Source organism: Dendrobates tinctorius, unplaced genomic scaffold (genome assembly GCF_039654945.1).
Source record: "Dendrobates tinctorius isolate UK_male_01 unplaced genomic scaffold, ASM3965494v1 ptg000125l, whole genome shotgun sequence".
NCBI lineage: Eukaryota > Metazoa > Chordata > Amphibia > Anura > Dendrobatidae > Dendrobates > Dendrobates tinctorius.
Genome location: NW_027361793.1, coordinates 13851141 through 13923229, shown reverse-complemented (window position 1 = coordinate 13923229; position 72089 = coordinate 13851141).

Genomic DNA, 72089 nt, shown 5'->3' with positions numbered 1-72089 from the left:
TCTTTCTTATACACCGGAGACCAGAACTGTACACAGTATTCTAAGTGTGGTCGCACTAGTGACTTATATAGAGGTAAAATTATGTTCTCCTTTGATGGAATGGTCTGCGGGTGTCATGTTGCCTTTGGAGAGCCCCTAATGTACCTAAACAGTGGAAACCCCCCACAAATGACCCCATTTTGGAAACTAGACTCCATAAGGAACTTATCTAGATGTGTGGTGAGCACTTTGAACCCCCAAGGGCTTCACAGAAGTTTATAATGCCCGGGAATGAAAATAAAAAAATCGTATTTTTTCCACAAACATGATCAATTAGTCCCCAATTTTTTTATTTTCTCTAGGGTAACAGGAGAAATTGGACCCCAAAAGTTGTTGTACAATTTGTCCTGAGTATGCTGATACCCCATATGTGGGAGAAAACTACTGTATGGGCACACGTCGGGGCTCGGAAGGGAAGTAGTGACGTTTTGGAATGCAGACTTTGATGGAATGGTCTGCGGGTGTCATGTGCGTTTGGAGAGCCCCTGATGTACCTAAACTATTGAAATTCCCCACAAGTGACCCCATTTTGGAAACTAGACCCCCCTCAGAACTTATCTAGATGTGTGGTGAGCACTTTGAATCCCCAAGTGCTTCACAGAAGTTTATAACGCCCGGGCGTGAAAATAAAAAGGTCATTTTTTTCCACAAAAATGATATTTTTACCCCCAATTTTTTATTTTCCTAAGGGTAACAGGAGAAATTGGACCCCAAAATTTGTTTTGCAATTTGTTCTGAGGAGGCTGATACCCGATATGTGGGGGTAAAACACTGTTTGGGCGCATGGCACAGTTTGGAAGGGAAGGACCACCATTTGACTTTTTCGACTCAGAATTGGCTGGAATTGAGATCAGACGCCATGCTGCATTTGGAGAGCACCTGATGTGCCCAAGCAATGGAAACCCCCAATTCTAACTCCAACCCTAACCCTAATCTCAGCCCTAAACCCTAACCCTAGCCCTGGCCCTAACCCTAGCCCTAGCCCTAACCCTAGCCCTGGCCCTAGCCCTAACCCTAGCCCTAACCCTAGCCCTAACCCTAGCCCTGGCCCTAACCCTAGCCCTAGCCCTAACCCTAACCCTAATGGGAAAATGGAAATAAATACATTTTCTTTTAATTTTATTATTTTTCCCTAACTAAGGGGTTGATAACAGGGGGTTTGATTTACTATTTATGGCAGGTTTTTATATTTGGCAGCTGTCGCACGCTAAAAGACGCTTTTTATTGTAAAAATAGTTTTTGCATCACCACATATTGAGAGCTATAATTTTTCCGTATTTTGACCCACCGAGTCATGTGAGGTCTTATTTTTTGCGGGACAAGTTGACGTTTTTATTGGGACCATTTTCGGGCATGTGACATTTTTTGATCGCTTTTTATTCCGATTTTTGGGACGCAGAATGAACAAAAACCAGCGTTTCATGAATTTCTTTTGGGGGGGTGCGTTTACACCGTTCCACGTGCGATAAAATTGATAAAGCAGTTTCATTCTTCGGGTCGGTACGGTTACAGCGATACCTCATTTATGTCTTTTTTTATGTTTTGTCGGTTTTATGCAATGAAAACTATTTTATATAAAAAATAATTATTTTTGCATCGCTTTATTCTGCGAGCTATAACTTTTTTATTTTGGCGCTGATGATGCTGTGTAGTGGCTCTTTTTTTGCGAGACAAGATGACGTTTTCAGCGGTACCATAGATATTTATATGCGTCTTTTTGATTGCACGTTATTGCACTTTTTGTTTCGCGGTATGATAATAAATCATTATTTTTTGCTTCGTTTTTTATTTTTACTTTTTAAGGGGTTCGCTAAAGGGATTAACTAATGGGAAAGTTTTATAGGGAAGGTCGTTACGGACGCGGCGATACCTAATATGTGTTCTTTTATTGTTTTGTTTTTTTTATTTCCAAAAAATGGATTTATTGGGGGAATTTTTTTTTTTCCTAATTTATTTGGCGATTTTTAAAAAATTATTTTAACACTTTTTTTTTTTTAACTTTATTACATAGTCCCAGGTGGGACATCACTGTTCTGTGACAGATCGCTGATCTGTCACATCACAGATCACTGTGACAGATCAGCGATCTGTCACAGGCACTGCTACAGACTTCCTCATGCCTGCGCTTTGCAGGCACTGAGGAAGCCAGCTCCCTGCAGGCCCCCGTCGCCATTTTGGATTCGGGGGCCTGCAGGGAAGGAGACCCCCGCAGCAGCGCTGCACATTGCGCTGCTGTGGGGTGCTCAGGGAAGCACGGAGGGAGCCCCCTCCCTGCCGATGCTTCCCTTTAACCCCCGATACACCGCAATCGTGTTTAATCGCGGTGTGCAAGGGGTTAACGTGTCGCCCCTGACACATTGTGCCGGGTGTCAGCTGTGATAATCAGCTGACACCTGGCCGCGATTAGAGGCGCTCACCACGTGGGAGTCGCTGATCGCTATGACGTACTATCCCGTCCATGGGAATTAAGTCCCAGGGCACATGGACGGGATAGTACGTCTCATGGCAGAAAGGGGTTAACAGGCTGAAATAGGCAGGTGTATGACCATGCACAAGGTTTGTATATAGTATTGGGGAGATTTAGAAGCTCCCTAGAGATTTTAGGAGGCTGAACTATTATCTCAGGCCCACTATAGATTACACCTCAATTTAACAGGCTGAAATTGGCTGGTGTATGACAAAGTACAAGGTGTGTATATAGTATTGGGGAGAATTGGAAGCTCCCTAGAAATTTTAGGAGGCTGAGCTATTATCTCAGGCCCACTATAGATTATTCCTCAATTTAAGAGGCTGAAATAGGCAGGTGTATGACCATGCACAAGGTGTGTATATAGTATTGGGGAGAATTGGAAGCTCCCTAGAGATTTTAGGAGGCTGAACTATTATCTCAGGCCCACTATAGATTACACCTCAATTGAACAGGCTGAAATAGGCAGGTGTATGACAAAGTACAAGGTGCGTATATAGTATTGGGGAGAATTGGAAACTCCCTAGAGATTTTAGGAGGCTGAACTATTATCTCAGGCCCACTATAGATTACACCTCAATTTAACAGGCTGAAATAGGCAGGTGTAAGACCATGCACAAGGTGTGTATATAGTACTGGGGAGAATTGGAAGCTCCCTAGAGATTTTAGGAGGCTGACAATGATGCTCTCAGTCCAAGTATGGCAGCAGGCAGCCTAATAAGCAAGACTGCTGCACACAAAAGTGTGGAAAAATGAACGTTTGGTAACTGTGCAGAAAAGAGGAAGAAAAGTATTTTTGCTTTTAAAAAAGCAGTTTGCACAGCAGTGTGCAAACAGCAATGCAGCTATCAGGGAGCCTTATAAGGCAGCCTAATAACCAACAGAGCTGATGCACAAAAAATAGAGCCTCCCCTGTCACTGCACACAAACTGTTGTGTTGTGCAGTGGAAATCGCAAAGAGCAGAAGCAGTTTTTTTATTCTTCTTCCCTGCCTAATGCTCTCCCTTATTCAGAATCAGTAGCTGCAACCTCTCCCTAATGCTAATATCGGCAGAAGTAAGATGGCGGTCGGCATGCATGCCCTTTTATAGCCCCTGTGACGCCACACAAAGCAAGCCAATCACTAGCATGCCCTTCTCAAAGATGGTGGTGACCGCTGCCCATGTCATCGCGTTGCCCACAGTGTGCATCCTCCATCATTGGCTGAAAATGGGCGCTGGAAGCATGGCTTTAGCGCTCTGGTCGCCGACCTCGTGGCCGACCTCACGCTATGGTCGGGTTTCGTTTCATGAAACCCGACTTCAGCAAAAGTCGGCGACTTATGAAATTGACCGACCCGTTTTGCTCAACTCTAGTGGTGGGGAAGTAATATCTCAGACTTTTTTTCCGAAAAAACATCTCCAAAGTCTTTCAGGCATTCTGGAAGACCCCGAAGACTAATGGAACCAACATGCTCAGGTTTAAGACATTTTTCAATACAAAAAGGACCCCATTTGAAAATACCTCTGTGATTCCAGACAATAATTGGATTATGCGTACGCAGCCAAGGATTACCGAACACAATTCCAGCAGGTAAATTGTCCAAAACATAACAGGAGATATTTTTCATATGAAGAGACCCCACCTTTAATGTGAACTCCACCGTAACTAGCCAAACCAGATTTTGGAGCAACGGTGTTCTGTCAATGGCCACAATTTGAATAGGGCTTTCTAGCTTAACTGTCCCTAATCCTAACTTCAGAACCAGTCCCGCATCTATGAAAATAGCAGCACATCAGTAGTCAATAAAAGCAAATGTGAACAGACACTGATCTTGAAAAAGAAGTTCAGCATTCAACAACACCTTATCAGAGGAGTAAAAGGGTACCTGTAAGTCTGAGTGACATCCTCGATAATCACCCAGACTTAGGCATTTCCCGACAGCTTGTTTGCTGCAGGTCGTGCCAAGCAATCCTTTAAAAAATATCCAGCTTGGCCACAATAGACACAAAGTCCAAGTTCCCGCTGGCATCTCCTCTCCTTAATCCAAGATCTGGCAGCACCAACCTCCATAGGTTCCACCTCAGGTGCACAAACCAGGCCAGTTGGACAAAATGGAGCCTCTTTGTGCACCTCACGTCTTTCCCACATCCTCCGATCCATGCGGATAGCCTGAGTCATGGCCTCCACCAAACAACCAGGTGGAGCATGTAGAGCCAAAGAGTCCTTAAGAGACTCTGAAAGACCCCTGAGGAATTGGCATCTGAGAGCTGTGTCATTCCACAGGACTTCAGAAGACCACTAATGAAACTCAGTACAATAGTCTTCTGCTGTGCGGTTCCCGTGTCAGGTTCATGATCCTTGTCTCTGCCACATTGACCCTGTCAGGTTCCTCATAGATCTGTCCTAAAGCATCAAAAAAGGCATCTACCGAAAGACGTTCAGGAGCAAGAGAGGGTAGGGAAAATGCCCAGGTCTGATGATTTTCCGGCTAAAGTGACATTATATTTCCAACCCGCTGTGACTCATTCCCTGATGACAAGGGGCGCAAGGTAAACAATAATTTTAAACTCTCTTTAAAAATTCTAAACTGATCCTTTTCTCCTGAAAATTTGTCAGGGAGTGCAATAGCAGGTTCAGGGGGGTTGAACAAGACGTCAGATGGTACAGGAGTCATAACAGCGGTCTGAGGAGAGGGATTCTTAGGGGCAGTAAGAGTATGAGAAATCTGGCCCTTTAACTGTGCATGGGAGGAAGCCAGTTTTTGTTGTTCCAAGGCTATATCTTGGACTAGCTGAGTCAGATTCGCCACCTGATTACACAAAGTATGTAACGGATCCATAGGTGGGAAACAGAAACATTTTTAACGGTCAATTGTAATGTGATGCGAGTCACGACAGTAAATATATATACAACTTACTGTAAGTAAAGGGAGGTCAAACAATCCGAGGTCAGGTCCAGGAAATGGCGCAACATGACAAAGGGACAAAGTCCAATACACTAGCCGAGGTCAGGAAAGCCAGAGACAAAACAGTTTACAGGGAGGAGGCACAAGCAAAGGTTCTAAGTCCAGGAAGAGAATCAAGTCAAGCAGGGTTAGGCACAGAGCACAGAGGGATCAATGTTCCACAGGACCTGTGATGAGGTCACAGGAGGGGAGGAGTCAAGTTCACATGATCAGGGTCATCAGTGTATGCAAGTCTCTGCTGTGCTGGTTGTCATCGTGCTGAATGAGGGAAGTTTTTTTTTTGTATATATTCTTTATTTAGAAAAATGAGGGAAGTTTGTGTGGGGTCAGGACGGGTTTACAGGGTGGATGTAGCAGAGCCGCACGTGTGCGAGGTGTACGGAGCAGAGCCATGTGTGTGCGAGGTGTACGGAGCAGAGCCGTGTGTGTGCGAGGTGTGCGGAGCAGAGACATGTGTGTGTGAGGTGTACGGAGTGGAGCCGCATGTGTGCGAGGTGTATGGTGCGGAGCCGCACGTGTGCGAGGTGTACGGAGCAGAGCAGCAGAGCCATGTGTGTGCGAGGTGTACAGAACATAGCCATGTGTGTGCGAGGTGTATGGAGCGGAGCCGCAAGTGTGCGAGGTGTACGGAGCAGAACCGTGTGTGTGTGAGGTGTATGGAGCAGAGCCGCACGTGTGCGAGGTGTACGGAGAAGAGCCATGTGTGTGTGAGGTGTACGGAGTGGAGCCGCATGTGTGCGAGGTGTATGGTGCGGAGCCGCACGTGTGCGAGGTGTATGGAGCAGAGCAGCAGAGCCATGTGTGTGCGAGGTGTACGGAACATAGCTGTGTGCGAGGTGTATGGAGCGGAGCCGCACGTGTGCGAGGTGTACGGAGCAAAACCGTGTGTGAGGTGTATGGAGCAGAGCCGCACGTGTGCGAGGTGTACGGAGAAGAGCCATGTGTGTACAAGTTGTTCAGAGCGGAGCCGCGCGTGTGCGAGGTGTACGGAGTGGAGCCACGCGTGTGCAGGTTGTACGGAGTGGAGCTGTGTGTGTATTGGGCATACAAAACGGAGCCTTGTGTGTACGAAGTGTACGGAGCTGAGCCGTGTGTGTATGGAGTGGAGCAGAGCTGTGTGTGTATGGAGTGGAGTCGTGTGTATATGGAGCAGAGCCGCGTGTGTGTGAGGTGTACGGAGCAAAGCCGCATGTGTACAAGGTTTAGTGAGTGGAACCATGTGTGTACAAGGTGTACAGAGCGTGGCCATGTGTGTAAAAGGTGTACGGAGCAGAGCCGAATGTGTACAAGGTTTACGGAGTGGAGCCATGTGTGTACTGAGTGGAGCCGTGTGTGTGCGAGGTGTATGGAGTGGAGCCGCGTTTGTAAGGAGCGTAGCCGCGTGTGTTGTGAATTCTCTCTCTGGCTTCCCTCTGGTGATTACTGAAGATAGTGGAGCTGGTCAGATTGAGAGTTCTCTTTCTGGGCTCCCTCTGGTGGTTACTGGAGGTAGTGGAGCTGATCTGATTGACAGAGGCTTGCCACCTGATAATGAGGAAGACAATTGCAGATCTGGGGTTTCTGATTGGGATTTAAGACAGCTGACTCCCTCTATCCCTGCTGGTGATTTTTTTTCCTGTGCCGCCTGAGGTCCGATGTCTCCTGCTCTTTCCCTGCATGTTCAGCTAAGTGGTTCATTTGCTATTCTGTTTGCATTTGATCTGGTTTTGTTTATCTCTGCTTTGTGCAGGTCAGCTAACTCTGGCTGGGGCTGTGCTGAATCACCGCCCATATGTTACTGCATGTGCCAGCTTGTTTTGTCCCTTTTTACATTGGTCTCTTTTTGCTTTGCTTTCAGAATATACCAGAGTGCTGATATAGTGGTGGGCGAAGTCGTGTGACTTCAGTGTTTTTTGCATTAGACTTGTAGGACTTTTGCAGGTTTTTTGCGTGATTGCAGACAGTGTCTTTCCTTTCCTGTCCTGTCTAGTCAGTGTGGGCCCCATCTTTTGCTCAGTCTATTTTTCTGCCTGCGTTTGTGTTTTCATCTTGTCTCACCGACAATATATGTTTGGGGGCTATCTATTCCTTTGGGGTCTGCTCCGGGGCAGTTTAGATTTCCCCTTTCTTGCTTTAGGCTTAGCTTAGTTAGCTCTCCGACTGCGCTGAGGCATCTAGGATCATCGCAGGTATGCTCCACGGCTATTGCTAGTTGTGTGGACAGGATCAGGGGTCTGCATCCGCTTAGTTACCAACCTCTCTGGTTTTCTGTGGCTTAGCCTGGGCCTGCTATCCTCCTCGGTGACCCATTCATAACACGCATGTGTACAGAGCGGAGCCGCGTTTGTACGGAGCGGAGCCGCGTGTACAGAGCGGAGCCGCGTGTGTACTGAGCGGAGCCGCGTGTGTACGGAGCGGAGCCGCATGTGTATGGAGCGGAGCCGCGTGTGTGCGAGGTGTATGGAGCAAAGCCGCATGTGTACAAGGTTTACGGAGCGAAGCCGTGTGTGTAGAAGGAGTACAGAGCATGGCCACACGTGTGTAAAAGGTGTACAGAGCAGAGCCGCATGTGTACGAGGTTTATGGAGTGGAGCCATGTGTGTACTGAGTGGAGCCGTGTGGGTTCGAGGTGTACAGAGTGGAGCCGCGTGTGTACGAGGTGAGCAGAGCAGCGTGTGTATGGGGTGAACGGAGCAGAGCCACGTGTGTACGGAGTGGAGCCGCATGTGTACGGGGTGTACGGAGCGGAGCCGCATGTGTACGGGGTGTACGGAGCGGAGCCGCGTGTGTACGGGGTGTACGGAGTGGAGCCGCGTGTGTAAGGGTTGTACGGATTGGAGCTGTGTGTGTATGGGGCATACAAAATGGAGCCCTGTGTGTACGAAGTGTACGGAGGTGAGCCGTGTGTGTGCGGAGCAGAGCCATGTGTGTACGGATTGGAGCCACGTGTATGGAGTGGAACCGCGTGTGTACGAGGTATATGGAGCAAAGCCACATGTGTACAATGTTCACGGAGTGGAGCCATGTGTGTACAAGGTGTACAGAGCGTGGCCACGTGTGTAAAAGGTATACGGAGCAGAGCCGCATGTGTACGAGGTTTACGGAGTGGAGCCATGTGTGTACTGAGTGGAGTCATGTGTGTGCGAGGCATAGAAAGCGGAACCGTGTGTGTATGAGGTGTGCGGAGCCATATGTGTACAAGGTGTATGGTGGGGAGCATTCAAACCTCCCAGCGGGACAGTCCCGATTTTGAGAGAGAGTCTGCCCCTCGGCCCCGGCCAGGAGCTTACTTTTCCCGCGAACACAGGAGTACACGGTGGAGCCCTGAGGAGCACTTTAAAATTCGCACATGACGTTCCACCAGAAGTGACGTGCTAGAAGCTGACCGGAAATGAGGTAATTTCGGGAGGAGATTGTGACGGAACCATGGAGGCACTTCAGGGAATGCTTCAGATCCATCACCGTGTCCTCTGACAGCGCGGACAGCAGGATCGCCTTGGACTCGGGGATGCCGGCCATGTGAGCGGATCATGATATGTCCTGCATCGGGAGCCTCAGGTGGGCACTACAATGGGAGCTGGGCTGTTATATAGTATCTTTATAGAATCTTTCTTTCTCTCTCTGTTCTTTATTTCTTTCTCTAATCTTTCTTTTTTTCTTTCTCTCTCTCTCTGTTCTTTCTTTCCTCTCTTTCTCTCTCTTCTTTCTTTCTCTCTTTTCTTTCTTTCCCCTCTTACTTTATCTCTCTCTCTGTTCTTTCTTTCCCCTCTTTCTTTCTCTAATCTTTCTTTTTCTCTCTGCTCTTGATTTCTTTCTTTCTCTCTCTGTGTTCTTCCTTTCTGTCTCTGTTCTTCTTTTCTCTCTCTGTTCTTTCTTTCTCTCTGTTCTTTCTTTCCCCTATTTCTTTGTCTCTCTCTGTTCTTTCTTTACCCTCTTTCTTTCTTTCTGTTTCTGTTTTTTTATTTCCCCCTCTTTCTCTCTCCCTCTCTGTTCTTTTTTTCTCCTCTTTCTTTATTTCTCTCTCTGTTCTTTTTTTCTGTCCACTCTTTCTCTCTGTTCTTTCTTTCTCCTCTTTATTTCTTTCTCTCTCTCTGTTCTTTCTTTCCCCTTTCTCTGTTCTTTCTTTTGCTCTGTTCTTTCTTTATTTCCCCTCTTTCTTTCTCTCTGTAATCTTTCTTTCTTTCTCTCACTAATCTTTCTTTCTCTCTATGTTCTTCCTTTCTTTCTCTCTGTTCTTTCTTTCTTTCTCTGTTCTCTTTCTTTCCCCTCTTTCTTTCTCTCTCTGTTCTTTCTCTCTCTGTGTGTGTTCTTTCTTTATTTCTCTTTCTCTCTGTTCTTTCTTTCCCCTTTTTCTTTCTTTCTCTCTCTGTTCTTTCTTTCCCCTCTTTCCTTCTCTCTCCCTCTCTGCTCTTTCTTTCCCCTCTTTCTTTTTTTCTCTCTCTGTTCTTTTTTCTGTCCCCTCTTTCTTTCTTTCCCCTTTCTTTCTTTCTCTCGCTATTGTTTCTTTTTTTCCCCTTTCTTTCTTTTCCTTTCTCTCTCTGTTCTTTCTTTCCCCTCTTTCTTTTTCATTCTCTCGCTGTTCTTTCTTTCTTCCCCCTCTTTCTTTCTGTCTCCCTCGCTGTTCTTTCTTTCTTTCCCCTCTTTTTTTTCTCTCTCTCTGTTCTTTTTTTCTGTCCCCTCTTTCTTTCTCTCTCTCTGTTCTTTTTTCTGTCCCCTCTTTCTTTCTCTCTCTTCTTTCTTTCTTTCTTTCTTTCTCTCTATTTTCTTTTTTCTCTCTCTCTGTTCTTTCTTTCTTTTCCTAAGTACCATTCAGTGTGCCCACAGTACCGGTAGAATAAGAGGGGTAGGAAACTAGGTGGCACTGGTCACATTGAGCCTTTCATACTTTTTACTGGTGTATAATCATATGCCCTGAGCACCCCCATAAAGTGGGCCAGGCCCAGACGACAGGGTACAAACAAATCACTATTACTATCAGTCCAAGTGGACAATTATATACATAAAGTTAATGATGTCCCTGTGCCAAGCAGTGCAGAGGATCACAATACACTGAGGAGACCAGAGCAACGGGGTATGGTGAGAAGAATTATATGGGGCCCATTATGCTGTATGAAGTAATATATGGTGCCCATTATACTGTATGAAGTAATATATATGGGGCCCATTATGCTGTATGAAGTAATATATGGAGCCCAATATACTGTATGGAGCATTATATGGGGCCCATAATACTGTATGCAGTAATATATGGGGACCATAATACTGTATGGAGCATTTTGTAGGGATAGGGAATGACTTTCTGTTTGTTGTGGATCTGACCGCTGGGACCCCCATGATCCTGGGAAACGTAGCTTTGAAGAGCACCATGTAAATGGAGCTGTGGTCAATCATATGCACTGTGGTACCATTCACATGTGGCTCTTCAAATAACTCCTTTAAGAGAGTGATGCGTGGACGATAAAGTTTAGCAAAAATTCACTGATTGGGGTGAGGAGTGCTATAGTTTGTGGGCTGGTGGGATTTGTGTGGCAGGGCTGCATTTTTGTCCCAGTCCGGTCCTGTGCCAGGCCTATTATTGCCATTAATGATCCTTGTTCTGGATACATCTGTGTTGTTCTTGTATGTGCGTGTGATGTCGCTGACTTCCTTGTGTTTGGACACCTTTTTTTCTATTTATCTAAATCAAAATGTCCACTACTGTACTCAGTTTTACAGGTTAGATATAAAAATTTACTTTGTGTGCGGGGGGGGCATCATTTTGCTTTTCCCCTCAGGCAGCAGAGAGGCTAGGTTCACCCCTGACTAGCATGCTTAAGTAGAAGCCTGATTAGGCCTCTTTCACACTTCCGTTTTTCAGTCAAGATCCGCCAATTTTGAAAAAAAAAACGGATCCGCCATTTTTTTTTTTGGATCCGCTTTTTTCCCCATTGACTTTCATTATTGGCGGATCCTGACTGATTGCCGTCCGTTGCATCCGTTTTTGTGAGGATCCACCACAATGTTAGTGTCCGTCAACATCCTCAAAGATTTCCAAATGGAGCTTGCAACGTTTTTTTGGCCGGCGGATCCTCCAGACACTGAATTAACCCCAAATTCTATCTGGGTGCCGGACAAAACTCTCTCTCCCTCTCTCTCTCTCTTCTCTCTCTCTCTCTCTCTCTCCTTCCCGGCCAGCGGTTACTTTAAATTTCCTCATTTTCAGGATCCGTCTAAAAACTGATCCTGTGCAGTGGCGGATCTTAATAGGGGCGAATGGGGCGGTCGCCCCGGGCCCAAGGTTTTTTGGGGGCCCAGCCTGTTAGTGAGAGGCAGGGCCGCTATCAGGGCATTACTGCCCTTACTGCTGTATGGGGCCCGGTGAACAGCAGTACAGAAGGGGGCCCGCAGGTCAGGGCCCCGCTCCTGTGCTCCTAGTCATCGGGCCCCAAGTGCTGTGCACTGCGGCCGAAGCGTTGAAGGACCTGTGGTGACGTCATCATCATGTGATCAGGGGCGGAGCTAATCACAAGCCTTTACCATTGATCAGCTCTGCCCCCTGATCACAGGACGATGACATCACCACAGGTCCTTCAGCTTAGATCACACTGCAGCTGTATCTTCGCCGCAGGAGCGCGGCCAGGTAAGAAGAAAGTTTTTTATTTTTTATTTAATTATTTAAAGCAGACAATATGTTTCCCCGGCAGACTGGAGACATGGGTGAGGCAAGATGGAGATGGGCAGGATTGGAAACATTGGGGTCAGGATGGAGATGGGGGCAGGATGGAGATGGAGGCAGGATTGGAGACGGGGGCAGGATTGGAGACGGGGGGGCAGGATGGAGATGGAGGCAGGTTGGAGACAGGGGCAGGATTGGGGACAGGGGCAGGATTGGAGACGGGGCAGGATTGTCCACAGGTAAAAGTGTGGCCCCCACATGTCAGTGTGAGTGGGGCCCCGGAGGACAAGCTTCGCTCTGGTGCCACAAACTGTGCTGAACCTACTGCCAGCTTTGTAGTAGTGCCAGGAGCGGGTGATGCCCTGGGCAGTGCCAGTGCAGAGTGGGGGGAACAGAGGAGCATTGTGATGTGGTGCTGCTCGCCCCATGTCCTGTGGAACCCTCTGCCCCTATGGGACCCCCTGTCTCCTGCCCCATGGGGCCACCTGCCCTTGTGATGCCCCTGTCCTGTGGGACCCCCTGTCCCTCTGATTCCCCTGCTCCCTGTCCTGTGGCACCCCTTCCCCTGTGATGCCCCTGCTCCCTGTCCTGTGGCACCTCATTCCCCTGTGATGCCCCTGCCCCCTGTCCTGTGGCACCTCCTTCCCCTGTGATGCCCCTGCTCCCTGTCCTGTGGCACCTCCTTCCCCTGTGATGCCCCTGCTCCCTGTCCTGTGGCACCCCCTTCCCCTGTGATGCTCCTGCTCCCTGTCCTGTGGCACCTCCTTCCCCTGTGATGCCCCTGCTCCCTGTCCTGTGGGACCCCCTGCCCCTGTGATGCCCCTGATCCCTGTCCTGTGGGGCCACATGCCCCTGTCATGTATGTTACCAGGAACTGATCTCCCAGGAGCACAATGGTCTCTGGTTCTGGAGGAAATCCCCAGATCTATAGATCCATGCACATCGCTCATCCCCAGTACAAGTTGTGATGGCTTCTGGGGTGATGGGTTGATGGGCCAGCTGTATTCTCCATGTGGTTAGCAGATCTCATCTGTGGCCACTGACTGTGGCCACTGACTGTGACACTGCTCACAGAGTTCCAGGCTTCAGTCATTGATTTGTCTGCTGGGGGAGTGAAATGCCTCTTTGGTGTGGGGATTCCCTCTCCCATTGTCTTCTCCCTGCGATATTAATGACCTGGTGATGCAGCAGCCGCCTGGCAGAAGCTCGGCATTTTTCGGATTAGATGTCCATTTCTTCTGTGGCTATTGTTTGCCCGCGGCTTGTCCTCATTATGTAAGCCATCTCTGGGCACTGACCTCCATGACCCCGTCACATGACCCCATCACATGACCCCGTCACATGATCGGGGGGCCCACAGAGTCTGAACAGCCCGGGGCCCTGGCTACCCTTAATCCACCCCTGATCCTGTGCCATCCGTTCACATCAGTTGACAACGGATCCGCTTGTCTGCCTTTTTGGCGGATTTTAACTGATGCAAATAACTGAAGTGTGAAAGAGGCCTTAAGGAAAATGAACACAGGTGATTGCAGCACAGACTCAGCACAGACTGAGAGCCCCAACACAAAGTAACAAAAAGACAGAAACAGAGTGGAAATCATGACAGTGCTTACATACATGTTAGTAAATAGAAGAATATTCAAAATTGAGAGTCCTCAGTGGTTGATACCTTTTAATGGCTAACTGAAAAGATGGTAACACATTGCAAGCTTTCGAGACTACTCAGGTCTCTTCATCAGGCTAGACTAATACAACATCTTATGTTAGTAATTAGTAATTTGTTCAAAGATTTTTCCTGGTATAGAAGTCGGACTCACAGGCCTATAGTTCCCTGGGTCCACCTTCTTCCCCTTTTTGAAGATAGGAACAACATTTGCTTTTCTCCAGTCTATCGATTTATGTGATGTGTGAGTGACTCAGAATAGAACATACGAAGACCACTCATTATAATTTTATGTTAGGCAACATAAAGAAGATACTGCCAAGATGCAATGTGTCTAGTTCTGCCAAGAATATTGTGCATCCAAGATGCAGAATAGAAATCTGATCAGAATTCACAGGACTGAAAGTCATTCACAACTGGCCTAATAATAAAACACTAATAATTAGCAGCATTGTGTGTGCGCTCTAGCAGCACAGGGTTAAGCATGTGGACATATGATAAGTGATACAGAGATAGTTTATTCCTCAGCAGATGGCTTTTCATCTGCTTCCATCTGTTACCATAAACATTTATAGGCATCAATCTGGGACAAGTCTGCTGAGCTGGTCTATCTGTGCTGCTAACAGAGATGACTGATCTTCTGAAGACAAAATACAATGTCCAGTGCAATGTGCTGAAAGCTTTGGGTAGGAAAGGGTACAGATGTGCTTGGAAAAACTCACATGACATTTCCTCCCTCATAACCAAGTTAACATTTTGCTGATGCGGCAGGGTCTTTTATCTGACAATTGACAGATGACATTATGTTCATCTGACTGTGTCATTTGTATGACTAATTGCCTTTAGCCTTCACTCAAAAGGTAATGATTTATCCCTTATACCCACTACATTTCTCAGCCTACCCCTGGGAACACAAGTAACTACAATCCCTCTCTCCACCTGCATCGTTCCTGATCCAGACTGCCGCTAAACAGGAAACCAGAGGACTCTATATGTCACGATGAAGTATACTCCATAGCAATAATATATCCTTCTCTATGTATACTGCTTTCGCCGGCTAGGACTTTTATCAAACTGAGACATTTATCAAGCAGATTAGGATCTAGTAACATTAGTCAGGTGCAGTGTGTTTTTATAGTATGTATGTGGAGCGCCCCGCGGGCCCTGGGGGTACTTGGTACCGGGTCCGTCGACTTCCATGGGGGACGGTGTGACGGCGGCGGCGACCTGGTCCGTGGCCAAGAGGCATCCAGTAATAAAATAGGGGAAAGTTGAGTGGTATTTTTGTGGTAAAAATAAAGATAATGTTTATAGATGGTGAAATACGTGACGCCACCTGTGGTATTCTAGTCAGAGGTGACCAGCGCTGCAGTGTTGCTTCTCTGGGATGGATGTTGGGCGCAGCTATGATGTTGTAGCCCTCCACAGGTAGGGCTGTAGTCCCAGGGCAAAGATGTTAAATAAATAGTAAAAGTGGCTGTAAATGTTGGGGTGCAGATAAATGAGAGAAAGACACAGAGAGGTGCAGTTTCTTTACCTTTTACTGGTAATAGGTTGCAGTCCGGAGTACCACATACAGGTGATGGAATGAGTCCGGCTCGCCTGGAGGCATTCAGGGGATCCACCTTGCCAGATGGGGATTTAGGACCTTCCTTTCTGTGCTATGTGTGTGGGTCTCCGCTGTATATAACTAAGCTGCAACCCTCTATTCGTGATGGTTTCACTAACCTGTACAGCTGTCAGCGTGAGCCTATTCCACGGGTACCGTTCTCTTCACCGTCTGCCCCGGGCTCCTTATCCGCTGCCGTGCCCTCAGGTGATTAATGTGCACAGGAATTTACAATCCCCTGTACTTTCAGATTCGGCTATCAGGACTTACAGTTCCAGAGTCAGAGTCCTAAGCTGACAAGCCTAGGACTCTGATGTCCCTTTTCTCTTTATTAGCGCTTCACTCAGGGGTCTGCTATATGCAGTATTTTAGCTTCCCTAGAATCTCTCAGTCTCTGCTCTTGTACTTTCCCTCTTCAAAGATCAGCTCTGCCTATTGAGCTCCTCACCGATCAGCTCCCTGTCTTGAACTGACAGGATCTTCCAGAAAGATCTTTTTACCTCACATTTCAACTGTCTTGTCATTTTCTCACAGCTTACAGCTGCTTCATTTCCATGACAACTCCCTCAGCTGATTTCTAGCTGACTCACCAACCCCTTCTGCTGGCCAGAATTTATAAGGCATCTCCCTCTTCTGACTTGCAGCAGGAAATTATGATTAAATTTATTACCTGTCATGGGGGGCCCCTTTCTGCCTCCAAGCATGACTTTACCCATTAGAGGGAGGTAATGTCACTGTGACAACCGGACTCTGGGGTGTCACATATGGACTCTCTTCATTATTGTATTCATTAATATGCAGTCACTCCAATTGTTCTGGAAAGATGTATATCTTTGTACCGTGTTAGCCAGTAGATAGAAAAATATTCAGGATTGAGAGTCCTCAGTAGTTGATACCTTTTAATGGCTAACTGAAAAGATGGTAACACATTGCAAGCTTTCGAGACTACTCAGGTCTCTTCATCAGGCTAGACTAATACAAAATCTGAAGAGTCACATATTTATGCACAATACAGCCTAGAAAAAATGCAATAGATAAGACAAGTGACGTGAAGAAGAACTATCAATATGGGAGAGGGAGAAACATAAATATAAACATTGGACCAGTTCATAGATAAGGAGTCCGGATGTTTTATGGTCCTCTGATAGGGGTCTAGTTCTGTGTTGTGATGCCCCCACACGGTTTTAAAAGGAAATCCCTTAATTGATGCAAAAAGACATAAATCCATGCGACACATTCATTCCAGCACTGAGAGTGTCAAAGTTCGTCATAAATTTGTACTCCCAAACTCGTCTCTCTCTCTGAGAATTGAAGTTACCTTTCAATACCAGTAATTTCATATCCACGCTGCTGTGATCAGGGATACAGAAATGTTTTGCCACAGGTAGATCCATTCTTTTTTCTCTTATTGTGTGACGATGAGCATTCATCCTTGTTCTAAGCTTTTGCCCTGTCTCCCCCACATACATACCCCCAGTTGGACATTTAGTACAAATAATTAAGTACACCACATTAGATGTAATGCAGCTGAAAGTACCTGCGATCTTGTAGTCCTTTCTTGTGGTACTTTCTTGTGGTACTGATCTTGTGGTACTTTCAGCTGCATTACATCTAATGTGGTGTACTTAATTATTTGTACTAAATGTCCAACTGGGGGTCTGTATGTGGGGGAGACAGGGCAAAAGCTTAGAACAAGGATGAATGCTCATCGTCACACAATAAGAGAAAAAAGAATGGATCTACCTGTGGCAAAACATTTCTGTATCCCTGATCACAGCAGCGTGGATATGAAATTACTGGTATTGAAAGGTAACTTCAATTCTCAGAGAGAGAGACGAGTTTGGGAGTACAAATTTATGACGAACTTTGACACTCTCAGTGCTGGAATGAATGTGTCGCATGGATTTATGTCTTTTTACATCAATTAAGGAATTTCCTTTTAAAACCGTGTGGGGGCATCACAACACAGAACTAGACCCCAATCAGAGGACCATAAAACATCCGGACTCCTTATCTATGAACTGGTCCAATGTTTATATTTATGTTTCTCCCTCTCCCATATTGATAGTTCTGCTTCACGTCACTTGTCTTATCTATTGCATTTTTTCTAGGCTGTATTGTGCATAAATATGTGACTCTTCAGATTTTGTATTAGTCTAGCCTGATGAAGAGACCTGAGTAGTCTCGAAAGCTTGCAATGTGTTACCATCTTTCCAGTTAGCCATTAAAAGGTATCAACTACTGAGGACTCTCAATCCTGAATATTTTTCCAATTGTTCTGCATTTCTTCATCTCTTATTGATGTGCAGTACATTATTTTACACAGTTTTCATTGTTAACATGTACTGTATGTGTGACATCCATTTTGCTATGTTTTAAAAGCGACACAAATCAGTTTATGATTTAATATAACCCAGGATGTTTTCTTTTTTCATTTTTTTGCTATTGCTTTATCTCATCTGCACTCAATATGTTCCAATACTTGATATTTATTTTCTCACTTCATCTTACCAACATTATAAATTTGGACTACTGCAAATCTCTACCAATCGGTCTCTCTCCTACTAAATTTCCCCTATCCAATCTATCCTAAATGCAGTTGCTAGGGTCATATTTCTGTCTAGCTGCAACAATGATGCTTCCATCCCAGGGGTGGGCAATTAATTTACCTGAAGGGCCACAAAAGAGACCATAACTCTTGTGGAGGGCCGAACCAATAGCTTGAAATTACTTCTACTCAATATTAATTTATTAATATTAATTGTATCACTTAATATTGAGTAGAATTAAGTATGCTGACACCCTCTATATACAGCATGAGCCCTGTAGCAATATGTTATATGTTGATGTGGCCTCTAGGGGTCTCACTACTTTGATGTGTGTAATATAGAGTGTAAGAACTTGTTGGTTAGTTGTTGTTAGCAGACATCTTGTAATGGAGGAATGTATCACAAGTCTCATGTAATAAACAAGCCTGGAGATATCCAAGGAGTGTGATCCTTGACCGGAAATCCATAACAGAGCATGGTGGCAGCTGGGCACAGAACCTGCAAATCCTCAGAGCTTGTGTGAGGCTGGGACTGTACAGAGGATCACAGAGAATCACAGTAAGTACAGATTCCCTTACAATGCTGCAAAATGGGGACTGGTCTGAAGCCCCCTCAGGGACTGGATGTGACTTCATGTAATTTGTCCCAGACTTGGAGACATTGGAAGGAAAAGTTTACACTGTATGTGGATCTCACAGTGGCCCCCACTGATGACAAACAAAAAGTGAAGCTGTTTTATTACCTTATTGGGGAAAATGGCAGAGAATTAGCCCACACCTTACTCCCACACACAAACAACCTGCTTCTAGCAGATATTGTGCAGGCATTTGATAAACACTGTGACCCAAAGAAGAATGAGACAGTGGAAAGATATAACTTTTTCACAAGACATCAGGAGGATGGTGAAAATGTGGACAGATATCTGACAGAGCTGAGGAGGCTGGCAACAACATGTTGTTTTGGAGAGATCAGGGACAGTCTAACCAAAGACAGAATGGTGTGTGACATAAGAGACAGTCATCTCAAAGAAAGATTACTGAGAGAGGAAGACATGACTTTAGAGAAATGCATGCAAATCTGCAGGGCTGCTGAACTGACAAAACACAGCCTGAAGATGATGGCAGGCACCAGTGATAATGATGATGATAAGGTACATGCAGTATCTATGAAAGGAAAGACAAGACCAAGCTCCCCTATAAGCACTGTCCACTGCAAGTATTGTGGGAATAGACATGAGAGAGGCAAAACCAAGTGTTCAGCATATGGTGAAACCTGCAGATTGTGTGGAAAGAAGAATCATTTCTCAGCTGTCTGCAGGCAAGGAACAGGCAAACAGTACAGACAGCTCCACACTGTGACACCAGACACTGACAGTGCAGAGGACATTACATGGCTACAACTGCAGCAGAGAAAGTCAATGTAGTCAGGCAGTCAGTAGGCAAGGATGCCAAGCAGCTTTATGCAACATTCTTGTTGGATGAAAAGCCCATAAGATTTCAGTTGGATTGTGGAGCAAGCTGCAGTGCAATTCCACCTGCTCTGATGAACAAACAGGTTTCTATTGAGCCATCTGACAAGGTACTGGTGATGTACAACAAAAGTGTTCTGAAACCGATGGGGACATGTAAGGTCAAAATATGGAACCCATGTAACAGAAAGAGTTATAGAGTTGAATTTACCTTGTTGCGTGATGGTAACCATGTACCATTATTGGGAGTAAAAGCTATTCAGGCAATGGACTTAATAAAAGTACAGTCTCAGAATATTATGTCTGTTGAAGTTTCCCAGGATATACCAAATCCCAAACTAAATGCAGAGCACAACTTGGATATTCAGAAAATAAAAACGAAGTATGCTGATTTATTTGAAGGTGATGGGTGCTTTGAAGGTAAATATAGGCTAGAAATTGACAACACCATGCAGCCTACCAGATTTACCTACAAGGAGAGTGCCTGTAGCTTTAATGTAACCACTGAAAGTAGAACTGCAAGATTTACAGAGAGAGAGAGGCATGATAGCACCAGTCCATAAGAGCACAGATTGGATCAGCAGTTCGGTCATAGTGCAGAAACCATCTGGCAAGTTAAGAATATGCATTGATCCTAAGCCACTCAACAAGGCGCTGAAAATCATTACCCCATGCCGACATTAGATGATGTTCTACCAGATCTATCAAAAGCTAAAATATTTTCTGTATGTGATGTGAAAAATGGATTTTAGCATGTGGCACTGACTAAAGAATCAAGTTTATTGACAACATTTTCTTCACCATTTGGACGTTTTAAATGGCTGAGAATGCCCATGGGATTAAAACCTGCTCCAGAGGTGTTCCAGCAGACGTTAATGCAGGCTTTGGAAGGACTTCCTGGAGTGAAGACAATAGTAGATGATATACTAATAGTGGGAGAAGGTGAAGATATGGAATCTGCAATCAAGGATCACGATCAGAAGATGATACAATTTTTGGACAGATGCAGAGGAAAACACATAAAGCTGAACTTGGACAAATTCAAACTGAAAATGACAGAAGTGGCCTATATTGGACATCGTCTGACTTCAAACGGTGTAAGAGTGGATCCTGAAAAGGTGAGAGCAATACTAGATTTGCCTACCCCTACTGATGTTTGTGGAATACAACGATTTTTGGGCATGGTAAATTATCTCTCCAAATTTTGCAGTCATCAGTCAGACATGTGTGAGCCACTGAGACAGCTAACCCACAAAGATGTGCTCTGGGAATGGATGGAAATCCAGGAGACTGCTTTCCAATCAGTAAAGAAAGCTATTGCAGATGCAGCAACAGTAAAGTATTTCGATCCAGATCAAGAAGTACTGGTACAATGTGATGCTTCAGAAAAAGGCCTTGGAGCTACATTAATGCAGAACAAACAGCCACTCACATTTGCTAGCAGAGCCCTTACAACAACAGAGCAGGGATATGCTCAGATTGAGAAGGAACTACTGGCTGTGGTATTTGGGCTGGAGAAGTTTCACCAATACACCTATGGTCGATGGGTAAGAGTATAGTCTGATCACAAACCTTTGGAGAGCATTACAAAGAAACCACTACTGAATGCCCCAAAGAGACTACTACGCATGCTGTTACAACTTCAGAAATATGATTTTGACATCAGGTACTGTCCAGGAAAAGACTTCTTGATTGCAGATACGCTAAGCAGAGCTTACCTTCCTATCACAAATGTTGAGGAGAAAGACATTGAAACCATCAATATGTGTAACTGTGGCGCCCCCAGGAGTATGGTCGCCACAGTGGCATTACTTTCCTCCTAGGGAGTGTGATGTCATGCTTGGAAGCAATAAAGGGTCTCTCTGTCAGGTAAATACTACAAAACACAGCACAGTTCCCACTCCAGGCCAGCAGAGGGAGCTCTGAACCAAAACTGGGGGAAGACCTGCTCTCTGGGGGCCAGGAATGGAAAATTAGTCAGTTTGTGTGAGGAGGGCAACGTGTGTGGACGTGAGGAGAGGAGCTGGAAGATTGAGCAGAGTTCAGAGCTCACTTCTAGCTATAGCGCATGATCTGGAGCCCAGTCTCCATGGTTGTATGGATACTGATGTTCCTGCAGCAGAAACCGGAGGAATAGGAAGCTGTAAATGCTCTGTTCCCATATAAGACTCAGAGGCACAACAGCAACAGGTAAGCCAGAAGAAGAAGAAGGCTACAGCTGTCTGCCATACAAGGGAGTTCTAGATGAGAACAAGCAAGTGGAACTTCAGTGTAACACAGTACTGCAAGTACCTCAGATAAGCGCTAGAAAGGAGACTACACAACCAATCTGCATAGAGAGATTCCTAAGTTGCTTCCAAGCTGGCCAACCTCTGTTTCATCTGTAATCTGGACCCTGGACTGCATTTACAAATCACAGTAAAGGTAACAGAAACTGCACCCTGTTGTGTCATTGCATTCTTCCTGCAAACCCTCCAGCACTGCTACATCTCTGTGCAAGACACTACACCCTCGTCCTCAACACCTATTACCACTGCCCTGGGACTACAGCTCTACCTGTGGGGAGCTATTACATCTTGCTGCCTTATACCATCTGTCCCAGAGGATCTGCCTGCTGCATCAGCTTAACCCCTTCATTGCCGAGCACCACAGGTGGCATCACGTATCATCCACTTTTAAACTTTAACAAACCACTCTTAACCCTTTTACATGGACGCCCAGGGCCACGGACCGGGTCACCGCTACTGTGACACTTCCCTCTGAGATACCGGCCCGGTACCGAGTACCCCACTGCCCTGGCGGGTGACCCATTTTGGCATCACGAACAGGATTTACGGAGCCCGGTGCCCCCGGGTCCTGTGTGCCAGAGACTGTGTTGTGTGCCATAGACTATCTGCGCAATTGCCGCCATTACCCCACCACTTGGTGCACGCGGGAAGCCAAAGGGGTGGGCTGTCGTGGGCAGAGCCAGCAAAAAAGCGCAAAAAAGTGAAGTGCTGCGTGGGAAGAGGTCAGCGCGTGGCAAGTGAGGAGCAGAGGCTTGCAGTCCCAGTGTCGCCAGATCATCCAGCCTGCAGAGCGGCAGCCGGTAAGCCAGCACAATCCAGGGCCTGGCCAAACGTTAACATTAACTGTCTGAGGCAAGAGCAGATGCGGCGGTGGATGCCACCGCACCCCCCACAGCACTGCGAGATGCAGGGGCAAGCGCAGCTGCGACTCCAATGGCACCGCAGAATCCAGCAGCCAGCGCTGCCTCCAGAGCATCGCAAGAATCAGCGCCCATCACAGCAATCCCAATAATGCCACTGTCCATACCCTGTATACCGGGAGCAGCCTGGCTACCGCAGTACTCAGGGGAGTCACATACCCTGAGTGAATTTAAAGAGAGACTGTGCAGTTTGTTTGAGGTGTATCCTCTGTCTGAAAACCAAAAAGTGAACATCCTTATTGGGCAGCTAACTGGTGCAGCACAAAGGGAAGTAAAAGCCTGGCAGGACACTGATAAAGAGACTGTTAAAAAGATTCTGGCTAAGCTAAGAAGCACCTTTGACACCAGCACTGCAGCTGAAATAAAAATGAGATTCTTTGGGTGTAAGCAGAGAGCGCAAGACAGTATACAGGACTATGCTCTTAACCTGCGAGCCATAAAGCAGATTGACCCAGACAGTGTGAAAGATGGAGACAGATTGATAAAGGAGCAGTTTATTGAGGGACTCCTATCCAGTACCCACAGAGCACAGCTGCGCATCATAGCCCTACAAAACCCTGACCTAGACTTTGCAAACTTCAAAGACAGGGCTATTCGGGTGCTGCATGAACCAAATGTCAGCCGTCCAGCACCCTCTAGGCGCCCAGCGATCACATACCACCAAGAAACAGCATCTTTCCCTCCCAGCCCTGTGGGGGCTGATGCACAGACTCTGGATAATGATCCATCTACAGAATTGCGCCTTCAGGTCCAAGAGCTGACCAAAAATATGGCTGCACTTGCCAAAACTGTGCAGTCCATGCAGGCGTCATCAAAGGAGAAGATCCAGCTGGCCTCCAGTCCAGAGGATGTCCCATGGCTACAGAAGAAGAGGATCCCGCCACGCCGAGGGAGAGACAACGATCACTATGACCAGAACGGACGTCTCATCTGCCGTCACTGCCACAAGGCAGGCCACATTGCAAGGTTCTGTTATTTAAATGAGCAACCCCTGGGGCAGAGGGCCAACCCCCAGGAGTAGGACCGCAAGGCCCAAAGAACTGGCGAGCCAAGTATGTTGGAGGGCGACCGGTCCACCCTGTGGTGATTGGCGGCATCCCCATGAACGCTTTGCTGGCCACTGGCTCTCAGGTGACAACTATGCCATATATATCCTTTACAAGCGGTATTGGGCTGACTCTGAACTTACGCGCGGCCCAAGTGATGAACTCAGAGTAGTTGCCAGCTATGGTCAATCTTTGCCGCAAGTAGGATGTAAAGAGATTACCATTAAAGTGGGGCAAGTAGAGTTAAAATCTCAAGGTCTGATAGTTGTAGACATTGATCGACGAGAATGTAACCTGATGATGACCTTAGGTACTAATGTGATTGAAAATTGTCTTGCCGAGGTTATTGCTTTGTTGCAACAGGTGGCTGAGACTGCTGGTTCCAGCGAACAACGAGTCCTGCAGAAAGAGATCAAGGTCCTGATGCAAAGACAGCACATAGAACTGTCTGGCGGAGAAATTGGCAGCGTCAGAGTGAGTGATTCTTTCCCCATTGCGATACCCCCCAGATGTGAAATGTTAGTTTGGTGTCGGGCAGCCGTAGGCCTCAGAGGAAAAGATTACCAAGCATTGGTAGAGCCAGTGCACTCTGATAGCCGGCCCACTGTCCTGACAGCCAGAGGGGTAGTTGATGTTCGCAATGGGAGAGTACCTGTACGCCTCTTGAATTGTGGGTAAGAGGAGGCCACAATACCTCGGTATGCCACAGTTGTTAAGCTGTTTACTGTCAGCAACGCCATACAAGCCGCAGAGCCCTTGGTCTCATCCCACCAGGTGGAGGACAATGGCTCTGTAAAGCAGCTGGAAGAGTGGTGTCAGCAGCTGCATGTGGGAACTGACTCCACCCCTTCATACTAAAAGAGTGGGGTTTACCGAGTGACTCAGGAGTATGAGCGGGTATTCAGTAAACACCCCCTAGACTTTGGGAAGGCAAAAGGGGTTCAACACCATATCCCCACTGGAGATCATCCACCCATTAAAGAAAGGTACCGGCCTATACCCCCAACACAATACCAATGTGCCAAAAGTATGTTGCGGGAAATGAAGGAGGCTGGGGTGATCAGAGACAGTTGTAGCCCCTGGGCAGCCCCAATAGTCTTTGTGAAAACGAAGGATGGTACCATGAGAATGTGTGTTGATTACAGAAAAATTAACAGCATTACACATAAGGATGCCTACCCATTACCCAGAATTGAGGAGTCATTAGCTGCACTTAAAACTGCTAACAATTTTTCCACCTTAGATCTCACTAGTGGGTATTGGCAGGTTCCCGTGGCAGAGGCAGACAAGGAGAAAACAGCGTTTACTACCCCAATGGGTCTCTGCGAGTTCAACTACATGCCGTTCGGGCTCTGCACCACCCCAGGGACATTTCAACGGCTAATGGAGTGCAGTCTTGGACACAAGAACTTCGAGACAGTCCTGTTGTACCTTGATGATGTCATTGTTTTCTCCAAGACTTATGAAGACCATCTGAAGCACCTGGCTGAGGTGTTTGAAGCCCTGTCCAACTTTGGCCTGAAAGTGAAGCCATCTAAATGCCACCTCCTGAAGCCCAAGGTACAGTACCTCGGTCATGTAGTGAGTGCAGAAGGTGTGGCACCGGATCCTGACAAAGTCACCGTCATCCGGGACTGGCAGAAGCCCAGCAACCTCCGTGAAGTACGTCAATTCCTCGGGTTGGTAGGCTACTACCGAAGGTTCATCAAAGGCTTCACTGAGATAGCCACCCCTATGCAAAATCTTCTGGTGGGCCAGCCCAAGAAAGCCAGGAAGAAGAGTCCTACATTTGAATAGAATGTGGTACTGGAGAGGTCCTTCACTCGACTGAAGATGGCTCTCACAGGAGATGAAGTTCTGGCCTACCTAGATTATGGCCAACCATTTGTGTTATATACTGATGCCAGCAACGTGGGACTGGGAGCAGTACTGTCACAGGTACAGAATGGCAAAGAAAGAGTGATCTCCTACGCCAGCAGGAAGCTTCGTCCTACTGAAAGGGACCCTGACAACTACAGTTCCTTCAAACTGGAGTTCCTCGCTATAGTCTTGGCTGTGACTGAATGATTCAAGCATTACCTAGCTTCAGCCAAGTTTACCATCTTCACGGACAACAACCCGTTGACTCACATGGAAACTGCCAAGCTAGGTGCACTGGAGCAGCAATTGATGGCCCGGCTGTCTAACTATGAATTCACCATCAAGTACCGAGCAGGGCACAGGAATGCCAATGCTGATGCGCTGTCCAGAATGCCCAATCCGCCAGATGCAGGAGAAGACTCTGAGGCACTCGAAGAAATAGAGTTGCCTGCCTTCCACCGGCCAATTGCGGCTCAACGTGCCCAAGGAGTGAGAAACAGACGGTCTATCATGAAAGAGGCCACCCTAAATCCATTGCCTCATCATGACTGGGCAGAAACGCAGGATAGCAACCCTGCAGTCCGCCTGGTAAAGGAGCTACTGTCACAAGCTGTCTCACGCCCAGGTCCAGATGCTCCTGAAGAAACCCAGCAGTTATGGAAGGAAAGAGGCAGGCTGTTCCTCTGTGAGGGAAAGCTGTTCCGGAGGAGTATCAATGCCCGCACTCATGAGTTGGTCTGGCAAGTGGTAGTCCCAAAGAGGGAGGCATCAATGGTCTTTTAAGCATACCACAATGGAGCTGGACACTTCGGATGGAAGAAGTTGGAGGCCTTGCACCGGGAGAGATTCTACTGGGCTGGTATGAGGAAGGCCATTGAAAATTGGTGCTGGGAGTGTGGACAATGCAACCTGCGCAGGAAGGACCGTAACAGCCAGCGAGCTCCTTTGCAGCCAATAATAACCAAACAGCCACTCGAGTTAGTAGCCTTGGACCATGTGAAGCTGGTTCCAAGTTGTTCAGGGTACATTTATGCTCTTACCATCGTTGACCACTACTCGAGATTCCTGGTAGTCATGCCTGTCAAGGATCAAACAGCCAGGACAGCAGCCAGAGCATTCCAACAGCACTTTTGTCGACCACACGGATATCCTGAGCGAGTGCTTACAGATCAAGGTCCAGCCTTTGAGGCAGAAGTGTTCCAGGAATTCTGTAACTTCTATGGTTGCAAGAAGATCAGGACAACACCGTACCATCCACAGACCAATGGCATGTGTGAAAAGATGAATCAGGTGGTGATCGATCTACTGAAGACCTTGCCTTTGGAAGAGAGGAATCTGTGGCCAGAGAAGTTGCCAGATCTGGTAGACCTCTACAATCACATTCCTGTGAATTCCACCAACTGCACTCCAGCCTACCTAATGAGAGTGAGTCCTGGCAAGTAGCCTATTGATTTGGATATGGGAGTCCTTACACCTGAGGTGACATCACCAGATGCTGACTGGGATTCAGAACGGCGGCAGCAGTACCGTAGAGTACAAGAGTGTGTAGAAAAGAGTCTAGCACAGGTGAGACAAAAGCAGGAAAAGAACTACAATCAACATGCACCTGCAGTTCCCTTGTCACCAGGAGAACACGTCCTAAAGAGGAAAAGAAGGATGCATAAATTGGATGACCAATGGGAAGCTGAAACCTACACCGTCCTACCATCAAACTTTGACAACACCAAAGTGTGTGTAAGGACTTGGCCTGCATATCCGTTTCTCTGAAATCCTTGCCTTATGTTTGTCGCTCAGTTTCTGCTTTGCCCTTAGTTTAGTTCATTTTTGCCCTCATCCAAGATGGAGTCACGAGCCTCAACGGGGGCCATCTTATTTCCTGTGTTGATCTCTCTTGTTCCTGTCTGCTCTGTATATAAGGAGGCTCTGTATGATTACTCATTGCTTGAGTATACTTGTTCTTGGACTTGTTATCAAGCTGGAAGGACTGCTACCTAGCTCGTCTCTTTGTTACCTTGGGATACCCCGCCTGCCTGTGAATCTTGGTCTCATTGTAAAGACTTGTTTCTTCAGGATCAGCTCTGCACCCACCTCCACTTCAAGGACTGTTTCCTGCTAGCAGGCCTGGCCTGCTCTCCAGGTCTCTGGATCTGGCAACTTGGACTTCATACATCTCCACGGTCTGTACGTTTGCTCACTGCGTTATTATCTTCATCTGCTTTTACCCTGCTGTGTCTTATCTGTAAACCTGCTTGATTCTGATAAATACTACAGAACTGAAAACCTATGAGCTCAGGCCTCTTTTCTGATCCACGTCACTGACCTCCATTACACAAAGTATATAAAGTTATAACAGAATACTCAAGCCATCAAATATGGAGATCTCTGGGTCAGATTCTATGGAGGTGCGAATGAAGAAACTTTGCTCATTTGTTTCTGGACTTCATGGAGAGCTGCAGGCTATTAAAAACAAGCTGGGGACCTTAGAATCGCAAACCAATCATAACGCGAATGTGGCTGATACGTCTATTCAGGCCTTAGCGTCTCGACTTTCAAATGTAGAGACTGCAGCTGTGGTTGCTGCCCCGGCTCCAATTCCAGGTCCGGGTTTTCCTAAACTCCCACCATTCAGGTTTGGTGGTGAAAGAGAGAAATTTCGGGGATTTTTGAATCAATGTCAGCTGTATTTCTCTGCACATGCGGCCCAGTTTTTAACTGATCGAGATAAAGTATTGACTATGATTATGTTGCTAACAAACAAAGCGTTAGCCTGGGCTAATCCATTAATTGAGACTAATGATGTGTGCCTGAATTCTTTGAATGACTTTACTGCCGCAATGTCTCAAATGTTTGACCCCAACCGAAGTTTAACAGCAGAAACCGCATTACTGACACTTCATCAAGGGAAGCGTCCGGTGGTGGAATATGCAATGGAGTTCCGGAGGTGGGTGCTGGATACGACATGGTGCGATTCTTCAAAGTATGCAGTGTTCAGGAGAGGTTTGTCTGCTTCAATTAAGGACGAACTGGCTCGAGGAGAATCACCTACTAATCTAGCTGACTTTATACATCATTGTATTCGGATTGACATTCGTCTCACTGAACGTCGACAGGAAAAACGGGCTGAGGCTAATCGTAATAACCTCTTGTCTTTCCCTTCCTCCACCAGGGAGGCGTCAAGCAAGACTTTATCCCAGACAGAGTCTGAACCTATGCAGGTCGACGCAGTATGGAGAAAAGTCATTGATACACGTAAGGAACATCGTTTCAAGGAGAACTTGTGTTTCTATTGCGGAAAGTCGGGTCATTATATATCGGAGTGCCCTGGGAAAAATCGCAAGTCCGCAGCTGCAGTGACCGAACTTGACTTTTCAGATATTTCTTCGGTAGGTTCTCATTCACACAGTCAGGAAATAACGGCTGCAAATTTTGATTTCCCTGATGATTCATCGGAGGCCTCATCACCTGTGGATATCGCCTTACTTTCTGCAAGTTCTACCACAGCCAGGAGAGATTCGCTCTGTTGCATTTCTATCAAGATCTGGGTACATTCCCGCTGGATCACGTGCTCCGCCATGATAGACTCTGGAGCTTGCAGCAATCTCATGGACACTTCCTTTGCTGAGAAACATGGCATTCTTTCACGAAAGAGGGACTCTCCGGTGTTTATGGAGACCGTGGACGGGTCTCCATTGATATCTGGGCCTGTGAAACTCGAAACAGTCCCACTAAAGATCCATATGGGGGCAGATCATTCAGAAAAAATGTCTTTTTTACTGATTTCCTCTCCTAATTTTCCTATTATTTTAGGTCTGCCTTGGTTACGGCTGCGTAATCCTACGATCAATTGGACAACAAAGGAGTTAAAATTTCCAAATGAATCAGCAGCTTCCAGAAAGCTGGCTCCAGTGAAAACAGCAGCCGCGGTCGACTCGACACTACCGGTAGAGTATCAGGATTTTAGTGATGTGTGTGACATGAAAAATGCGGATAAATTACCGCCACATCGGCCATATGACTGCCCCGTGGAATTATTGCCTGGTGCCGCAATTCCATTCGGGAGTATTTATCCACTGTCTGGTCCGGAATTAAAAGCTCTTAAAGAGTATATTGACGAAAATTTAGCTAAAGGGTTTATACGACCGTCTTCCTCCCCAGCGGGTGCCCCAATCTTCTTTGTCAAAAAGAAAGATGGTTCACTTCATCCATGCATTGACTACCGGGAGCTCAACAAAATCACAATCAGGAACTCTTACCCACTTCCACTAATTCCCGAGTTACTTGAGAGAGTTCGACACGCCAAAATCTTCACTAAATTAGATCTTCGTGGAGCATACAATTTAGTACGGATTCGTCCTGGCGACGAGTGGAAAACGGCATTTCGATCACGTTATGGACATTTTGAGTACCTAGTTATGTCTTTTGGCCTCCGTAATGCACCAGCTACGTTCCAGCACTTGGCAAATGATGTTTTCAGAGACATACTTGATATTTTTGTTGTGATTTACTTGGATGACATTTTAATTTTTTCCAGCAATATTGAGGATCATCAGCGACACGTGAAAATGGTTTTGGATCGTCTACGGCAAAATCATTTATACATTAAACTGGAGAAATGTGAGTTTCACAAAACAGAAATTCAATTTTTGGGATATGTTATTTCTCCCCAGGGTCTCAGCATGGATGTAAGCAAGACGCAAGCCATTCAGGAGTGGCCAACTCCCAAATCAGTGAAGGAGGTACAGCGATTCATCGGATTCGCTAATTTCTACAGACGATTCATTAAAAATTTTTCAGCAATCGTTGCACCCATCACTCATTTAACCCGAAAGAAGACACCATTTGTCTGATCACCTCAAGCTCAAACAGCATTTTCCACATTAAAGTCTAAATTTACGACAGCTCCCGTTCTCGTACATCCTGACCCAGAAAAGGCCTTCATAGTGGAAGTGGACGCCTCGGACTGTGTGGTAGGGGCCATACTCTCGCAAAGGACAGGTGAGAAAGATCTCTTGCATCCGTGTGCCTTTCTCTCTCAAAAGTTATCACCTGCCGAAAGGAATTACGACGTTGGCAACAAAGAACTGTTAGCCATTATAACCGCATTTAAAGAATGGAGACATCTGTTACAAGGAGCATCCCAACAGATTGTTATACTCACGGATCACCGGAATCTTGAATTTATGAGGTCAGCAAGATATCTAAAACCCAGACAGGCCCGGTGGAATCTTTTCCTTAACCAGTTTGATTTTGTCATCTCCTATAGGCCGGGCTCTCGCAATGGAAAGGCTGATGCACTGTCCAGGATTCATTCAGATGAAGCAACTCCGGCTTCGCCTCCAAGGACCATTCTATCTGAGAAGAACTTTGTAAGTGTCCTACATAATCAAGATCTTTTAACAGAGATTAAGGAGGCTTATGCTGCAGATTCGCTTTTGGGGCTACCCCCCACCCAGGTAAATCTAACTTTCAAGAATGGACTTTGGTTTCAAGGACAGCGTTTGTATGTTCCAGAAACAGTAAAACTGAGTGTCTTAAAACTAATGCATGACTCAAAGTTTGCCGGCCATAGGGGAGTTCAGAAGACTCAGGAATTTCTGTCTCGTTTTTTTTGGTGGCCAACCTTTCGGAAAGATGTGCTTCAGTATGTGTCGTCATGTGAGGTATGTGCCAGGTCAAAAGTTCCTCGCTCCTCACCGACAGGACTCTTGCAACCTCTGCCTGTTCCATCTCGTCCTTGGGGGTCTATTTCAATGGACTTTATTGTTGAGTTGCCTCTGTCACAAGGGAAAAACACAATTCTAGTAGTAGTTGACCAGCTGACTAAAGCTGCTCATTTCATTCCCTGTGCTGGTGTACCAACGGCTAAACAAACAGCAGATCTTGTTGTACAAAATGTTTTTCGTTTGCACGGAGCTCCGGATGAAGTAATATCGGATCGTGGGGTTCAATTTACCTCACAGTTTTGGCAAAGCTTCTGTGCTGCTCTGGACATCAAAGTAAAATTGTCATCTGCTTTTCATCCACAGTCTAACGGCCAAACTGAACGGACCAATCAGACCTTGGAACAATATCTGCGTTGCTATGTGTGCCACCTACAGGACGATTGGGTGAGTTTGCTTCCGTTGGCTGAATTCACATATAATAATTCTCAGAATGCTTCCACCAAATTGTCTCCATTCTTTGCCAACAAGGGATACCACCCCAGTATTCTTCCTCGACTTCCAATAGACATGTCTGTGCCTGCGGTAGCTGACCGCATTTCATCCTTGCAACGCAATTTGGAAGTTCTTAAAGACACTTTAGGTTCAGCACAGGAAAGATACAAAAAGGCAGCAGACAAATTCCGTAAGCCAGCTCCAATGTACAAGGTAGACATGGTTTGGCTCTCAACTAAGAACTTGAAGCTCAGGATCCCAACGTCTAAACGTCGGCCCATATAAGATCAGCAGTATAGTGAATTCTGTAGCCTGTCGACTCAAGTTGCCTAACTCATTGAAAATTCATCCTGTCTTTCATGTCTCTTTGTTAAAGCCGGCAGTGCCTAACCCTTTTCCCGGACGCACCTCTGCTCCTCCTGACCCAGTTCTCGTTGACGGGCAAGAGGAATTCATCGTGGAAAGGATCTTGGATTCACGGGTTCATAGGAGACGTCTCCAATACTTGGTAAAATGGCAAGGCTATTCGGCTGAAGAGAATTCCTGGGAACCAGTGGAGAACGTCCATGCTCCTCACTTAGTCAGACTGTTCCACAGCAGATATCCCAATAAGCCAGACTTAAGATCGTCCAGAGGATGTCTTTTAAGGGGAGAGTAATGTAAGGACTTGGCCTGCATATCCGTTTCTCTGAAATCCTTGCCTTATGTCTGTCACTCAGTTTCTGCTTTGCCCTTAGTTTAGTTCATTTTTGCCCTCATCCAAGATGGAGTCACGAGCCTCAACGGGGCCATCTTATTTCCTGTGTTGATCTCTCTTGTTCCTGTCTGCTCTGTATATAAGGAGGCTCTGTATGATTACTCATTGCTTGATTATACTTGTTCTTGGACTTGTTATCTAGCTGGAAGGACTGCTACCTAGCTCGTCTCTTTGTTACCTTGGGATACCCCACCTGCCTGTGAATCTTGGTCTCATTGTAAAGACTTGTTTCTTCAGGATCAGCTCTGCACCCACCTCCACTTCAAGGACTGTTTCCTGCTAGCAGGCCTGGCCTGCTCTCCAGGTCTCTGGATCTGGCAACTTGGACTTCATACATCTCCACGGTCTGTACATTTGCTCACTGCGTTATTATCTTCATCTGCTTTTACCCTGCTGTGTCTTATCTGTAAACCTGCTTGATTCTGATAAATACTACAGAACTGAAAACCTATGAGCTCAGGCCTCTTTTCTGATCCACGTCACTGACCTCCATTACACAGAGTATATAAAGTTATAACAGTGTGCCTTATCAGTAAGGATGGAGGAGAAACCTCATCAGCAGTATCGGGGATCATCTGAAATTGTGCCCTGACCAACTAAAGGACAGAATGGAAGAGCAAAACAACCTTCAGTCCATAGAGGAAAAAGAAGAAAAGGTCAGCACTGTACTCGGCGAATTCCTTGCAAATTGGACTAAAGTGAATCAAGCCATAGTGGTGCCAGTTTTGACCTTTCCCCAACTGGTAGTGCAAGAAGAAGTGACTCAAGACCACCCTGAAAACCAGCAAGTACAAGCAGCGGATGCTACACCAGCAGTGGAACAAGAGAATTCTCACCCTGCCAGTGGTGAATCTGTCATGCCCACAGTGAGTAGAAGTGGTCCTAGGAAATCTAGTATTCCTGTGCTACGCAGAACCACCAGTAGTGTAGCCAGTACAACACACACTACACCAGAAGTTAACACAAGGCATCCAGTAAGGTCCCCAACAACACCAGTGCTACGTAGGTCTGTCCGTAGTACCCAAGGTATACCACCCATAAGGTTTCGCATCTAAATAAGTTAAGCAAATGCTAAACTGTAAATATGCAACTTTTCAAGTTTATGTGCCTACAGAGGCTATGTAAGAACCTTTTGGAAATATCAGTTTGTTTTTGATGGACAATTAGGCCACAGGATTATGTGTGGTCAAAACTATCTTGCATATAGTTACCAACTTGCTCAGGAAATGGACCATGGACATTGACGCATGAACTAATCGTCATCAGGACTATTTTTGAGCTTCGGTTTTTGTAATTTTTCATTTTTGAAATCTTGCTAAATTTACAGTTGTTCATTTGTTAATATGTTTTGCATGTTTTCTTCAGTCCGGGAGTACAGAATTGCACTAGGGGGGAATGTGGCGCCTCCAGGAGTATGGTCGCCACAGTGGCATTACCTTCCTCCTAGGGAGTGTGATGTCATGCTTGGAAGCAATAAAGGGTCTCTCTATCAGGTAAATACTACAAAACACAGCACAGTTCCTACTCCAGGCCAGCAGAAGGAGCTCTGAACCAAAACTGGGGGAAGAGCTGCTCTCTGGGGGCCAGGAAGGGGAAATTAGTCAGTTCATGTGAGGAGGGCAACGTGTGTGGACGTGAGGAGAGGAGCTGGAAGATTGAGCAGAGTTCAGAGCTCACTTCTAGCTATAGCGCATGATCTGGAGCTCGGTCTCCAAGGTTGCATGGATACTGATGTTCCTGCAGCAGAAACCAGAGGAATAGGAAGCTGTAAATGCTCTTTTCCCATATAAGACTCAGAGGCACAACAGCAACAGGTAAGCCAGAAGAAGAAGAATGCTACAGCTGTCTGCCATACAAGGGAGTTCTAGATGAGAACAAGCAAGTGGAACTTCAGTGTAACACAGTACTGCAAGTACCTCAGATAAGCGCTAGAAAGGAGACTACACAACCAATCTGCATAGAGAGATTCCTAAGTTGCTTCCAAGCTGGCCAGCCTCTGTTTCATCTGTAATCTGGACCCTGGACTGCATTTACAAATCACAGTAAAGGTAACAGAAACTGCACCCTGTTGTGTCATTGCATTCTTCCTGCAAACCCTCCAGCACTGCTACATCTCTGTGCCAGACACTACACCCTCTTCCTCAACACCTATTACCACTGCCCTGGGACTACAGCTCTACCTGTGAGGAGCTATTACATCTTGCTGCCTTATACCATCTGTCCCAGAGGATCTGCCTGCAGCGTCTGCTTAACCCCTTCATTGCCTAGCACCACAGGTGGAGTCACTGTCATGTCGGATGCTGTTCACACCACAGCATCCGGCAGGCAGAGGTAGTTCCACCTCCAGCCACTATAGCCTCAGTGGCGCCGGCCTGATCTTCAGGCTCTCGGGGGTTAATCCTGCTGGAGACCAGGTTGGATGGTTAGTCACGCCCACGGTCTTTAAATAGTCATGCTGGCCTATGGGCGTCACCGATTATAGCTTGTGTTTCATACCAAGTGGTTCCGGTCTGGAGTGGAGGTGTTCAAGAGAGAGAGATTCATATCTGGTGTCGTATGATCCGTCGTTATCCTTTCTCCTTCCCATATTTGTGTTTAGTTGTGCCCTGTTCACATTACTGTTTATTCCTGTGTGTGTGCGGCGCAGTGCAGTTTAAGTTCTCCCTGTCTGTCATTATTTGTGTGGGAGCTTTGGTGGTGACTTCTCACTGGGTGGAGGGTGGAGGGTTAAGTGCAGGGCTGAGCAGGAGATAAGGAAAGGTCGGAGGCTCAGGCATTTGCACCTTCAGCAAAAACCCTGGGTTGAGGGTCAGACAGGGTTTCCCCTAGTAAAGGGACACCACAGGGGCCCCGGGTATTTCAGCCCTAGTTGAACTAAGCCCCCGTGACATTATAATCGGCCCACATTTTTTCAGGAGTCCATGGATCCATTAGATTCCATAACCCGCCAGTTGGCGGCGCTGTCCATACAGGTCTCCGAGTTGAATGGGGCAGTTCAGCAGCAGGGCCTGGTAGTAGCAAAGGTGCAAACGGCATCTGCAGGTATCGGTGCAGAGCCGAAGTTTCCGCTGCCAGAACGATTTTCAGGCGATCGCAGCAAATTTATCGTATTTCGGGAGGCCTGCAAATTATACTTCCGCATGCGGCCAATATCCTCAGGTAATGAGGCCCAGCGAGTAGGGCTGGTGTTGTCATTACTGAGTGGTGACCCCCAAGCATGGGCATTTTCCTTACCACCTGACTCTGCTACATTTCATTCGGTCGATAATGTTTTTTCTGCCCTCGGGCTCATTTACGATGACCCTGACCGACTGGCTCTAGCGGAATCTAAAATCCGCGCCCTCCGCCAGGGGGAGCGCTTGGCAGAAGACTATTGTTCGGAATTTCGCTGCTGGGCTGTAGACACACAGTGGAATGACCCAGCACTGCGGAGCCAGTTTATTCATGGGGTATCAGGGAGGGTGAAACAAGCCCTCCTGATGTATGAGACTCCGGCATCATTGGAGTCTGCCATGAGTTTGGTGATACGTATTGATCGACGTTTTCGTCAGGGGGCACAGGAGACGCTACCTCTGGGGGAAAACAGAGGTGCAGGTGTGGTTGAAGTAGATGAGTCCCCTGAACCTATGCAGATTGCTGGCGTGGCACAGGTTCAGCCTCGCGCTCCGGGAGTCCGGAAGTCCGGAGCATGTTTCTACTGTGGTAAAGGAGGTCATTATGTTAACGTTTGCCCGGTACTACCTAAGAGGGTCAAACCGGCGGAAAACTGTTAAGCTCAGAGGGTATGGAGGAGACCCAACTGAGCGTATGCATATCCTCCATGATGGTATCTCAATGTATGCTCCCTGCCAAGGTTATTGTCGCCGGCAGAGAGCTACCTATATCAGTGTTTGTGGATAGCGGTTCCGCCACTAATCTCATAGACGAGGAGTTTGCACACACCGCCGGGTTTAAGATTGAAAAACTTCCTCACCCCATACAGGTGGTGACCATTAATGCTGTTCCCCTCCCTCAAGGGGAGATTACTGAGTTTGTGGCAGAGGTGAAACTCCACATTGGGGTCCTACATTCTGAGTCGGTTACATGTAGGGTCCTCCGTAATCTCCCAGCTCAAATGGTCCTGGGTTTTCCATGGCTGTCCAGGCACAACCCGGTAATTGATTGGAAAACTCAGGACATAGTACAATGGAGTGGTTTCTGCCAAGACAATTGCTTGGCCACATGTGTGTCCGCCGTGACGCCCAGCCTGCCGGAGGCTTTGCAGGATTTCGCGGATGTTTTCTCTGAGAAGGGTTGCTCAGAACTGCCTCCACATAGAGCCTATGACTGTGCTATTAGGTTAAAACCCGGGGCCAAATTACCTAAGGCCAGGATGTTTAATATTTCTGGTCCTGAGAGACAAGCTCTGAAAGACTACATCGCGGAGAGTCTGAGCAAAGGTCACATCCGGCCTTCGTCCTCGCCTGTAGCCGCGGGGTTTTTCTTCATTAAGAAGAAAGATGGGGGGTTACGCCCGTGTCTGGATTTCCGAGAGTTAAACCAGATTACTATCCGTGATCCCTACCCAATGCCGTTGATCCCGGATTTGTTCAACCAGGTAGCGGGGGCAAAATGGTTTTCCAAGCTGGACCTCAGGGGGGCGTATAACCTCATAAGGGTCCGTCAGGGGGATGAGTGGAAGACGGCGTTTAACACTCCTGAGGGTCATTTTGAGAGTCTGGTTATGCCGTTTGGGTTGACCACCGCGCCTGCCGTTTTCCAACATTTTATTAATGATGTCTTTGCTCATGTCCTGGGGAGATTTGTGATTGTATACCTGGATGATATCCTCATTTATTCTAGCGATCGGGACACTCATTTGCAGCATGTTAGGCAGGTGTTAAAGTTGCTCCGGGAGAACCAGCTCTATGCTAAGCTGGAAAAATGTTTATTTTTTGTCCAGGAGTTGCCCTTTTTGGGATATATTGTGTCCGCAGCTGGTTTTAAAATGGACACCGCTAAGGTGCAAGCGGTGTTGCAATGGGAGAGGCCGGAGAGTCTGAAAGCACTCCAGCGGTTCCTTGGGTTTGCGAATTATTATAGGAAATTTATAAAACACTTTTCGACTGTCGCCAAACCGCTCACGGACATGACAAAAAAGGGTGCCGATCTGGCGAACTGGCCTGAGGTGGCTATACGTGCATTTGAGCGTCTGAAGAATAGTTTTGCTTCAGCCCCCATTCTGGTGCAACCAGACGTGTCTAAACCTTTTGTGGTAGAGGTTGATGCGTCGGAGGTGGGAGTGGGGGCAGTACTGTCTCAAGGCTCGTCCTTGAGCGAGATGCATCCATGCGCCTACTTCTCCAAGAAGTTGTCGCCGGCCGAACGGAATTATGATATCGGCAACAGGGAGTTGTTGGCCATCAAGCTGGCTTTTGAGGAATGGCGACACTTCTTGGAGGGGGCGGCTCACCAGGTCACAGTTATCACCGACCATAAGAATCTGCTCTACCTGGAGTCGGCCAAGCGTCTGTCTCCTAGGCAGGCTCGCTGGGCATTGTTTTTTACTCGTTTCAATTTTCTTGTGACGTACCGTCCCGGGGCTAAAAACACCAAGGCGGATGCTTTGTCTAGGTGTTTTCCGGGGGGAGAACCTTGGGAAGAGCCGGTACCCATCCTCCAGAAAGGGGTAGTGGTCTCGGCTCTCACGACTGAGGTAGAGGCGGAGATTGCCGAGGCCCAAGAGGAGGTACCACCAGGACTTCCCGCCAACAAATCATTTGTACCCCTGCATCTTCGGCCTAAGGTGTTGAAGGAACACCACGATTCGGTACTGGCTGGTCACCCAGGGGTGAAGGGCACCTTAGAGCTGGTATCGCGTCGTTTCTGGTGGCCCAAAATCCGGCAGGACGTGGTCTCGTACGTGGCAGCTTGCATCACGTGCGCTAGGGCTAAGTCACCCCGAACCCGTCCTGCTGGCACGCTACAGCCTCTGGGGGTACCCAATAGGCCATGGACAGAAATCTCCATGGATTTTATCACTGACTTGCCAGCCTCAGCAGGGAACACGGTCATCCTGGTGGTGGTTGACCGTTTTTCAAAGATGGCGCATTTTGTGGCGTTGTCCTCTTTGCCCAATGCTAAGACGTTGGCTCAGGTATTTGTGAAGGAGGTGGTCAGACTCCACGGAGTACCATCTGACATAGTATCTGATAGGGGTACGCAATTTGTGGCGAGGTTTTGGAAAGCTTTTTGCTCAAGGTTGGGGATCAAGTTGTCACATTCATCGGCGTTTCATCCACAGTCTAATGGACAAACTGAGCGCATGAACCAAAATCTAGAACAGTATTTACGATGCTTTGTGTCCGACAACCAGGAGGAGTGGTCTACTTTCCTTCCTCTGGCCGAATTCGCATTAAATAATCACCGCCAAGAGTCATCAGGAGAGTCTCCATTCTTTTGTGTGTACGGTCAACATCCTCAGTTTTGTACCTTACGTCAGGGTGACTCCGGGGGTGTCCCGGAGGAGGATCAGCTAGGAGCCCAATTGTCATCAGTCTGGAGGCGGGTGAAACAGCGTTTGTTGAGCATGAGTGCCAGGTACAAACGGGTGGCTGACAGTAGACGCGTGCCAGGTCCGGACCTGTGTGTGGGTGAATGGGTGTGGTTAGCTACGAAGAACATAAAACTCAAAATCCCTTCTTTAAAACTGGGTCCAAGGTTTATTGGGCCTTTTAGGATTTCTGCCATCATTAACCCAGTAGCTTATCGCTTGGAACTTCCCGCGGTGTACAAGATACACAACGTGTTTCACAGGGCTTTATTGAAAAAGGTGGTAGGCTTGGTGGACACGACGCCGATGCCACCTCCAGTCATGGTGGATGGCGAGTTAGAGTTCGAGGTCGCCAAGGTAGTGGACTCTCGAGTAGTACGCCGTACTCTTCAGTATTTGGTGCACTGGCGGGGGTATGGTCCAGAGGAGAGGTCTTGGGTTCCAGCCTCAGACATACATGCGGATCGGCTGGTCAGTTCTTTTCACCGTCGTCATCCAGACAAGCCGGGTCCTATGAGTCTTGAGGGCCCTGGGGTCCCTCGTAGAAGACGGGGTACTGTCATGTCGGACGCTGTGCACATCACAGCATCCGGCAGGCAGAGGTAGTTCCACCTCCAGCCACTATAGCCTCAGTGGCGCCGGCCTGATCTTCAGGCTCTCGGGGGTTAATCCTGCTGGAGACCAGGTTGGATGGTTAGTCACGCCCACGGTCTTTAAATAGTCATGATGGCCTATGGGCGTCGCCGATTATAGCTTGTGTTTCATACCAAGTGGTTCCGGTCTGGAGTGGAGGTGTTCAAGAGAGAGAGATTCATATCTGGTGTCGTATGATCCGTCGTTATCCTTTCTCCTTCCCATATTTGTGTTTAGTTGTGCCCTGTTCACATTACTGTTTATTCCTGTGTGTGTGCGGCGCAGTGCAGTTTAAGTTCTCCCTGTCTGTCATTATTTGTGTGGGAGCTTTGGTGGTGACTTCTCACTGGGTGGAGGGTGGAGGGTTAAGTGCAGGGCTGAGCAGGAGATAAGGAAAGGTCGGAGGCTCAGGCATTTGCACCTTCAGCAAAAACCCTGGGTTGAGGGTCAGACAGGGTTTCCCCTAGTAAAGGGACACCACAGGGGCCCCGGGTATTTCAGCCTTAGTTGAACTAAGCCCCCGTGACAGTCACGTATCATCCACTTATAAACTTTAACCAACCACGCTTAACCCTTTTACATGGACGCCCAGGGCCACGGACCGGGTCACCGCTACTGTGACACTTCCCTCTGAGATACTTGCCCGATACCGAGTACCCCACTGCCCTGGCGGGCGACCCATAACTATCTTGCAGTGTCAAAAGAAAAGTTGAAGAAAATCCAGACTTTCACAGAGAAGGATAAATGTCTCCAGAGTTTAAAGACTGTCATCTTGCAAGGCTGGCCAAAATACAAGCAACATGCTCCAAGGGAAGTTTCACCATTCTTCCACATAAGAGAGGAATTGTCAGAGCAGCAAGGAATCATCTTTAAAGGAGAAAGGGCGGTTATACCAGAAGTTCTCAGAAGAGACATACTGAAAACATTGCATTCTTCTCACTTAGGCATGGAAGGATGTCTACGTCAAGCGCGAGAATCTGTTTATTGGCCAGGTATGAATGACCACATTAAAAATTATATAGCACAATGTGAAATATGTGCATCCTGCAGTGATAAGCAACCAAAGGAGACATTGCAACTGCATGAAATTCCACATAGGCCATGGTCAAAAATAGGAACAGACTTGTTCACAAGGAATGACAAAGAATACCTGATTACAGTGGACTATTACTCTTAACTTCTGGGAGGTTGATTTGTTGCAGGACACAAGGGCAGGAACAGTGATTAAAAAACTCAAGACCCATTTTGCCAGGTATGGCATTCCAGATGTCGTTTTCTCGGACAATGTGGCGCAGTTTACTTCGGAAGAGTTCAAAACCTTCAGCAAGAAATGGGAATTTGAACACCAGACGTCTTCTCCCAGATATCCTCAGAGTAATGGGACAGCAGAGTCAGCAGTAAAAACAGCCAAAAGACTCATGCAGAAAGCAAAACAAGCAGGTACTGATGTATATCTGTCTATACTGGATCATAGAAACACACCCACTCAAGGCCTAGATAGCAGTCCGGCACAGAGGCTCATGAGTAGGCGTACAAGGACACGCTTACCAACTAGAGTTGAGCGACTTTTGGTTTTTTAGGGTCGCGTTTCGTTTCGTGAAACCCGACTTTTCCAAAAGTCGGGTCGAGCAAGATCGTCCGATTATAGGGAAAAGTCGGGGTCGTCCCGAAACACGAAACCCAATGTAAGTCAATGGGGAATAAAAGTCGGCAGTGAGAGGAGGACAGGAAACACACCAACAGTGCCCATTTGAATGCCAAAAGTATCAATTCTTCTTACTTAAGCTTGTCAACCTTAATTAACTTCATAATACAAGTTACGCACTGAAAAATGGGGGTTATTTGGCTACAGACTGTGGGGGGGGAGGGCTGGCTCCAGGTTTTCATGTGCCCTGGGTGAAAGAGCGCCCCTTTAACACATACCACAACTCATCATGCTCCGATACGGCAGAGAAATAGCGGTATAGTACAATGAAAAATACCTCACTTTTTACATCTCATGACGAGGCCCATCTATTTCTCCATACAGAATCATTGGTCCCATATAATGTTTGAAACAGTATATGATGAGCTCCACATAATGCTACAGTATATGTTGGTCCCCATGGATGAAGCTCTACTGTCTTATGGGCCCAAATAATGCTCCAAACATAATGGGCCCCATTTCTAATGCTCTAGTGTATAATGGGCCCTGTAAATGCTGCTCCAGTGTCTGATGTCCACCTTTGGAATGTTCCAGTGTATGGTGGGCCCCATCTATCATTCTCAGACGGTGTTAGGCCCAGTATGGATTGCACGTGATTGCACAAAGGTGAGAAAGGGTACCGTATCCCCAGATAACATGTATGGATAGTGTACACATTCAAAATATATGTCTATACATCAGGAGGCAAGCTCAGACGGTGTTAGGCCCAGTATGGATTGCACGTGATTGCACAAAGGTTAGAAAGGGTACCGTATCCCCAGATAACATGTATGGATAGCGTACACATTCAAAATATATGTCTCAGGAGGCAGGCTCAGACGGTGTTAGGCCCAGTATGGATTGCACGTGATTGCACAAAGGTTAGAAAGGGTACCGTATCCCCAGAAAACATGTATGGATAGCGTACACATTCAAAATATATGTCTCAGGAGGCAGGCTCAGACGGTGTTAGGCCCAGTATGGATTGCACGTGATTGCACAAAGGTTAGAAAGGGTACCGTATCCCCAGATAACATGTATGGATAGCGTACACATTCAAAATATATGTCTCAGGAGGCAGGCTCAGACGGTGTTAGGCCCAGTATGGATTGCACGTGATTGCACAAAGGTTAGAAAGGGTACTGTATCCCCGGATAACATGTATGGATAGCGTACACATTCAAAATATATGTCTCAGGAGGCAGGCTCAGACGGTGTTAGGCCCAGTATGGATTGCACGTGATTGCACAAAGGTTAGAAAGGGTACCGTATCCCCGGATAACATGTATGGATAGCGTACACATTCAAAATATATGTCTCAGGAGGCAGGCTCAGACGGTGTTAGGCCCAGTATGGATTGCACGTGATTGCACAAAGGTTAGAAAGGGTACCGTATCCCCGGATAACATGTATGGATAGCGTACACATTCAAAATATATGTCTCAGGAGGCAGGCTCAGACGGTGTTAGGCCCAGTATGGATTGCACGTGATTGCACAAAGGTTAAAAAGGGTACCGTATCCCCAGATAACATGTATGGATAGCGTACACATTCAAAATATATGTCTCAGGAGGCAGGCTCAGACGGTGTTAGGCCCAGTATGGATTGCACGTGATTGCACAAAGGTTAGAAAGGGTACCGTATCCCCGGATAACATGTATGGATAGCGTACACATTCAAAATATATGTCTCAGGAGGCAGGCTCAGACGGTGTTAGGCCCAGTATGGATTGCACGTGATTGCACAAAGGTTAGAAAGGGTATCGTATCCCCGGATAACATGTATGGATAGCGTACACATTCAAAATATATGTCTCAGGAGGCAGGCTCAGACGGTGTTAGGCCCAGTATGGATTGCACGTGATTGCACAAAGGTTAGAAAGGGTACCGTATCCCCGGATAACATGTATGGATAGCGTACACATTCAAAATATATGTCTCAGGAGGCAGGCTCAGACGGTGTTAGGCCCAGTATGGATTGCACGTGATTGCATAAAGGTAAGAAAGGGTACTGTATCCCCGGATAACATGTATGGATAGCGTACACATTCAAAATATATATCTCAGGAGGCAGGCTCAGACGGTGTTAGGCCAAGTATGGATTGCACGTGATTGCACAAAGGTTAGAAAGGGTACCGTATCCCAAGATAACATGTATGGATAGCGTACACATTCAAAATATATGTCTCAGGAGGCAGGCTCAGACGGTGTTAGGCCCAGTATGGATTGCACGTGATTGCACAAAGGTTAGAAAGGGTACCGTATCCCCAGATAACATGTATGGATAGCGTACACATTCAAAATATATGTCTATACATCAGGAGGCAGGCTCAGACGGTGTCAGGCACAGTATGGATTTGACGGCCCAGATTACACAGCGGAGGAGCAGGGAGAGGTAAAGATTGCAAATGTTGGGGCCCTGCCCAAGCAAGGGGGGCCCACTCGTGGGCGTCGGTACTGGCACTGGGCCCCTCATAGTACAACGGTGTGTCTGACGGCGGGTGTGCACCACCACCGTCAGAGACACTTGATTGCACTATGAGGGACCCTGTGCCAGTGCCCGCACCCAAGAGTCGGCCTACCCACCTGTCCAGGGCAACGGCACTCGCACGGTGTCGTGCGCTAGGTGGTGACCCCGGCCATGGGGGGGGAGGCAGCACAGTTAGGGAGTTTTAGAAAGTGGCATATGTTGATGTTGGACATTCAGCTGATGCAAAAGGCGAAATAGGTGAAGTACCAGGAAAAGGTGGACCAAAGCAAGCCATTTTTCTGTCACCCTATGTGTCATCAGGGGAAGGTGGGACAAAATCCTTGGAAACCCATGCGTGGTTCATTTTAATGAAGGTTAGATCATCCACATTTTGGGTTGACAGACGGGTCCTTTTTTCTGTCAGGATTGATCCAGCTGCACTGAAGACTCTTTCCGATAGCACACTTGCAGCTGGGCAAGCGAGCTCCTGTAAGGCATATTGGGCCAATTCAGGCCAGGTGTCCAGTTTAGCGGCCCAATAGTCAAAGGGGAATGACCTGTGTGGGAGAACATCGATATGGGAGGAAAAGTAGTTTGTAACCATAGTTGACAACTGCTGTCTCCTGTCACTTTCCATCGATGCAGTATTACCAGTTGTGTGAGCGGTATTTGAAAAATCAGTCCACAACATTGTCATGAAACCCCTGTCTCCAAGGCCACTTCTGCTGTGTGCACCACGAACACCTCTGCCAAGCTGCCCCCGGCCCGTACGGCTCGTGTGAGAACCATCACCGCTGCTGTGTGCTGGGAATGCCTCAAGCAACCGATTTACCAGAGTTGCTTGTTTATTAGCCAATATTAGGTCAAGGTTCTCCTGTGGCATGATGTTTTGTAATTTGCCTTTATAGCGTGGATCCAGGATGCTGGCCAACCAGTAGTCGTCATCGTTCATCATTTTGGCAATGCGGGGGTCCCTTTTTAGGATCTGCAAGGCATAATCTGACATGTGGGCCAATGTTCCCGGTGTCAATGATGCACTGCGAGTGCTGGGTGGAGGAGCACTTTCTGGCAAATCCACATCCCTCCAGTCACGCACAAACCCTGTACCAGACCTTGCCACGCCAACATTTTCACTTGCCCCACGAGATGCATCCTCCTCCCCTAAGTAATCATCCCCATCATCATCCTCCTCCTCCTCTTCTTCCTCCACCTCGTCCAGGAGAGGTCCCTGAGCAGACAATGGCTGAATGTCATCAAGGATTCCCTCCTCCTCTTCCTCCTCATCAACATTGGCCTCAGACGCCTGCTCCTTAAGGTGCGTCAAAGTTTGCATGAGCAGACGCATAAGTGGGATGCTCATGCTTAGGATGGCGTCGTCTGCGCTTACCAGCCGTGTGCATTCCTCAAAACACTGAAGGACTTTACAGAGGTCTTTCAGCTTCGACCACTGCACACCTGTCAACTCCATGTCTGCTCTCAAAGTGCCTGGCCGTGTATCCTCCCACAAATGCATTATGGCCTGCCTCTGCTCGCACAGCCGCTCCACCATGTGCAGGGTGGAGTTCCACCTTGTTGCAATGTCGATAATGAGGCGGTAGTTGGGAAGGTGGAGCAATCGCTGCAGCTTCTGCATACGAACGGAGTGTACAGGCGACCGGCGGATGTGCGCACACAGTCTTCGCACCTTCTGGAGCAGGGCTGTTAACTCCGGATAATTTTTGAGGAAGCACTGCACCACCAGGTTCAAGGTGTGAGCCAAGCAAGGTATGTGGCTGAGTTTTGAAAGGGCTATGGCTGCCACAAAATTACGGCCGTTATCACTAACTACCTTGCCTGCCTCAAGATGTACACTGCCCAGCCATGACTCAGTTTGTCGCTTCAAGTACTCGGCCAGCACCTCGGCGGTGTGTCTGTTGCCCAAACACATCATCTGCAACACAGCCTGCTGACGTTTTCCACTAGCTGCTCGATAGGGGGACACATCGTGTGCAACAGTGGCAGCTGCAAATGGAGTGCTCGTACGACTGCGCTCTGTGGACGAGCTTTCGCTTCTGGAGGAGGAGGGTGGAACGCCTACAGCCAACTGTTTCCTATACCGTGGGCTAGGCAGCACTGTCCCACCACCGCTTTCCCCTGTGGACCCTGCATCCACCACATTAACCCAGTGCGCAGTGATGGACACGTAACGGCCCTGGCCATGCCGACTGGACCATGCATCAGTTGTGAGGTGCACCTTTCCGCTCACTGACTGCTTGAGTGCATGGACAATGCGGTCTTTCACATGATGGTGGAGGGCTGGGATGGCTTTGCGAGAGAAGAAGTGGCGACTGGGTAGGTCATAGCGTGGTACTGCATAGGCCATGAGTTCGCGGAAAGCTGTGCTTTCCACCAACCGAAAGGGCATCATCTCAAACGAGATTAGTTTGGCAATGTGGGCGTTCAAACCCAGTGTACGCGGATGAGAGACTGAGTACTTTCTTGACCTACTCATAGTGTCTGGGAGGGTGAGCTGGACTTGAGAGCTGCATATGGTGGAAGTAGCGGTGGACAGGGCGGAATGAGAGAGGGTTGATGATGGTGATGGAGTTGGTGTTCTTTCTGATGGCCTAGAATCAGTCTTTCGTTGATATAACAGTGGGATTCCCTGACTGCTGTGGTCTTGCAACGACACCGCAACATTTGCTGCTGTGCTAACCGGTGGGCTTACAGTGGGGGAAACAATGTAGCGTTGCTGACTACCTTCGTTGTGATCAGTTGCACATGTGGCACTTGAGGTTTGGTGTTGTGTCCACGCTTGCAAGTGCATGCTGGTTAAATGTCTAAGCATGCAACTGGTATTCAAATTTTTCAGATTTTTCCCTCGGCTAAAGGTCTTTGCGCACTTCTTACAGATAACCTTGGCCTGATCATGAGGATTTTGGTCAAAAAAGTGCCACACTGCACTCTTCCTACTTTGGCAGACATTTTGCGGCCTAGCACGCTGTGATCTTTTGACCCTCTGGACAAGCTGTCCAGCAACTCTTTTGATGTTTGGAACCTGTCTTTGGAGTGCTCCGGGCCTGCCAGATAACAGCTGTTGCGATGTCGATGTCTGCTGTGGATGCTCCTCATCTGAGCTATTGGAAGCAGCACCCTCTTCCCCCAATGGATGCCAATCTGGGTCAACAACTGGGTCATCCATCACCTCCTCTTCTATGTCATGTGCACCTTCCTCTGTGTCACCGTGTATGGTGGTATAGTGTGCGGGAAGGGGCACCTGAGTCTCATCAGGGTCAGAATCTGGCTCTGTACACTGCGAGGACAATGTAGTGCTCTGAGTGAATGTACCAGCAGAATCATCCATCAGCGGCTGTGCATCAGTGCACTCCATGTCAGATTCATCTTGGCCTGGGTAATTCACCATTTCACTTGATAATCCAGGCATGGTATGTGAAAACAGCTCCATGGAGTAATCAGTAGTATGGCCTGCGTCATCCTTCAATCTTGGTTGGGGTGAAGGACACAAGGAAAGGTGTGGTTCATGAACATGAGCCTCCAATGACGACTCAGTGCTTTTACTTTTTACAACTGAAGAAGAGGAGGCGATAGAGCTGGAGGCTGAGTCAGCAATGTAAGACAAAACTTTTTCCTGATGCTCTGGCTTTAAAAGCGGTTTGCCAACTCCTAGAAAACTAAGCGTTCGAGGCCTTATGTAGCCAGACAATGACGCAGGGTCAGCACCTCCTGCATTCGGTCCTATTTTGCTCTTGCCACTACCATCAGATCCACCACCAACACCATCATTACCAGCTGCCAACCCCCGCCCAATTCCACGGCCTCTTCCACCAGCCTTCCTCATTTTTGGTAGAAATGTAGACAAAATCCAACAAACTATATAGTAATGTAAAACAAGGTACAAGGTGTCTATAGGACAGGGGAGATTTTGAATTTCTGCAGACACTTGTGGACACTGGACACTTTTGGATTGTGTGAGGCCCACTGATATCTGAGCGCTATGTGACAGGCTCGATGGCACAGCTGTGACCAAAGTGACTAGAGGATAAGGGAGATTTTGAATCTCTGCACACACTTTTGGACACTGGACACTTTTGGATTGTGTGAGGCCCAATGATATCTGAGCGCTATGTGACAGGCTCGATGGCACAGCTGTGACCAAAGTGACTAGAGGATAAGGGAGATTTTGAATCTCTGCACACACTTTTGGACACTGGACACTTTTGGATTGTGTGAGGCCCACTGATATCTGAGCACTATGTGACAGGCTCGATGGCACAGCTGTGACCAAAGTGACTAGAGGATAAGGGAGATTTTGAATCTCTGCACACACTTTTGGACACTGGATGGACACTTTTGGATTGTGTGAGGCCCACTGATATCTGAGCGCTATGTGACAGGCTCGATGGCACAGCTGTGACCAAAGTGACTAGAGGATAAGGGAGATTTTGAATCTCTGCACACACTTTTGGACACTGGACACTTTTGGATTGTGTGAGGCCCACTGATATCTGAGCGCTATGTGACAGGCTCGATGGCACAGCTGTGACCAAAGTGACTAGAGGATAAGGGAGATTTTGAATCTCTGCACACACTTTTGGACACTGGATGGACACTTTTGGATTGTGTGAGGCCCACTGATATCTGAGCGCTATGTGACAGGCTCGATGGCACAGCTGTGACCAAAGTGACTAGAGGATAAGGGAGATTTTGAATCTCTGCACACACTTTTGGACACTGGACACTTTTGGATTGTGTGAGGCCCACTGATATCTGAGCGCTATGTCACAGGCTCGATGGCACAGCTGTGACCAAAGTGACTAGAGGATAAGGGATATTTTGAATCTCTGCACACACTTTTGGACACTGGACACTTTTGGATTGTGTGAGGCCCACTGATATCTGAGCGCTATGTGACAGGCTCGATGGCACAGCTGTGACCAAAGTGACTAGAGGATAAGGGAGATTTTGAATCTCTGCACACACTTTTGGACACTGGATGGACACTTTTGGATTGTGTGAGGCCCACTGATATCTGAGCGCTATGTGACAGGCTCGATGGCACAGCTGTGACCAAAGTGACTAGAGGATAAGGGAGATTTTGAATCTCTGCACACACTTTTGGACACTGGACACTTTTGGATTGTGTGAGGCCCACTGATATCTGAGCGCTATGTGACAGGCTCGATGGCACAGCTGTGACCAAAGTGACTAGAGGATAAGGGAGATTTTGAATCTCTGCACACACTTTTGGACACTGGATGGACACTTTTGGATTGTGTGAGGCCCACTGATATCTGAGCGCTATGTGACAGGCTCGATGGCACAGCTGTGACCAAAGTGACTAGAGGATAAGGGAGATTTTGAATCTCTGCACACACTTTTGGACACTGGACACTTTTGGATTGTGTGAGGCCCACTGATATCTGAGCGCTATGTGACAGGCTCGATGGCACAGCTGTGACCAAAGTGACTAGAGGATAAGGGAGATTTTGAATCTCTGCACACACTTTTGGACACTGGACACTTTTGGATTGTGTGAGGCCCAATGATATCTGAGCGCTATGTGACAGGCTCGATGGCACAGCTGTGACCAAAGTGACTAGAGGATAAGGGAGATTTTGAATCTCTGCACGCACTTTTGGACACTGGACACTTTTGGATTGTGTGAGGCCCACTGATATCTGAGCGCTATGTGACAGGCTCGATGGCACAGCTGTGACCAAAGTGACTAGAGGATAAGGGAGATTTTGAATCTCTGCACACACTTTTGGACACTGGACACTTTTGGATTGTGTGAGGCCCACTGATATCTGAGCGCTATGTGACAGGCTCGATGGCACAGCTGTGACCAAAGTGACTAGAGGATAAGGGAGATTTTGAATCTCTGCACACACTTTTGGACACTGGACACTTTTGGATTGTGTGAGGCCCAATGAATATCTGAGCGCTATGTGACAGGCTCGATGGCACAGCTGTGACAAAAGTGACTAGAGGATAAGGGAGATTGGATTGCTTTTAAAAAAGCAGTTTGCGGAGCAGTGGGTAAACAGCAATGCAGGAATGTCAGGAAGCCTTAGAAGGCAGCCCAACAACCAACACCACTGATACACCACTATATAGCCTCCCCTTGCACTGCACACACAGTGACTGGTGTGTTGTGCAGGCCAAATTGCTAGCAGCAGAAGCAGTTTTTTTTTCTTCTCAGCAGGACAAAAAAAAAAAAATTGGGATTGCTTTTAAAAAAGCAGTTTGCGGAGCAGTGGGTAAACAGCAATGCAGGAATGTCAGGAAGCCTTAGAAGGCAGCCCAACAACCAACACCACTGATACACCACTATATAGCCTCCCCTTGCACTGCACACACAGTGACTGGTGTGTTGTGCAGGCCAAATCGCTAGCAGCAGAAGCAGTTTTTTTGTCTTCTTCCCTGCCTAACGCTCTCCCTACAGAATCAGCAGCAACCTCTCCCTATACTAAGATCGGCAGAAGTAAGATGGCGGTCGGCGTGCACGCCCTTTTATACCCCCTGTGACACCCACCAAAGCAAGCCAATCACTTGCATGCCCTTCTGAAAGATGGTGGTGACCCGTGCCTATGTCATCACGTTGCCCACAGTGTCCGTGGATCCTGATTGGCTGAAAAAGAGCGCAAAACAAACTTTTGAAACGCGACTTTGGCGCATAAGTCGCCGACCTCGTGGCCGACCTCATCCTATGGTCGGGTTTCGTTTCATGAAACCCGACTTTGCCAAAAGTCGGCGACTTTTGAATTTTTTCGACTCGTTTCGCTCAACTCTATTACCAACTGCTAGTCATCTGTTAAAGCCAAAGTTGCTGGGAAACATCAAAGCTAAATTACAGAAGAATCAAGATAGGCAAGCTTTCTAATACAATAAATCTGCAAAGGATCTGCCTGAGCTCCAGAGAAATGCCAGCATTCGGCTGCAGCCAAGCAGCACATTTGACAAACACTGGCAAAAGGCAAAAGTTGTCCAGAAACTAGGACCTCGGACCTACGAAATTCTAACTGAGGAAGGAAGAAGACTAAGGAGAAATCGGAGATATCTGAGGAAATCACAAGAAAGAGATCATTCATTTTCATGGCCTTTTGAGCAGTATCCTGACACCCAAGACAACGAGGCAGCAAGTCAAATACCAACAGTGACAGCTGACCATCAGGGTGAGGATTCTGGCCAGAGACAGACAATATTAGAAGGCATATTACCAGAATCAGAAGAACTACCAGATGTAGGCAGTGACACATTTTATGTTACTAGAGCTGGCAGAATTATCAGAAAGCCGGCGCACCTCAAGGATTATATCTAACTGGACTTATTATGTTATAGCTCTAACTTAGTCATGGTATACATTGTTTATTAATTTTATTGTTCTTTCAGTAAAAAGAGAAAGGATGTAGCAATATGTTATATTTTGATGTGGCCTCTAGGGGTCTCACTACTTGGATGTGTGTAATATAGAGTGTAAGAACTTGTTGGTTAGTTGTTGTTAGCAGGCATCTTGTAATGGAGGAATGTATCACAAGTCTCATGTAATAAACAAGCTTGAAGATATCCAAGGAGTGTGATCCTTGACCGGAAATACATAACAGAACAAGCCCCACACAGCCTCCCTATATACAGCATGAGCCCCACACAGCCTCCTTATATACAGCATGAGCCCCACACAGCCTCCTTATATACAGCATGAGGCCCACACAGCCAGGGCAGGCGTCAGCACCCGGCGTACCCGGGCAATTACAGGGGCCCTGACAAGATGGGAGGGCCCACTCACGCTGTCTGGGATACCCGCCGGCCGCCACCACGCCCCCCATGTACTGACCCCATCCTGTGCCCTCCGCGAGGGACCCACGCAGCCCCTTACAGCCAGCAATGATCATCGCTTCCTTCGGCTGTAATCCTGTGAGCGGCGCCGGCTCAGGACCTGTGATGAGGTCACAGGAGGGGAGGATTCAGGGGTCACATGATCAAGGTGGCTGCAGGATTCTGCTGTGTTGGTCGCTCATCATTATGGTGCTGGTCTGTCTGGATGAGGTAAAGTTTATGTGTGGGACATTGGAGTCAGGAGGGGTTTACAAGGTGGATGTAGCAGAGCCGTGTGTATACTTATGTGGGGTCAGGAGGGGTTTACAAGGTGGATGTAGCAGAGCTGTGTGTGTACTTGTGTGGGGTCAGGAGGGGTTTACAAGGTGGATGTAGCAGAGCTGTGTGTGTGCAAGGTGTACAGAGCAGAGCCGTGTGTGTACGAGGTGTATGGAGCAGAGCCATGTGTGTACGAGGTGTACAGAGCTGAGCCGCATGTGTACGAGGTGTAAGGAGCGGATCCGTGTGTGTACGAGGTTAACGGAGCGAAGCCATGTGTGTACGAGGTGTACGGAGCAAAGCCATGTGTGTACGAGCTGTATGGAGCGGAGCCATGTGTGTACGAAGTGTACAGAGCAAAGCCATGTGTGTACGAGGTGTGCGGAGCCATGTGTGTATGAGGTGTGCAGAGCCGCATGTGTACTTGGTGTACGGAGCGGAGCCGTGTGTGTACGAGGTGTATAGAACAGAGCCCTGTATGTTTATGGAGCAGAGCAGAGCTGGGGGTGTACAGAGTGAAGCTGCGTGTGTACAAGGTGTACGGAACGGAGCCGTGTGTACGAGGCATGCAAAGCGGAGCCGTGCGTGTATGAGGTGTATGGTGGGGAGCATTTATACCTCCCGAGTCCCAACCGTCCCGGATCTAGCGAGACAGTCCCGATTTTGAGAGACTGCCCCAGCCGGGAGCTTACTTTTCCCGCGAATACAGGAGAACACAGCGGAGTCCCATGGAGCAATTTAAAACTCACACGTAACCTTCTACCAGAAGTGATGTGCTGGAAGCTGACCAGAAATGAGGTAATTTCAGGAGGAGATTGTGACGGAACCATGGAGGCACTTCAGGGAATACTTCAGATCCATCACCGTGTCCTCCTCTGACAGAGCGGACAGCGGGATCGCCTTGGAATCGGGGATGTCAGCCATGTGAGCGGATCATGATATGTCCTGCACCAGGAGGCTCAGGTGGGCACTACAATGGGAGCTGGGCTGCTATGGTATCTTTATAGAATTTTTCTTTCTCTCTCTCTGTTCTTTCTCTCCAATCTTTTTATTTTTTTATCTCTCTCTGTTCTTTCTTTCTCTCTCTCTGTTCTCTTTCTTTCCCCTCTTTCTTTCTTTCTTTCTTTCTGTCTCTGTTCTTTCTCTCTCTGTCTGTTCTCTCTTTCCTCTCTTTCTCTCTCTGTTCTTTCTTTCTCTTTCTTTCCCCTCTTTCTCCTTTCTCCTTTCTTTCTTTCCCCTCTTTCTTTCTCTCTGTTCTTTCCCCTCTTTCTTTTTCTCTCTACCTCTCTGTTCTTTCTTTCCCCTCCTTCTTTTTCTCTCTCTCTCCCTGTTCTTTTTTTCTGTCCACTCTTTTTCTCTCTCTGTTCTTTCTTTCTCTGTTCTTTCTTTCCCCTCTTGTTTCTCTCTCCCTCTCTGTTCTTTTTCCCCTCTTTCTTTCTCTCTCTGTTCTTTTTTTCTGTCCACTCTTTCTTTTTTCTTTCTCTCTGTTCTTACTTTTCCCTCTTTCTTTCTCTCTCTGTTCTTTCTTTCTTTTCCCTCTTTCTTTCTCTCTCTGTTCTTTCTTTCTTTCCCCTCTTCTTTCTCTCTCTGTTCTTTCTTTACCCTCTTCCTTTCTTTCTCTTTCTTTCTGATCTTTTCTTTCTCTCTTTCTGTTCTTCCTTTCTTTCTCTCTGTTCTTTATTTCCCCTTTCTTTCTCTCTGTTCTTTCTTTCTCTCTGTTCTTTCTTTCTCTCTCTCTGTTTCTTTCTCTCTCTGTTCTTCCTTTCCTTGTCTCTTTTCTTTCTCTGTTCTTTATTTCCCCTCTTTCTTTCTTTCTCTTTCTGTTCTCTCTCTCTGTTCTCTCTCTCTCTTCTTTCTTTCAGGCATATGTGGTGCCCCTGAGGCTTCAGTCGCCACAGAGGTACTGCACCTTCTCCTAAGGTGTAGTGCCCCACCATCCAGGTAAGGTGGGAACTCCTGACCACGCTCCACACCTGCATTCCACACACAGGATAGTTCAGTGGGGCCACCTAACAGCTTCAGGCCGGGGGTTAGCAGAGCACCCCTCATGGAACCCTGCTTCGTAACACAAGATGTGCTGGGAGGCGGGTGGAGTGTGATGATACAAAAGAAAGGGAAAGTGTAGGATTTCAGGTCAGTCTGGGGGGAGACCCAGAAGAGGTCAGTCTGGGGAGAGACCCAGAGAAGAGAGCAGGCTGACAGCAGGTCAGCCTGAGAGGAGCTCAAGGCGGAGGAAGGCAGTCAGTCAAGAGAGGCTGAGGACTGGTCTTAGTGGAACGAGCTCCTCAGGGAAGGAAGAGAAGGAGAAAGAGACGTAAACTGGAGACTACAGATTCCATAAGAGAGATAGAACAGATCGGAACGAAGGAGAAGAGAAGGACGGTGGGAAGCTGGTTGAGAAAGAGAGGAAACCCTTCCAGTCCAGAGAGCGCAAAGGCCGGGGCCCGGTCCCTGAGGTTGATTGGATCTTTATATCCGGCAACAGACACCGGAGGAGTAGTGAGACGCTAATGCCTTACTCCCACCATAGACTTGGGACACAACAGCGAAACGGATAGAGAGCCGGGACTCAGGAGAGGAGTCCCCGAAGTAGGCTACAGCTGTATGTCATACAAGTAGAGACTAGGAACACCTAGAGAGAGGCATTCCAGGGTAACTAAGTACTGGAGTGCTTCGCACCTAAAGGCGCATTTGAGGAGTCGTTCAGTGAAGGTACATATTGGCGGAGTGTGGAAGGGAGAGTCCTGTCCTGCCTGGAGGTTGGCTGGAGCCCTGACCTGGAGAACACAGTACGGAGGCAGGCAGTGGTGTGAACTGCAAACAGTGAGTAAAGCTTTGGAACCGCATACTCTGGTGTCCTCCAGTTATTCCCGCACCGCTATACCTGGGTAACAACATCTACACCATCCTGCGCCTCTCCTCATCCATTGCACCTACACTGCCCTGGGACTCCAGCTCCACCTGTGGGGAGCTATACCATCTCTGCTGCATCCCACCATCAGTCCCAGTGGATCTGTATGCAGCGTTGGCCTAACACCATACTTGCCAAATACCACGGGTGGCGTCATGAACTATTCTAATAAACTCTAAACACCATTAACACCACCGCCATTGATATTGGGGACCAGGGCCACGGACCGGGTCACCGCTGCTGTGACACATCATCCCCCTTGCACTGGCCCAGTACCGAGTACCCCACTGCCCTGGGCGAGCCGCGGGGTGACCCACATACACTACTAATCAGTAGCCTCCTTCACATGAACGTGTTTTGCCACAGAGCGAGTGTCCGTTTGAATCACATGCGTGTCCGCGTGATCCACATGGAGACAAGTCTGTTTTTGGCCGTCATCACGGATGTCACACGGCATGAATCATGGTATGTGTTAAGGGGGGGGCCCACTGAGACTCTTTCGCCCGGGCCCTCAAAAACCTGGAGCCGGCCCTGCACACAGCCTCCCTATATATACTGCGTGAGTCCCACAAAGCCTCCCCATGTACAGCATGAGCCCCAGTTTCCCCATGTACTACATAAGACCCCACACAGTCTCCCCATATACTGCATGAGCCCCACACAACCTTCTTACATACAGCATGAGCCCCACAGTCTCTCCACATACTGAATGAGGCCCCACACAGCCTCCCATATACTGCATGAGAACCCCACAGCCTCCCCATATACTGATTGAGCCCCACACAGCCTCCCCATATATTGCATGATCCCCACACAGCCTTTCCATATACTGCATGACAGTATATAGCCTTCCCATAGCCCCACCATGTGCAGCATGTCACCCCCATAGCCTCTCCATGTGCAGCATGATACCCCCATAGTCTCCACGTGTGTAGCATGACACCCCCATAGCCTCCCTGTGTGCAGCATTACACCCCATAGCCTCCCCATCTGCAGCATGACACCCCATAGCCTCCCAATGTTCAGCATGACACCCCCATAGCCTCACGATGTGCAGCACGACACCCCATAGCCTCCCCATGTGCTGCATGTCACTCCCATAGAATCTCCATGTGCTGCATGTCACTCCAATAGAATCCCCATGTGCTGTATGTCACCCCCCATAGAATCCCCATGTTCAGCCCTATAGAATCCCCATGTTCATTCCCATAGAATCCCCATGTTCACCCCCATAGAATCCCCATGTTCATCCCCATAGAATCCCCATGTTCACCCCCATAGAATTCCCATGATCACCCCCCAAAGAATACCCATGTTCAACCCCATAGAAACCCCATTTGCAGCCCCATAGAATCCCCATGTTCACCCCCATAGAATCCCCATGTTCACCCCCCTAGAATCCTCATGTTCATAAACATGAAGAAAAAGAACACCACATACACACCTCGGTCCTGCTCCCAGGCGCACTGACTCTCCGGCGGAAATTACGTCATCGCGTCAGCTGTTTCATATGCTGATTGGTGGAGGAAGTGGCCGGAGGCCCCTCCTTCACCAATGCTGACTTCGGGAGACAATGGAGACAGCAAGCGAGCACGGTGCGGCCCGCAGACCTCAGGTTTCTAGCCCCACGGCTGTCTCGATCAGCGGGCCTGACTGAGACAGCCAGAGGGTCGGATGTGGCCCGCAGGCTGCACTTTGCCCGGGTCCGTGCCATCCTGTCCCAGCCATATCACTGGTTGACCATCCGCTACAGAATACAACATAAGCCTTTCACAATCACCCACAAAGCTCCACAGTTTTGCACCATTTTCATCTCCTACCTCATCTACTGTATGTCTACCATCTTACCCATGCTCACTGTTCTCCTAATGATCTAAGATTAGCAGCATCCATAATCCAAACCTCACACTCCCATCACCACGACTTTTTTCTTGCCACACCAATAGTCAGGGCTTGAACCTAGTAATTCCTGTGCATCAGGCAGAAGCTCTTCTCTTTGAGATATTGAGCTCCTTACTATTTCAGCTACCAGTACCTTATGTTCCCGATTGGCTCCACCCTGTGTTTTGATGACTGGACACCCTATTTAAACCTGACCTTGCACTTCCTTCTTTACAAGATTTTTGAGCTTGCAGCCTTTAGTCTAGCTCTCTCACTTGCTGCTCCTCCATATTGTATTGCTGTTCCTGTGTACTAACTACTGTTTTACCAATGACTATGCTATCTGCCTGTGCTATCCCCAGTGGTTGCAAAAAAAAGACTCCAATCATTACACCAATTCTTTAGAATGCACTACTGTCAAGCACAGTGTGGGAAGACTAAGTGCAACAGGAGGGGAAAAGGGGAAGGAAGCACAAATGCTAGGGAAAGGGGAAGTAGAGATCCCTAGGCAGATCTAATAGCACCCTGCCTCCCCTACCATCCCTATATTGGTTCCACACCAATCGCCGATCAGGAACCTAAGCACTGTATATTCCTAGAGCTAGGCCCTGAATAGGGAAGGGCCTGTGAGCACTTTTTGGTCCCCACTGTACACTAAAGAGATGAAGGGAGACAAATAAAGGGAAGCAGCTTAGCTTGAGGAGACTCAGAAAGGTAACACCAAACATCCTCCAACAGCACCAGAGAGGAAGTTAGCCGACTGCTATCACTCCAAGCCTTCACACGGGAAAATGTGAATATCAGCGGCGACTCCCTGAAGCAGACTGGGAGTCTATAAACATCCAGGTCCAGGTGTGTCAATTAGAGCCAGAGGGAGGTTGCCACTGGGTCCAAAAGTCAGAAGGATTAAGAAGGCGTCTGCAATGCCAAACGCAGAAACCTTCTGCAGCCAGATGTAGAGCGACTGTCTGTAGAATCTAAGGGTACCGTTACACCTAGCGAAGGACCAGCGATCCCGACCAGCGATATGACGCGGTCAGGATCGCTAGTGCATCGCTAGGTGGTCGCTAGTGAGCTGCCACACAGGCAGATCTCACCAGCGACATCGCTGGGGATGGGGGTCGCTACTTACCTGTCAGATGCGGTGATCCTGACATCCTCCCGCCCGGCTCCACACGTCGCTCGTCGTCACAGCAGGAAGCGCTGCAGGAAGTGACTGACGAGGAATGATCCAGCAGCTTCTCGCGCGATCAGCGATAATCAGCGGGGGAGCCGGTCGGAGGTAAGTATCACATGTAGCGATATCGCTAGCAATATCGCTGCAACGTCACAAAATCGGTGACTTTACAGTGATATTGCTAGCGATATCGCAGTGTGTAACGGGGGCTTAACACACCTGTGACCCCATGGTGCTGCTAAAAAATGGACATGTCAGCATGTTTTGCTCATGGCCACATGGTCCATAAAAACACACTGACATGTGTGTAGACCCATTCACTTGAAAGGGTCTATGTGTGTGTTTCTGGCGTGAAAACTGTCACTGCATCTGCCTGAGACAATGATGTGTGAAAGAGCACTGAGACACAGTGAAGTTATAGTTTTCACAAGCAAGTTGGTAGTTATATACACCCTGGTCCAGGTGTGTCAACTAGAGCCAGGTGAGGTGGCCACTAGGTCCTCAAGTAAGAAGGCTGAGGAAGAAGACTGCAAAGCAAGCTGCTGAGACCTTCTGCAGTCAGATGCAGAGCAACGGTCTGCAGCCTCTGACACACCCGTGACAGACAGGCTACAATTACATTGGATCAAAGTCAGTTTATTGGCAGAGAACACTTTCAAGCCTTACCAACATCTGTTGACTGGCAATATGGCAGTAGCAGCATCTAACTAATGGGCTTGACAATAAATTATTAATGGAACGTTTACCACTTTCCACCCTACTGGTTACAGACAGTGGAACACATGGTGGTGGCAGTGTCTTATGTTGTGCTGCATGAGTGCTGATGGTGTCAGGGAGATATATTTCATTGATCTTATCATGAATTCACAGATGTACTGTACTATATTAAAAGAAAAGATGCTACAATCACTCTGTGCCCTTGGTAGATGTGCACTTTCCAACATGGCAGTGATGCAAAACACACATCTGTTGCATTTCTGAAAAAGAACAGGGTGAAAGCGAGTAAGTGGCCAAAAATGTCTCCTGATCTGATCCCAATTGAACACCTACGGGGAATTCTGAAGAGACAAATTGAGCATCACTCTCCATCCACTATCCAGGCTCTAAAAGAGATTGTTCTTAAAGAATGGAAAAAGATGGATGTTGCAATATGTCATCAACTTTCTCATTCCCTGCTTAGAAGACTTGGTTCTGTCCTTAAAGATCATGGAGGTCATACAAAATACTAGATGTTGTTTTTATGAAGTGGGATGTATTCATTTTTTCTTCTTTTTCCATCAACCAATTTGAGTAAAACTAAAAATTTTGTAAAAAAAGTTATATTTTCAACCTTACTTTCATGTTATGGTTTAAAAAATGTTCTATGAAACCCAGTTTTGTCAGAATTTTAGAAATTGTTCTTGTGTTCAATGAGATGTTGATTAAAATCCTACTTTCTAACCTATTAATTATCTTGCGATTTTCCATTTTTACACTTTCGTTTTTTCCTCCACTTATTCCAAGAGCCAAAACTTTTTATATTTTTCCACCATCATAGATATAGGGATGTAGGAGGGCTTCTTTTTTGCGGTAGAAGCTGTACTTTTAAATGACGCCATCCATTTTATCATGTGATGCACTGGAAAGAGGGAAAAAACTTCCCAGTGTGTTGAAATTGGAAAAAAGTGCAATTTTACAATTGTTTTTTATTTACCATGTTCAGTATATGGTAACACTTACCAGGGAATATGATTGTCCAGGTCAGTATGGGTACATAGATACCAGACATGTATAGATTTTTCTTATTTAAGTGGTGAAAGAAACTTTCTGAAATTTGAAAGAAAAAACATTTTGCTTGTATTGCTGTTTCGGTAGCATCTACATTTATTGGGATCTGGGGCTGAGTGAGGGCAATTTTTCTTTCGCCCTGAGCAGATGTTTTTACTGATACCATTTTGGGGTAGATACAATGCTTTGATTGCCTCTTATTGCATTTTATTACCATATAGCGGCTGCCAAAAAACGTAATTCTTGCTTTTTGATTTTATTTTCTACACTAGCTGGAGAACCCGGCGCTGCCTGGGCATAGTAATTAACTACGGTTAGTTATAACAAATTATAATGATTATATCTATATATATAAAGCTGAGTGTAGAGCCCTGCCCATTCCGCATAGCCACATTCACTATAACATCCCACATCATCCCGTCAGCCAGAGCTACCGACTACTACCCATAATATCCCACATCATCCTGTCAGCCAGAGCTACCGGACTACTACCCATAATATCCCACATCATCCCATCAGCCAGAGCCACCGGACTACTACCACTAATATCCCACATCATCCCGTCAGCCAGAGCCACTGGACTATTACTCCTAATATCCCACATCATGCCATCAGCCAGAGCCACCGGACAACTACCACTAATATCCCACATCATCCTGTCAGCCTGGAGTCAGAACCAGAGCGCTGAGTGGAACGGTCCTAACTTCCATACTGGAGATCCCTTTAAGAGAGACCTGGCGTCAGAACCAGAGCACTGAGTGGATTTGCCCTGACTTCCATACCAATGATCCCTTTAATAGAAGCCTGAGGTATGAATCAGAGCGCTGAGGGATTTACCCTAACTTCCATACCAGAGATCCCTTTAAGAGAGGCCTGGGGTCAGTACCAAAGCGCAGAGTGGCTTTGCCCTCACTTCCGTACCAAGGATCCCTTTAAGAGGGGACTTGGGTCAGAACCATAGCGCTGAGTGTATTTGCCCTAACTTCCATACCGGAGATCCCTTTAAGAGAGCCTGGGGACAGTACCAGAGGATTTGAAGGCAATTGCTCTGACTTCCATAACGGGATCCCTTTAAGAGAGGCCTGGGGTCAGAATTAAAGCGCTGGATGGATTTGCCCTGACTTCCATACCGGAGATCCCTTTAAGAAAGGCCTGGGGTCAGTACCAAAGCGCAGAGTGGATTTTCCCTAAATTCCATACCAATGATCCCTTTAAGAGACCCTGGGGTCAGTACCAAAGTGCTGGATGGATTTGCTCTCTGACTTCCATACCAATGATCCCTTTAAGAGGGAAGATGTGCCTACGGGATGGAGGATGTGTGATGTGTATATGGGCACGGTAGGGGGATTCATTTCTGTCATGTGATCTCTGCTCCTTTCAGGGTGGCAGACAACGGCTAGGAGCTTATGTTCCCAGGGATGCTATATTTTTCCCACCATGTCAGTGTCTGCTGAGGTGTTGTCAAGTGGGAAAACTGTTGGTCATAGCAACCAATCACAGCTCAGCTACTTTTAACCAGCTCTGGTGAAATGAAAGATGCTTCGTGATTTTTTGGTGATACACACACACACATTCATTTTTATATAGAGAGATATGGCCTGTTTCACACTTCAGTTTTTTTGTGTCAGTTAAAAGAGAGATAGAGAGAGAGAGAGAGAGAGAGGAATTTTTTCCGTCCGCCAGAAAGGATTTCAGGGTTAAATTTCCGGCTGACTTCCTTCCTCCGGGCATGCGCACTGTAAAATGCGGATCCTGCAGCAAAAAAAAACGTTGCATGGTCCGTCCAGGCCGGTAATGCAACTCAATGGGGGAAAAAACGGATCCGCCCAAAAAAATGGCGGATCCGTTTTTTTTTTTTAAAAACGGCAGATTTTGACTGATGGTCAAAAACGGAAGTGTGAAACAGGCCTAAGCCGTTTATCTGTCGGATTAACATTTTACATTTTGATAGATCAGACTTTTACAAACGCAGCAATACCAAGTATGTGTATTTTTTATTGTTTTTTAATGGGGTGAAAAGTGAGTGATTTGATTTTTTGTGTTTTTTTATTTTTTTCATATTTTTAAAAACTTTTTTTTACTTTTTATTTTATTTAATAGTTCCTTCATAAGACTTCAAGCTGTGATCGTCCAATCACCTATGCTATACATAGCAGTCCTTCAGCACGTTAAACCGTCACTTGGTTTGCTAACCTATTTCAACAATAATTTAGCATGATTTGGTGTGTTATTTCACAATTTAGGAAATGCCCCTTTTTTGCTAAGCCGTGTTCCACCTGTAAGGGCTCATACTCATCTGTGTTTAAAATGGACAAGTGCAATCTGATAAAAACTCAAGGTTGCGCTCTGACTAATGGTATTGAAAATTCTCACGCTACGAGCAGTGACTTCAGTAAGTTTACCACAGTTTATCGGCAATTAACTCCGATCACCTTATTAATGTCATCGCTCGTCACTGCAAATGTGTCCTTACTCTACTGTCAGTGAGTTTTGACTGGCATGCTGAGTGGTCACATACTCACACAACTGCTCCACACAATCTGGATGTATCTATATCGATTATCTGTAGGCAGGTGAGGATTACTTTATTTATTTTTTATTTTGAGCTTAATAAATGGATAAAAGAGGATAGGGGAGTGTTTTGTTCAAATAAAGGACTTTGTTCTGTGCGTGTTTTTTTTACCCAAACTTATGGGGTTAGTAATGGGGGTGTCTTATTGATACCTCTCCATTACTAACCCCTGGGCTTGATGTCAGCGAACATAAAACATCTGACATCAACCCCAAAACAATTACCCCACTTGTCAATACAATGCACCAGAAGGGCTACTGAGGGCTGATGTTGTTAGTCTGGGAGGGGCCAATATCCTTGGCCTCTATACAGTCTATTAATATCAGGATTAAAAACACATGTGAAATGCACAAATGTGAACAAGTCTGTAGGACAATGTTCACACCACCCACTGATTGAAACACAAAGCACAGAATGAAAAATGTGCAAAAATACCTTGCAGTAAGACATATAATAGTAGTCAGCAAGTGCTGATAAAAAGATGACAACTAATACAGGGTATTTAGTCGATACGTTTTTTTGAAAAAAAAATGTATGCCAAGCTGCTCCACCACGTCAAGGTAACCCCTATTGAAGCAGTCCCTATGTAATATATTTAAAACCTGAACATGTGAACAGTGTCTAAATGAGCAGGATTAAGACAGGCACTTACCTGTATGGGCTCTGTTGTGAGCTCATTTTCGGGTTTGCCACTGGCTTCTGGTGAGGGTTATGGAGCTGGCTGTGCTGACAGAGGAGTAGTGAGTTCTCTATCTGGACTCCCTCTGTTGGTGAAGGGAGGTAATGAAGCTGATCTAAATGGCAGAGATTGGCCACCTGAGAAAGAGGACGGTGATTGGACATCAGGAATTTCTGATTGGATTTAAGGCAGCCGACTCCCTAGTTTCTTGCTGGTGATTTCTCCTGACTGTGGCTTCTGGTTTCCAGTTTGGTTCCTGCCTTCTTAAAGCTAAGTTTTCTCTGCTATTGTTCATATGAGTTTTCATCTGGTTTACTTAGTTTTTGTGTTCAGCCAGCCCTGGCTGGGACTGGGCTGAATCCCCATTTTGTCTCTGATCAGTTGATCTCTTTTGCTCTGTCTTCAGAATATACCTGAGTGCTGATTTCTATCAGACGTGTTGGACATTTTTTGGCAGGGTTTTTTGCGTGATTGCAGACAGCAGCTTTGCTTTCCTGTCCTTTCTAGTTAGTGAGGGCCCCATCGTTTGCTCAGCTTATCTTTCTATCTGTGTTTGTGTTTTCATCTTGTTTCACCGACAATACATGTTGGGGGCTGTCTATTGCTTTGGGGTCTGCTCTGGGGCAGTTTAGATTTTCCCTTTCTTTCTTTAGGCTTATTTAGTTCTCCGGCCGTGACGAGGCATCTAGGACCACTGTAGGCACGCTCCATGGCTACTGCTAGTTGTGTGTATAGTTTCAGGGGTCTGCAATCCGCTAGTTACCAACCTCTCCGGTTTTCTGGGCTTAGCTTGCTTTTTGTTTTTTCCTCCTCGGTGACTCATTCATAACAGGGCTCCTGGCGTGAGACAGCTCCTTTTGTGCATGTCACACAAGAGAGGGGTGGGGTCTCTCAAATCATGCATAAGCATGAAAAAACTGGAATAAAAACACATGTGAAATGCACAAATGTGAACAAGTCTGTAGGACAATGTTCACACCACCCACTGATTGAAACACAAACAAAGCACAGAATGAAAAATGTGCAAAAATACCTTGCAGTAAGACATATAATAGTAGTCAGCAAGTGCTGATAAAAAGATGACAACAAATACAGGGTATTTAGTCGATACTTTTTTTTGCAAAAAAATGTATGCCAAGCTGCTCCACCACACCAAGGTAACCCCTATTGAAGCAGCCCCTATCTAATATATTTAAAACCTGAACATGTGAACAGTGTCTAAATGAGCAGGATTAAGACAGGCGCTTACCTGTATGGGCTCGTGGCGTGAGACAGCTCCTTTTGTGCATGTCACACAAGAGAGGGGTGGGGTCTCTCAAATCATGCATAAGCATGAAAAAAACTGGATTAAAAACACATGTGAAATGCACAAATGTGAACAAGTCTGTAGGACAATGTTCACACCACCCACTGATTGAAACACATACAAAGCACAGAATGAAAAATGTGCAAAAATACAAGGTGCTTATGCATGATTTGAGAGACCCCACCCCTCTCTTGTGTGACATGCACAAAAGGAGCTGTCTCGCGCCACGAGCCCATACAGGTAAGCGCCTGTCTTAATCCTGCTCATTTAGACACTGTTCATATGTTCAGGTTTTAAATATATTAGATAGGGACTGCTTCAATAGGGGTTACTTTGATGTGGTGGAGCAGCTTGGCATACATTTTTTTGCAAAAAAAACGTGTCGACTAAATACCCTGTATTTGTTGTCATCTTTTTATCAGCATTTGCTGACTACTATTATGTCTTACTGCAAGGTATTTTTGCACATTTTTCATTCTGTGCTTTGTTTGTGAGTCTATTAATATCAGCCTGGAGCTGTCTGTTTAGCATAGTAACATAGTAAGGCCGAAAAAAAGACATTTGTCCATTCAGTTCAGCCTATATTCCATCAAAATAAATCCCCAGATATACATTCTTCTAAAGAACCTAATAATTGTAAGATACAATAATGTTATGCTCCAGTAAGACAGCCAGGCCTCTCTTGAATCCCTCAACTGAGTAGGTCATCGCCACCTTCTCAGGCAAGGAATTCCATATTCTCACTGCCCTAACAACATAGAAGAATCCTCTTCTATGTTGGTGGAAAAACCTTCTCTCCTCCAGACGCAGAAAATACCCCCTGTGACGTCACATTCCTTGGTATAAACAGATGTTCAGAGAGATATTTGTATTGTCCCCTTATATACTTATACACATGGTTATTAGATCGCCCCTCAGTCATGTTTTTTCTAGACTAAATAATCCTAATTTTGCTAATCTCTCTGGGCATTGTAGCTCCCCCATCCCTTTTACTAATTTTTTTGCCCTCCTTTGTACTCGCTCTAGTTCCATTATATCCTTCCTGAGCACCAGTGCCCAAAACTGTACACAGTACTCCATGTGCGGTCTAACCAGGGATTTGTACAGAGGCAGTATAATTCTCTTATCATGTGTATCCAGACCTCTTTTAATGCACCCCATGATCCTGTTTGCCTTGGCAGCCACTGCCTGGCACTGGCTGCTCCAGGTAAGTTTATCATTAACTAGGATCCCTAAGTCCTTCTCCATGTCAGATTTTCCCAGTGGTTTCCCATTCAGTGTGTAATGGTGATATTGATTCCTTCTTCCCATGTGAATAACATTACATTTTTCACTGTTAAACCGCATCTGCCACTTTTCGGCCCAAGTTTCCAACTTATCCAGATCCATCTGTAGCAGAATACTATCTTCTCTTGTATTGACTTCTTTACATAGTTTTGTATCATCTGCAAATATTGATATTTTACTGTGTAAGGCTATGTTCACACGTGGCGGTTTTTTCGCGTTTTTGCAGCAGTTTTAACCACGAAAACGTGAAAAATAATCATCCCATGCATTCCTATGGGATTCCGCAATGCTATGCTAATGCTGCGGTTTTTACCGAGGCGGAATCGCTTTGCGGTAAAAAACGCAGCATGCTCATTAATTTAGCGGAATCACAGCGATCCTGCACCCATAGGAATGCATTGTTCTGCTTACTTTCCACATGTGGCTGTGCACACCATGGTACCCACGGTCCGGAGGAGAGGAGACTGTCCTCTGGGCTTTGGGTACCATATCCCTGTAAAAAATAGAATTTAAAATAAAAAATATTGTTATTCTCACCTTCCGGCGTCCTGCGTAACCTTCCCACCTCTCTCCACGCTCCCGGTCCCAGTAATCCTTTGCGAGCAATGATGTCCATTCTCGCGGGATCGTGAAGTCTCGCGGTCATTCGCGCGACGTCATCGCGAATGACCGCGAGACGTCACGATCCCGCGAGAACGGACGTCATCGCGGTAATTCTCGCAAAGGATTACTGGGACCGAGCGCATGGAGAGAGGCGGCAAGGCTGCGCGGGACGCCGGAAGGTAAGAATAACAATATTTTTTTTTTTAATATTATTTTTTACATCCTATCTTTTATTATTGATGCCGCATAGGCAGCCTCAATAGTAAAAAGTAGGTCACACTCGTCAAACACTATGTTTGACGAGTGTGACCAACCTGTCAAATCAGTTGTCCAAGCGATGCTATATATCGCTTGGAAAACGCTAGCAATTCTGCAAGCTAATTACGCTTGCAAAATGCTAGTTTTTCCGAGGGAAAATCGCGGAATTTAAAATGCGATTTTCCCGCGGAATGGAATTCGGAATTCTCGCGGTAATTTCCTCGAGAGTTCTGCTACGTGTGAACGTAACCTAAACCTACTACCAGATCGTTAATAAATATGTTGAAGAGAATAGGTCCCAACACCGTCCCCTGCGATACCCCACTGGTCACAGTGACCCAGTTAGAGAACATACCATTTATAACCACTCTCTGCTTTCTATCACTAAGCCAGCAACTTACCCATTTACACACATTTTCCCCCAGACCCAGCATTCTTATTTTGTGTACCAGCCTCTTGTGTGGCTCTGTATAAAACGTTTTGGAAAAATCAACATATAGCACGTCCAATGACTCACCTTGGTCTACTCTATAGCTTACCTCTTCATAAAAACTGATTAGTAGTGTTGAGCATTCCGATACCGCAAGTATCGGGTATCGGCCGATATTCGCTGTATCGGAATTCCGATACTTAGTTCCGATACTTTTTTCATATCGAATACCGGAATGCTAGGAGCCCGCTCGATTTGATTCAGCCAATGGGGATCCTCAGAAGTGTGGGCACATCCTGTTAGGCATGTAGGCATGTTAACTACTGGCATGGCTGTGATTGGCTGCTGAAATGATGTCATGATGCACTATAAAAACCGCTGCAGCCGCCATTTCTGGTCACTCTGCTGTGAATTCAGTTAGGGACAGGCTGCTGTTGAAGACTGTGAGGGACAGTTAGAAATAGCGATCATCCAAAATATCTATTGCTCTACCCAGGCTACATAATCCACCACTGTAGCATTTTTGTAGCCCAGCACCGCTGTTTTAATAGCTGTCTGCAAGGGCTGTGTGAGTGCAGACCCACGCTGTGCAGTGTGTCCTGCAGGCACGTCTGCTTGTAGGCCGCCCAGCGTGTGTCTCTGCCTCATACACATTTTTCTTTTATTGCTGCTTTTTTTTTCTCCTGTATAGTGTGCTTCCATACGTATCCATATACGTTGGTTGCAAACACTAGAGGAGTGGACAGCGGAGCCTTTCAGCAGCCTTTCAGTGCTATAGCCCATTTCTCTGCACTGTTTTTGGCTGTCTGATAGGTCTCTCTGTGTGTGAGTGCAGCTCAAGTTGCAGTGTGTTCTACAGCCACCGCTAGCTGTAGTCCGCTCAGCGTGTGTCACTGCCTCATACATAGTCCTTTTTTTGCAGCTAATTTAGCCAGATTTTTGCTCTTATATTAGTGTGCTTCCAACCGCATCCATTGTCAGTGGTTGGTTGCAAACACTATATAGGATTAGATAGAGGAGCCTTTTTGCTGGCTTGTGCCCTTCAGGGCCAGCCAGACTAGTATCACCCTATTTTTTGGAGCCTCATCAATTGCATTGTAGGTTAGCTTCCTGCATTGTAATCGCTCCAAAAAGTTTGTGATACTATAGCTTTCAAACTTTGGTCACATCCTTTTCTTTCCCCCCCCCCCCCAACCACTTTACAGTTGTCTAGGCCACATTAGATCATATTAAAGTGTAGTACACACACTCTTAGCCAAATTAGTGTTTCTTATACTGGTTAGCAGGTGTTCAGGAATAAGAACACTAAGCCACCCCTTTTTTACTTTTCTGCCTATCTTTATCAGTCTACCAAGATGAAGAAGGCAGGGAGTAAGGCATGTGGTCGTGGCCATGGAGTTTCAGCAGGGAGAGGACGGGGGGATTCAGCAGGGAGAGGACGTGGGGATTCGGTGTCTGCTGCGGCCACCAGTGACCCGGCATCCCCCACTTTTACCAGGCAACAGTCCTTCATGCGCAGCTTTGTAGGACCTCGCCGTACCCCACTGCTGCGTGACGAACAAATTGAAGCCGTTGTCGGATGGATGGCAGCTAACGCATCCACTTCAATGACTTCCGCATCCTCCCAAGGCCAGAGCACTGAAGAGCAACCATCTGTCTCTTTACCACCTGCCAAATTGCCCAGGCAGTCTGAGAGCCCTGGACAGGAGCCATCTCAATCTTTACTTCTGTTCTCAGAATCTGTTGGCTTGGAAAGAGGTGGCCAGCCAAGCAGCATTCTAGAGCGTGAAGAAGAGGGAGTATGCAGTGATGCGCAACTGCTTTGTCCCTCTGAATCTGAAGAGGCGGGTGGGCCAGTGCCTATTGTCAGCACACCTCAGTGCTCATCTGATGATGATGAGACTCAGTTGCCAATTTCTGGTGCGTACGGTGCTGGCGAGACAACCCAGGACCAGCCGGTGCTTGAAGAGAGGAGTGGAGATGATGAGGTCCTTGACCCATCATGGCGTCAGCCACAGGAAGGTGGTGGGAGCAGCTCTGAGGAAGAGATTCCCCAAACGGCCAAAAGAGGAGGGAGAGGATGGGGGCAGACTTGGTTGCCTGTAGCCTCCACTTTGGCACCCGTGAGGAGCAATCCTCTTCCAAAACACAAAACGGGCGCTCCCAGGACTTGCAGTGCGTGATCTTTTTTTGACGCAGTTACAGATGACATTTGCTTTGTCAAATGCAAGCTGTGTCATCAGAAAGTGAAACGAGGGAAAAATGTGAGCAACCTCAATACCACAAATATGTGGAAACATGTGCGTACCAAGCACGAGGTGGAGTTACACAGACACACTGAAGATGTAGGCCAACCTTCAGCAGCACCTACCACCTCTTCAGCTCGTGTTGGGGCCTCTTCCTCCAGCTCACACACAGCTGGTTCGGCTTCCTCACAGGAACACCATGGAAGAACTACTGCCACTGTTGTCCAGAGACCCAGTGAAATTCCACCCACTGAACCACGTTCGCAGTCATCATCACACTCCCAGGCCACTCACCAGCAATCGGTAGCACAGGCATGGGAGAAAAAGCGGCCATAGTCGGCAAACCATCCCCGAGCACTGGCTCTGAATGCCGGCTTTGCCAAACTACTGGCCCTTGAGATGCTGTCATTCAGGCTGGTGGAGACTGACACCTTCTGGAACTTTATGTCATTGGCAGTTCCACAATACAATGTGCCCAGCCGCTTTTATTTCAGCAGGCAAGCCGTCCCTGCCCTGCAAAAGCATGTGGAGGGAAAAATTAAAAATGCGCTACTAAATGCCGTCAGTAGCAAGGTCCACCTGACCACCGATGCGTGGACCAGTAGCCATGGACAGGGACGATACCTTTCCCTCACTGCCCATTGGGTCAATGTTGTGGAGCCGGGTACAGATCTGGAGAGTGGCTCTGTACGTATTCTGCCAACTCCAAGGATTGCAGGAATGCAGTCTGTTCATATTGAGTCCTCCTCCTACTCTAGTTCCTCGGAATCAGCACTGCGTGGGCCTGTTAGGCCAAATATGAGCACAGGTGCGGCCAAACGTCAACAGGCCGTCCTTAAATTAATTTCTTTGGGGAATCGGAGCCACACAGCACAGGAGCTCTGGAATGCCATCAAGCAGGAGAGCGATGTGTGGTTTGTGCCAGCGAATCTCCAGCCAGGTTTGGTAGTGAGTGACAATGGCCGAAATCTAGTAGCAGCTCTGGGCCTAGGCAACCTCACTCACATACCATGTCTGGCACACGTGTTCAATTTGGTCATGCAGAGCTTTCTGAGGGACTATCCGGATCTTGATGCACTGCTGCACAAGGTTCGCCTAGAGTGTGCTCACTTGCGGCGTTCCAGCATGGCAAGATCGCGCATTGCATCTCTGAAACGCCGATTCCGCCTGCCAGAACATCGCATCATATGTGACCTCCCCACCAGGTGGAATTCAACGTTACATATGTTGGAGCGGTTGTGTGAGCAGCAGGCAGCAGTAATGGAGTACCAGCTGCATCAGGCGCAAAAAAGTCGTACTGTGCACCGGACACACTTCACCACCACTGAGTGGGCCACTATGAGGGACATCTGCCAAGTTTTGCGTGCCTTCGATGACTCCACGCGGATGGCCAGTGCAGATGATGCACTAATCAGCAAGACTGTCCCCCTATCTGTCTGCTTCAAAAAACCTTACAAGCACTAAGTGAGGAGGTTTTTGAAGAGGTCGAGGATAACGGTAACGGTAACGTCAGCTGATCCCCTGCTGTGTGGAGGGCAAAGTGCTGCTGCCTCCAAATTGTAACTACTTCAGATTTAAACATTCTCTGATTAGGCATCTGTCTCCACTCTGTCTCTAGTATTTCCCCTGATCTCCAACACCGCCAGTTCCTGCTCACAGTTGCTGTCCACGCATTCCACACGTGTTCCTGTGTTACTGGGGTTCTGTAACGTCAGCAGATCCCCCAATATGTGTCCGCCACTGTCTCCTTCGCTGTCCACCTTCCCACTGCAAGCGGTGGGAATGTGGACAGAGCAGGAGACAGTGGAGACACACATCAGGGGATCTGCCGACATTACAGAACCCCAGTAACACAGGAACACGTGTGGATTGGATAGACGGCTGCTGTACGCATAAACTGGTGGTGTTGGTGGTCACGTGAAATCCTGGAAACAGAGTGGAGACAGATGCCTAATTGGAGCACGTTGACAGTCTGTTGTAGCCTACAAACAATCAAAAACTGCCACCAAGTAGGCCTCGGCCTGCACCATGATTGTCCCTGGGCTCCAACAATGCCAGTTGGTGCTCAGCAGTGTCTTTGGCACGGGTACTCCCTGTTGCCCAGCCTGTTTTCAGCACGCCTGCTGTTTCCGGGTAGTGTCAAGGTCACTATGCCACCAATCCGTTGTCCTGTCGTCTTGCGGCCGGGTTAGCCGACTCTACGGTGCCTGCAGTTTAGGTGACTCCTATGTGGGCTGCGGGAACTGGCACTGAAGGCTGGATCCGTAGTGCCAATGGGACATGGACCCCCTGTAGGACTGTGGGTTTCGGTAACTGCGGCCGGCTTGCGGCCTGGCTACTTTGCTTTGAATGGGTACCTTCTGCTACCCACCCGGGTTCCAGCACTGTCTGCTGGTTCTCGCCAGAGCCTTTGGCCTAGGTGCCTCCATCTCGGTATCCGAAGTCCAGCACCGTCAGCTGGTCCTTGGTAGTGCTTTCTAGCACAGGTGCCTCCTGCCTTGTAACCGTGGTCCAGCACCGTCAGCTGTTCCTCGGTAGTGCCATTGGCTCTTGTAGCTTTTGCTACCCATCTGGGTTCCAGTACCGTCAGCTGGTTCTCGGCAGTGTCTTTGGCACGGGTACTCCCTGTTGCCCAGCCTGTTTTCAGCACGCCTGCTGTTTCCGGGTAGTGTCAAGGTCACTATGCAACCAATTCGTTGTCCTGTCGTCTTGCGGCCGGGTTAGCCGACTCTACGGTGCCTGCAGTTTAGGTGACTCCTATGTGGGCTGCGGGAACTGGCACTGAAGGCTTGATCCGTAGTGCCAATGGGACATGGACCCCCTGTAGGACTGTGGGTTTCGGTAACTGCGGCCGGCTTGCGGCCTGGCTACTTTGCTTTGAATGGGTACCTTCTGCTACCCACCCGGGTTCCAGGACTGTCTGCTGGTTCTCGCCAGAGCCTTTGGCCTAGGTGCCTCCATCTCGGTATCCGAAGTCCAGCACCGTCAGCTGGTCCTTGGTAGTGCTTTCTAGCACAGGTACCTCCTGCCTAGTAACCGTGGTCCAGCACCGTCAGCTGTTCCTCGGTAGTGCCATTGGCTCTTGTAGCTTTTGCTACCCATCTGGGTTCCAGCACCGTCAGCTGGTTCTCGGCAGTGTCTTTGGCACAGGTACTCCC